We start from the raw sequence: 72,089 nt of genomic DNA, 5'->3' as shown, positions 1-72,089 counted from the left end.
CAAAATACATTGAGAGGCATGTCAGATGGACATTAAAATGTCCTGAGTTGTATTAATATAATACTGCAAGGTGTCCAAAAAGATACTTCAGATATTAAAATAATGGCAAATGTAGAATTATGCTTAATATCATGGCAGGATTATCACCCCGGGTACAGAATTAAAGGATGTACAGGATAAAGGGGCAGCAGAATTGCCACTTTAAAACAGCAGGTTTTTACACTGAGTAAAATGGAAGAGTTTAAATAAACAGAGTCATGCATAAATAATATATAGTGTATCCAACTACCTGACAGGCATGCAGATATGGCCTCTGAACTTTTTATCACAAAGTGCCTTTCTGACCTACTTTCCTGGCTTGCTGATGTTTGAAAGGACTCTTAGGATCACTGCTAAAGGTATAACTAAAACTTAACTTGGAAACTCTAAGTACAGTGCATTTATTATTGATAGCAGGAGGTAACTATAATGACTTAGTGGTTAACTACTGTGACTATAGTGTACAGGCTCCTGGGTTTGAGCCTTACAGAGGCAGTTTATTTATATTTGGCATGGTTTAGTGGTAAATCACTTTGTCTATGGTGTCCAGGGTCCTGAGTTCGAGCCTTGCAGAGGCTGTTTATTGGGTTGGGAGGGTGGCCTAATGGTTAAGGTGTTTGCCTTACAAACACAAGGTGCAGGGTTTGAATCTCACAAGGGATAATTGGCTAGGCTTAAAATGGCTCACAAGGGCAGTTAGCCTAGTACAAACGAACCTATGAAACAAGTAGTCCACCTAGTGAGTCCTTTAAGGGCATTCTGTATCTCCCTTATAGCTTCCCTTTCCTTCTGCTCTCATCCTTTCTTTTATTTTTTAATTTATTTTTATTTTCAGTTATTTTCTACTAGGTGAGTGCTTCTCTGACCTTTTCAGCCACAACTCCTACAACAATTCATGGCACCCAGACGATAAGCAAGTAAAACATAAATAATGGTAATCAGTTTGAAGGTGTCAAGTATAAATCCGAAATAATAACCAAAATCTTTAGCTTCTTTAGTGTGATTGATTTTTTTTTTATCATTGTCATTTTAGATAATGAAATGCGATCACATGACAGATCATCATCAAAAGTCTGAAATAATAAAGCTTGTCGCTGATTATTACATATTCATCCATTAAAATGCAATTGCAATAAATGTTATACATTTTCTTTTGATGCATGCCATGAAGCAATATCAAAAATCTTCATCTCAAAATGTGAAAATAAATAAAACTAAATGCCAACAAATGCATTAATGTATCCTTTGCGATGTCATCTACCCCAGGGAACTCCATACTGACAATACAGTCCCAAGAGTTGACTCATTTTTTGGGGGGATTTGTGAACTTATGCGGACAGTGACCTAACATTTGACCAACATATATCTATTGTTGCAAGAATGTCTTTCTATATTGCACAGCTTATAAATAAAGGGATTGTGTCTAGATCTAGAGATGTCACTGTCCCCCTATACACAGCCCTCATTAGGCCAATCATTGAACATAAAGCCCCTTTTGCATGTATCTTTTCAGATACATACAGCTACTGAAATGCTCACAGATACCTTACCAAAAGGATACAAGGCCTAAAAAACATGTCCTATAAGAACCAACTCAAAGCCCTGTCAATATGCTCAGTATCCTACAGACTACAAAGAGGTGACCTGTGTCTGGCATATGAGGCATCTCTGATCCATTACTGATGGATTTACTGCCCATCAGAAAGTCAAATGGCCTTAGAAATACTCAGTTTAAGGATCTAAACCTCTTCTGTAACATCAACAGAGTAGTTTGGAGGGACAGGATGTTGTACCCTTGTGTCCACATTAATCTTGGCTTGTCCCGGGTTCTTGGTAATATTTAACACTGTCTCTGATTCTGTACCCTTGTGTCCTCGTTATTTTTGACTTTGTCCCTGATTCTTGTGCTAAGATGTTGACAGCAATCCTAATGATGCTGATACATAAATCACTGTTTGAAAGGGGTGAGAACTGATTTTAAGAAGGTAAGAAGCAAATAGTTTGGGTGTGATAGAGAGAAAGGACAGCAGAATTCACCAAAGTAATAAGTATGGAGATTCTCATTAATGAATGCTATCACCTAGTCTTATATTCTTGGGCAGTCTGACAGCACTGATATGAAATAAACAGGAGTCGAAGAGCAGGATAGCATACTTCTATATAAAGCACACATCACTACACCCTATTAAAGAAAATAAGCAGTTGATTCCAAGGGCAGCGTATTTGCTGTGCATTTCTGTGGAAGCTCTACATGGTTTCATTTTGCACAGGATTTCCATATGCATCCTTAAAGGACAGATTTTTCTAGACAGTGACATTTCATTACAATACATTTTTCAAAGACACTGGTAAACTGTTTCAAACTATTGAATATTGTCTAAAATAATCATTTTAAATATTTGTTTTTATTGCAGTCCCAGTTTTTGTTTTTCGTGTTACATCTCTTTTGATAACTCAAGCAGTATTCTTGCGAGATGTTTTCAATGGTGTATAATTTTTCTATTCTTTTCTACATAGTAACATGAGTTATGATTAGGTGCCTATAGGATTTGGATGATTCGGTGTGGGGGAGAAAAAAATGACATGGACAGAGATGAAGGATGCAGTAGACATGGAGGCTTTTCTCCTTTTCCAATATCCTTGTTTATTTCAATACTTAAAAATTTTCAACAAACATTTACAAGGTGAAACAACAATAAACAATAAATAAAGTATAGACAAAATAAATACATTTAAACAGCAAAATCTAAATCTATAATAATAAGAGTTATTTATAATTATTTACACAATAGATAATTATGTGTGTTAATGAATTAATATATTTTAAATAGATTAAGAGAAAACCAGTAATAAACAGATTAAATAAAATTATGTAAATTCATAGATTTTTTTCCCCAACAATTCTTAAGAAAGGAGTAATGAGATCATCCATTAAGTACTAATTAATAAATTTTTATGTGTTTAGAGCTGATTCTTTGAAACAATTCCACATTAGACTACTCCGGACAGTCCAATTTTAAGTTACATAAAGTTTAATCAATGCAGAGTTATCAATACACATTGTTCATTCTTGGTAAGTTTAGTTGGTAGAATATGGAATAGTGCAAATTCCTAAGACACTGTAGTGTTTTCTAGTTTAACATTCAAAGATCACCAAAAATGATGTGAATAATTGCAAAGCAATTGTATGTGGAGTAAGTCTGCATTATGAAAATTACAAGCCTTACATGTGGGGGAGTTTTTGTGGGAAAATTGTATTAATTTAGATGGGATCATTAGTGTTAATTAGGATCATGAATTCTGTGTAGTAGAGCTTCTTAAGAAAAATATTCTTGATATTGAAGTTAATAGAATTTTGAAATTAGTCAAAAGTTAGGTTTGGTTTTAAGTTAATTCAATATTTAGAGAGTATAGTGGGATTTCCATATTTATAATTTTGGATTAGTTTATAAGTGTTTGAGGTAGATTTTTCAGAAATTAAAGAATGTCATAATAGTTTGCAAAGTTTTATTTCATTATTGTCCAAATGTGGGTGGCACAGTGGTGCAGTGGTTTAGCGGTTAGCATTGCGCCTCACAGCAAGACATTCTCAAGTTTGATTCTTGGTTGGGGTGTCTCCTGGGTGGAGTCTGCATGCCCTCCCTGTGTTCTCATGGGTTTTCTCTGCTGCTCCAGTTTACTGTCACCTTTCAAAGACATGCAGTAGGTGGATTGGACATACTAAACTGGCTATAGGTGTGAGTGTGGTGTGCCTGACCCCATGTATATAAATGGGAGGTGGGCTGGTTGCTGTGCTAGCAACCTGCCCCCATAAAAACTATAACTGCTATGGAAACAATGAGCACAGGAGAATGCTCATTACCTGATGTGCTGACTAGCATGTGAACAGAGAGAGAGACAAATTGTACAGATTTTCTTTTGAGCGATATTATATAAATGATCTGATTTAAAATTGGGATGTATCTCTTAAGAAGACTGAGGACATTCCTTACTTTTTCTGATGAGGATATATCAGCATTTAAAGAATCTATTATTGTTTTGTCTTTTAGTAAAGGAAATGTTAACAAGTCAGGCATTTTATTATTAATTTTTAGGTTTGGATTCAGGTGAATTGGTTGCAATAAGACCTAGGATGAGTATACATTTAACGTTTTGATAAGTTTTTGAGTCAATATGATTCTGCTGGTTAAAACTTTATGTACTTTTATGCTTTTTAGTTCATCATTGTTCAAGAAAAGTACAACAATATTGCAATTGCAACCATTTAAATGTTAGTTCCAGAGTTTTACCCAGCAAAGGCTCCATTTAAATTGTTTATTTTGAAAACTAATTATTTAAAATATTCTACTGGTATTGATGATCAAATAGGGTCCCTATTAGATTGAGGAAAAGACTAAAGATCGAACTGCTTAGTAATCAAAAATGCCATTATTTTAAAGAGGTATGCGCCCCCAACATTCCCTGCCAATTATATATACCAACTCTGAGATCACACTACAGTGAAGAAAGGGCAAATTTTCCGATCTTCACTGTACCACAATCTCACAATAGTGACTCCGAAGAATGGCATCTTCGATTACTAAGCCATTTGATCTTTAGTGTTTTCATTGATCTAATAGGGACCCGATCAAATAGTACAGGTAGAGATGTGGTAAGCCTAGGCCTCCATATTGGTTGTGCAGGTTTATTATTTGCTAGTCTAACTGATTTAGGTTTCATATAAACTTGCTTAATGATGAAGAGAAGGTTTTAAAGTTTATACTGTGTGAAATTCGAATGGAAGAATTAAGATGAAAAAGAAGTCTTGGAAAATATTCATTTTGACTATAACAACATTAGAAAGAAGGGAAAGTTTTAGGTGTATCCATCTTGTAATGTTATTGTCTGCATCAGTCCCAATTTTAGTTAGGCTATTTTGATAAAGGATGCATTTTTGATGAAATGTTACTCATAGACATTTCAAAGATAAATAAAATTTTATTTCTTTAGCAAGCATACTGTCAGATAAATTGTAGTTTTGATTGAGTGGAAATTAAGTTTATAGCTTGAAAATGCAGAATAGATAGATATTTTTTTAAAATCTTAGGAATATACTTTGGTGAGGTGAAATATACATTAGTGTCATCTGCAAAGGCTATAAATTGGATAGGAAGTTTAGTAACTGTATGTTGTAATAGAGAGAGAAATAATGGCTTGAGATGGATATTAAAGAGATAAGACAAGAGGGCATAGCCTTGCCTTCCTCAATTAAGAAACTAAATTGGTAGTGAGTTTATTTCATTTATGTATAAAATTATTCTCGTATAGTAATTCAATTGCTGTAATGTAAGATGCTGAGAAATTAAAACAATGTATCACCTTATAGATGAAATTGAGGTTCATATGATCAAAAGCTTTTGATGCATCCAGGGCTAGTGCAAAACTAGAATTATTTTTTTGTGAGTATGATAAGAGGCCTTCCTGAATTTAATAAATCCCAACTGAAAATGGGGAAAGTATAGATGGCAAAATAGGTTTTAATCAATTAGCTGATAGCTTTATGTAAATGTTTAAGTCTGTATAAATTAATGAGATTGGCCTATAATTTAAGGGATCATTATGGCTTAGATGTGGTTTGGGTATGAAAATAGTTTCTGAGACTTTTAGGTAAGGGTCTTTAACAAATTTAGAGCTTATATGGTTAAAGACATGTAGGAGAATTCTTGCAACTTCAATGGAGAAACATTTGTAAAACTGTGAAGTAATGCCATTAGGACCAGGACCTTTTCCAGATTTAAAGTTTAATCATTTTTATTATTTCTTGTTTATTGATAGGTGCTGTAAGAATTTCCCTTGATCTTTGTTGATTTTTGGAGTGTTTACATGGCTCAAATATGAGGTATGGTCTTAGTTTAATTTATTAATATTTTTACTTTACAGTTAAGTGTAAATGTTTACAAAGACGTGGATTATTCTAGAGGTTTTTGAGAAGGATTTGTTATTGCATGCTATCCCTTTTATTAAGGGGGATGAATTTCTAATATTTAATATGCATGTGAGGGCTTTTGTAAGACTTCATAGCCATTCAGAGTAGTTTACTAAGCATTTCATTTCCTTTCAGGTTATTTGGGACATATAAAGTTCATAGAAGTCTTTTTTAATGACCTAAGTCTTTTTCTTATGCTTTGGATGGATTAACATCATGTTCTATCTTGGAAATTTCTTATATTAGAATTTCTATTTCTTTTAAATTATAAAGTTTCTTATAATGAAATGTTTTACTAATGAGAATTCCCTTTATTTGAGATTTAAGTGCAGTCCATCTGTCTGCAAGTATTTGGTTATTCTTAAAATAATACAAAATACTTTTTAGTAAGGATGCAATTTATTGTTCAACAAATCGGCCAGATTCATAGGTTCATAGGTTCATAGGTAGGTACTAGGCTATTGGCCCTAGGGCCTATAAAAGCCTACCCAAATAGTACCCTGGCTTTTGCCACCCAAGAAAATGATTTTCCTGTGCCCCTGTCAAGCAGAGCCACAGAAGTGATCCCCGGGGTGAATTTCCTATCTTCCATCCAATCATCAAGATTTTTCTTGAAGAGTGCTAATGAGGAGCTTTGTTTGATATAGATAGGTAGTTTGTTCCAGAGTATGGGAAGTCTCTGGGACAGGAATCTATCCCTCCAACATGTTCTGTTTATTGTGGTGACAGGGTTTAGGTCAAACAGTTCTGGGTTTGACATAGCTTTGCATGTTAGGCAGAGATCACCTCTGAGTAGCGATATGCAACAGAGTAAAGCTGGAGTTTTTTGAGACGGTCTGCATAGGGCATCTGTTTGAGGCCAGTAATCCTCTTTATGATGTATTTCTGTGGCCTTTCCAGTTGTTGTAGATGTCTTGTGAGATACATACCAAAAGGGGGATTGTACTCTATAATGGGTCTAATGAGTGATGAGTAGAGGGGAACAATGGCCTCTTTTTTCTTGGATGAGAAACCTTTTGTGATGAGGTGTGCCACGTAGAAGGATTTACTGACTACTGTGGAGATGTGATTATCAAAGGAGAGACTACTGTCCACCTGTGTCCCAAGGTCTCTTGTCACACTTTCAGTGTTAAGTAGACTACCGCCTATGTGGTAGTTCATAGGTACAGAGTTTTTACCAAAAGGGATGACAATGCACTTTTTGGCATTGAGCTTAAGGCCATGGCTTTGACACCAGGCATCTGTCTCAGTGAGGCCCTTTTGTAGGATATCCACATCATTAGGAGTTTTGGTTATGCCTCCTAGTTTGTAGTCATCTGTGAACTTTGTTAGCCAAAGACCTTCTGTGTTAGCCTGTACTTCAGAGAAGTAGATACCAAACAGGAAAGGACCCAGGACTGAACCTTGTAGTACTCCACTTGTCACTGGTCTGAAATTGGATTTAGAGTCTGCTACTTTCACAGTATGGGTTCTGTCAGTGAGCCAGTTGGCAACCCATCTTGTGACATAGGGATTTATACCTAGTTTAGTGAGTTTATCTATAATTCCAGAGTGGGGGATGGTGTTGAAAGCCTTGGTGAGATCTAGATAGGCTGTGTGAACCATCTTACCCTCATCTACAGCTTTGGTGACCACTTCAAAGAAGTCTATCAGGTTTAAGAGACATGATCGGCTTTTTACAAACCTGAACTGGGTAGGGTCCAGAGTTTGGAGACTACCAATGTCATTGTTTATAAGTTCTATGATGATACTTTCCATAGCCTTGCTGACCAGGCTCATCAGGCTAATGGGGCTGTAGTTCCCAGGGTCTATGGTGGCTCCCCCTTTGTGGAGTGGGATAATCATTGCTGTGGGCACAAAGCCTGAGGTATGGCTATGATTGAACATGGTACATAGCTGGGGTGCCAGTTCATTCTGTAGTTCATGTAGAACGCAGACTGGGATGTTCTCAGGTCCTATGGATGCTGTGTTCTTGGCTTTGGAGAGTGTGTTTTTTACCTGTGCAGATGTGATTACAGGAACTTTGCATTCTTCTAGTATAGAGATGGGCCCCTTAGGGGGTGAGAGAGGGGTAAAGTTAGCACTCAACCTATCTGCCAGGATGTTGGCAATATCAGTTGGTTCTGTATATTTAGTGCCATTGTGCTGTAACTCAGAGCAGATCTGAGTGTTGCCATTGAGATTCTTGACATAGCTATAGAATGCTTTGTGGCTGTCTTTAGAATCAGTGGTGATTTTGTTTTCCTAACTAGCTTTGGAGGATTTTATGAGGGATTTCAGCTTCTTACTGAGGCTGACCATGGAGTTCCTCCAATCATGAGATTTTACTCTTTATTTGCAACAGTTTCTTTCTTCTGTTGTGGAGTTTGTTTATGGCAGGGGACCACCAGATTGGCTTCTTTTTTTTGGAGGATAGCATCTTGGTTCTGTTGGGGATTGCACAATCCATGCAATTGTGTAAGTGCTTATAAAGTGCATTTGTATAGGATTCAGCAGTCGTACCTCTATTGTCCATCAGCATGGGTGTCATAAAGTTTGCCACTTCTGCCTTAAGAAGCGTGAAGTTGGCTTTGGAGAAATTTTTTACGGTAGTTTCACTAATGGGGGTGGGATGTGGATGTCTATGGTAATTAGCTTGTGGTCGGATCTGACCAATGAGGAATTGACCTCTGGTGTGGTTGCCCATGTTGGTAATGACCAGGTCTAGGATATTGCTGCCCCTGGTAGGGGTGTGGATAAGTTGATCCAAGGCAATGGAATTTATGAATTCCAGAAAACGTTGAGCACAAGAGTTGGTACATGAGTAGTTTTCCCAGTTAATGGTGGGGTAGTTGAAATCACCCATTATTAGGGTGTTAGGTTGTACCCTAATATTTTCCAGCATATCAAGAAATGAGGAGTAGGAATCCTGGGGCATGGTGGGATATCTGTAGCAAGCTACAATTTGGATTGCGGTCTTGCCCAGAGTTAGTTGCACTTGGATAATCTTGGATGCATTATGCTGATCAACTAGCCTGGAGGTGTGGATATCCTTAATGAATACGAACATGCCTCTACCTTTAGTGTTTTGGTCTAGGCTAGGTGGCCAAAAGGTGTGGTATGAATTATAGCCTGGTAATGTAGGCATGCTCTCTGGAGCCTTGAACCAGGTTTCTGTCACTGCACAGATGTCGAGGTTCTCCATCTTAAGGAGTGCCTCGAGTGAGTGCATTTTGAGGTTTAGACTTCTAGAATTAAGTAGCATTACCCTCAGATTCTGCTTGCTTGTACTTGTTATGGTGATGAATTTGTCATTTGAACCTTGCCTAAAAAAGGCCTACATGGTCTGTTGACACCATGTGCTAGTTGTACCACGGCATACACAGAGTAGCACACTGTCTTAGATTTAGTAAGTGGCTATATATGTGTAGAGCCATGCAAACAAGAGAAGCACAGTGGTAAAGCTAATTACAGCATAAGCAGTTGGATTGTATGCTAATCAACCAATCCAAGATGGAGTAGCTATTCAACAAACTATAAAGCAACCGTGTAGACTCAGTGCTGGTTTTCCCTGCAAATTTCAAAACCTATTGCAATACGTGTCTATATTATAAAAATGATTGCTTAAAATGTCGAACACATCTTTGTTGACACATTTTAAGCAAACGCTCTTATAAGGTAAAGCTGACAAAGTTAAAAGTGACATACTTGAAATATTTAATTGTCCAACACCAATCCCCCACTGTCACATTGAACATGAACTGTAAACACAGTACATTTCACTTGTACCGAACACCCTAAATATACGCTACACTCCTTTCTGTTTGTAAAGTAAATGAAGTAACCTTACCAATTACCAACAGTAAATCTCCAAAATTATACTTGACCAAAATGGCACTTTCCCAAAACACAAACCAGTTAACACACATACACTAATTTTTCTCAAATTTTTGCAGGGGGGCAGCACCACCCACACCCCCTGCTAATTATATATACCAACTCCGAGATCGCACAAAAATTAAGGTTTGTTTGTGTCTTTTGGCTTTCCCCAGTTAGGGGTCGCCATAGCGAAACTCCGGTCCGCTAATGATTGGCAGTAAATTTTTTACGTGCCAAGTTTGCCAGCCCTGATGCACAACCTTCAACGAAGGTATGCCCATTCATGCATGTCTCCACACAGAAGACACTCTAGCTGAGAATCGAATGGCACAACATCTTGCTGTGAGGCAACAACACAACACATTCTGGCAGACAGGTTCAGTGCAAATTTCTCCCCTCCCTCACCTCCAAAAGAAGAAATACTCATCCCAGCTGAATGTAACCTCCCTGTCATCTCTGATGTCCAGGTGAGAACCACCCTCAGCAAAGCAAAAAACACAGCATCTATGGGACCCAATGGTATCCTCGGCTGCGTGATACGTGAACTCCAAGAGGAGCTAAACCCGTATATAAAAATGTCATTTAACCTTAGCCTTACTACAGGATTTGTACCTGAACACTGGCATGTAGCAGCAGTGGTCCCACTCCACAGGGGAGGCTCCACTACAGACCCTGGGAACTACTGCCCCATAAGCTTGACCAGCCTGGTTTGCAAAGCTATGGAAAGAATTATTATGGAACTCATAAACAACGACATTGGGGACCTACAGACACTTGATCCCACCCAGTTCGGCTTTGTAAAGGGCAGATCCTGCCTTTTGAACCTGGTTGACTTTTTAGAAACAGTCACTAGAGCCATTGATGAGGGCAAGGCAGTCCATATAGCCTACCTGGACTTGGCTAAAGCCTTCGACACAATACCCTACTCGGGGATCATAGATAAGTTAAACAGCTTAAATGTAAATCCATATGTCACAAGATGGGTTGCAAACTGGCTAAAGAACAGAAGCCATAAAGTCAAGATTGCGGGAGCCATGTCAGACTCAAAGCCAGTCACAAGTGGTGTCCCACAGGGCTCTGTCCTGGGACCCCCTCTTGTTCGGCATTTACTTCTCAGATGTGAAAGCAAACATGGGAGGGTTGTGGCTGACAAAGTTCGCAGATGACTGCAAACTAGGCGCCATAGTCGATACACCAGCTGACACATACATCCTACAGAAAGGCCTCACAGAAACGGACAACTGGTGCCGGAATCATGGCCTTAAACTGAATGCCAAGAAATGTATAGTCATCCCCTTTGGGAAAAACAAAGTATCCACAAATTATCACATAGACAGTAACCCACTGAGTACCGAAAAATTAATCAGAGACCTGAGGACCCAAGTTGATAGTGACCTCTCATTTGACACCCACGTTGCCAAAGTGGTTAGAAAGACTTTCTACCTTGCCCACCTTATCATGAAGGGGTTCACATCCAGATCAAAGGAGGTCATTGTGCCCCTGTACTCCTCCCTTATCAGGCCCATGATTGAGTACAATGCCCCATTTGGTATGTACCTCACCCGGCACTTGCAACAGCTGGAGAGACCCCAGACATACCTCACCAAGAGGATCAAGGGTCTCCAACATATGTCATATGCTGCCAGGCTAAAGAAACTCCAGCTCTATTCAGTAGCATACCGCCTGCTCAGAGGTGATCTGTGCCTGACATACAAGGCCATGTCCAACCAGGAATTGATGGACATGCTCCACCTCAAAAACTCCAAATCCATAAGAACCACGAGAGCCAAAGATTTAAACCTCAGTACAAACATGAATAGAACATGCTGGAGGGACAGATTCATAACTCAGAGGCTTCCCATTCTCTGGAACAAAATCCCAGTCCATGTTAGGCAGAGCCCCTCACTGACTCTCTTCAAGAGAAATCTTGACGAGTGGGTGGGAGATCGTAGGTTTACCCCGGAGGTCACCCCTGTGTCGCTTCTTGACAGAGGCACAGTAAACTAATTTTAATAAGTAAGGGGGTCTTCAATGTGTCACTACTAGACAAAGGCACAGTATTCTAAATTTATTCTATACACCTTAGTACCACTACATGGGGTGGCGAAAGCCACATCTCTAGGGCTAGGCTTGCAAATGTCCCAGGGCAAATAGCCTAGTACTAAACTATGAAACTATGAAACATGCATAATTCATAATGTACATATCAATACTTCACTGCTACATTTGCGTGTGTTGGCCAACTATGACATTTCGAACTCCACATTTTAGACATTTAGAGCTTTTGTTTATAAGAGCGTTTGCTTAAAACGTGTCGACAAACTGGTGCTCAACATTTTAAACATCTGTTCTTATAATATAGACCCTTGGAATACAGACACAGAAAGGAGTCTACACAGAAGATGCTATAGAATTTTCTTTAGAATGTCCACATGAAATGGAAAATAAAAAATGTGCCCTCAGTTTAGAAGAAAACAAGCTAAGAGAATAATTGCTTGATTTAATAGAAATAGACATATTAAGATCAATGAAAGAAATAGACTGCAGATGGTCAATAAAACTCCAAAACTCAGAAGTTTGGTAAAACAAATGAACACAGTAATTAGGACTGTCCACAGAGATCCGTGCAATATAACAGAAGTAAAAAGAATATATTGCTGTGCAGCCACATTAACAACTGATAAAGTCCTACTGCAAGAACACAGGGTACTGAGGGGAAGGAAGGGGAAAAGTCAAATACCATCAAGGAAGTATCGAACAGAGAAAGCTATAAAGCAATTAAGACAAGACGTGTCACTGTTAGAAAACTATAGAAGAGGGAACAGATCAACAAAAATACTAACAAAAATAGACATAATAAAAGCAATGCGCAGTATTAGAACAGACCAAGATCTATCATGCACTATTGCAAATAACAAGCTGAAAATCTCAGCACAGGCAGAAAAACTTAGAAGATACATAGTTAAATATAAAGGAAAAGTACAATATAAGCAATTTATTGATGAGCCAAAAAAGTTTTATAGAGAATTGGGAAACAAGGTAAAAGGAATTGAAAGACCACCAAAAAAAGAAAAAATAGATACATTTTAGAAAAGTATTTGTGAAGCTCTTGTGCAAAATAATAAAAATGCTAAATGGATAGAAGAAGTAAAAGAAAGAATAAGAAGTTTAAAGGTATAGCATACGAAATGGGATGCAGTAATGGCCAGAGAGACTGAAACAAAGTTAAGAAAAGCCTCCAACTGAAAAACCCAAGGCCCAGATGCAGTACCTAACTTCTGGTTAAAAGTATTAACATCATTGCATAAAGATTTAGCTATGAGTAAGAACTATTTATATGCACACCCAGAACAGACACCGACCTGGCTAACAACAGGAAAAATAATGCTACTACTTAAGAGTGAACCTGCAAGCTACCCTAAAAAATATAGACCGATAACTTGCCTTTCGATGATACATAAACTATACACTGGAATTGATGCCGACAGACTTTATAGTCATTTAGAAGAAAACTCAATTGTTGAAGAAGAACAAAAGGGCAATAAAAGAAAGTCATATGGAACAAATGATCATTTGTTGTTAAATAAAGTCATAGTGGAGAGCTGTAAAAAGGGGAGGAATCTAAGTATAGCTTGTATTGACTATAAAAAGCATTTGATTGTATCCCACATTCATGGATAAAAGAGTGCTTAAAAATGTATAAGATACACCCTATAATGATCGACTACATTACAGTGAGCATGAAACAGTGGCAGACCACTTTGCAATTAAGCCACGATAAAGGACAAATTATTATTCCACGGATAAAAATTCAAAGAGGGATATTCCAGGGTGACTCTCTGTCACCACTGCTATTCTGTCTTGCCCTTAACCCATTAAGCTGTCTGCTTAACAGCTTAGGCCATGGCTATAATTTGGCTACTAGAAAACAACAAAGTATAAAGACTTCTCATCTTATCTTTGTCTATGATTTAAAACTGTACAGCTCATCAGATATGGAACTAAAAGCACAACTACAAGTTGTCAAATCTTTTTCAGATGATATAAGAATGTCATTTCGTCTTGATAAATGTGCAAAAGCAATATTTAAAGCAGGAAAACTGCAGCACCAGGAAAACATCAGTTTGGGACAAGAATGTGATATAAAAGAACTTGGGCAAGAGGGAGTATCTAACTATTTGGAAATTGATGAAGGATCAAGAATAAAACATGAACAAATGTGAATAAAACTTAGTAAGCTATAAACCAATTTGCTCTTCCTGTCCTAACTTACAGTTTTGGAGTGACTCACTAGCCCCAAAATGTGTTGGATTGATTAGCTAAGAAAACAAAAAGGATGCTTCATGCTTACCAAATAATTAATAACAATCACTGCATACCAAGATTATATATTCCCCATTCCGAAGGAGAGATGGGCCTGCTTGAACATGTATAGATCTGCAATCATGGGACTCCACACATATCTGCTAACCTCACAATACACAAACGTAGTGAAAGTTTTGAAACATGAGGAGAATAAATCTAAGATGACTTCTCTGCTTAATCTAGCAGAAGCATACCGGCATTAAGCAGGAATGAAAATCAAACCAGAAGTAGATAAAAATCAGGCAACAACTGAATGTGTGAAAAAAAACAAAAGAAAGAATATAAGGTGAAGGACCAGATGGGAAGGCAAGAAATGTGGAAAATGCATAAATATAGTTGCAAGTATAGAAAACATCTGGAAGAACCTCATGTTGATCAGGAACAAATGCAGGAATGGTTAAGGGGAGGCAAATTCAAACCAAGAGATGAAAGATTAATATTGGCGGCCCAAGATACTGGGCTATGTACACGCTGGTTTATAAAGTCCATTTAACATGTGGGAGAAAAAAGCAAATGTAGGTTTTGTAAAACTGAAGTGGAAATAGTTGCACACCTCATTGCTGGTTGTGGCATACTAATAGTAGAAGGACTGTATACTGAAAGGCATAATAACATAGCAAGACTGTTGCACTGGGGATTGTGCAAACATTATGGTATTGAAGTGGCTGAAAAACACTGGAAATCTGGGCCGCAAAGCATCATAGAAAATGATGACGTTTACATCACATGGGATCACCCATTACCAACAGTTCAAAAGACAGATGCTAGAAAACCAGATATAGTGGTCCATGAAAAGAAAACAAAAGTAGCATTGATCATTGAAATCACCACACCCAGTGACTACTGAGAGACACAAAGCCATAAAATATTAGTATCTGCAGGCAGAACAAGAGTAATGTGGAAGAATGATACCCAGACATTTCCAATAGTAGTAGGAGCAATGGGTCTTATAAAAAAGATTCTACAGTTGTATTTAGATATGTTACTGATACATGCAGCCCCATACGAATTGCAGAAGGAGTCACTACTGGGCACAGTGTGGGTGCTGCGAAGAGCACTTCTGGCTGACATCAAAGATTGAAACAATACTAATTTCATGGACTTTAATCGTACTTTGACTTAGGAATGGTGCCCATGCCCGTAATGGTATTAGAAACCCAAAAGACTTGGGGAAATTATAAAAACAATGTTAGGGGCTGCTGTTGCTTTAATTCATGTGTATGTGCAACAGGTTGAAGTCTATGCTGCTGCTACTGCTAATAGGCCAAGGCCAAGAAGGAGAAGAGCTTTCAGAGCCTGGTTAACTTATCACAATCTGCATGATGTGGAAAATGTGGAGCACCACAGGGTGGATAGAGACACACTACAGGAACTCTGCAACCTCGGTTATCCTCAGCTCAGATCCATGGCAGACTGAGGAGAACCCATACCAATGGCGACAAAGGTATGTGTAGCACTTAGAATTTTGCTACAGGAACCTTTCAGAGACCAACAGGGGATATGCTGGGTATATCACAGACATCAGCATCCAGGATCCTCCTTCAATTCCTGAATGTTATGCTACAACATGCCAATGATCACATATATTTTATATAGCACAGTAGACTGGCTCCACACAGCAGGATAAACACACAAGTTCCTTTAATTAAGTAACAGGGTAAGCGCTTTCACAGATGTAATCTGCTTCATCAGACCAAACAAAAATTCACTACACATACTCTTTAAAATACATTCAATCAACCAATCAAAACAATGATAGCAATTACATTTTAAGTACCTACCTAATAAGGCATATACAAATATTTAAAACCATATTACATACATAATAAAGGAATATAACTTCTAATAAATACAACAAAAATGAAATTAAGTATATAAAAAAATCCATAGCAGGACTGAATATAAAATCAGTGCTTAAGAGCCCAGGCTTTAAGAAAAGGTTCATGGAGACTCTATTATTCAACACAGGGGGGTTGTTAGCCTGAAGACGTAGAATCCACCTTTGCTCATTGGATTCTGTTTTATTCACTAGGTCATCTCCCCTCATGGTGCTGTGAATCACTTCCAGCACCAAAAACTTAAATGTATGTCCTACTCCTTCTTTAGCAGCATGTAATGCTAGGGCACCAGTTTCTTTAATATTCCTAATGTCCCTGATGTGTTCAAGTATTCTGTCCTTGAATACTCTGTTAGTCTTACCTACGTAATAGGAAAAACATACACCACAATAGCAAAAATAGACAAGATTTTTTGTTTGACAATCTGCATAGAAATTACTTTCTATCTTAAATCCTAAGGAGGGGTGGGTAAACTGACCACCTATATGTATATGACTGCATGCTGTACATCTTCTGCAGGTATATGTACCTAACCTGTCAGAGTGTGGATATAACTGAGTGCAATTGGGCTTATAACATAACTGACTTTTTAATGTCCTATTGTTTCTAAATGTAAAATCAGGTTGATGACCTAGCACCCCCTCTAATTCATGTATAGTTCCCAAAATATCCCAATTCTTTTTAATGACATCACAAACCAAATTGATGTCGCTGGCAAATGTCAGTGGCATCCTTAGCTTGTTGTTACTATTAGAATTCAAAACTGTGGTGTCAACCATATTTTGAGTCTCATTATTAGGTGAAGTGATATTTGAAGCAGAGAAGAAAGGTCTACATCTACCTTGCCTATGCCGCCATCCCTCTGCTATCTGATACTCAATAACTTTACGAGCATAACCTCTCTCAATAAATTCCTGCTTAAGGTTATCAAGGGCACTACACAACTTAACATTATCATTGTGCAATCGCATGGTACGAAAAATCTGGCCCTTAAGTACGTTAAGCTTGGTGTGATTAGGATGCATGCTTCCAAAATGTAACCCATTGTTCTTCCTAATGTCTTTCCTGTATAAAGTAGTAGATACAGTACAAAGATTATCTTTACTAACCTTGACATCTAGGAAGTCTATTTCAACAGTTGAGTACTTATATGTAAAATTCAAGAAATTAAGTTGGTTTAAAAAATCAATAAATTCTTTCAATTTCTCCTCTGTACCATGCCATAACAGAAAAATGTCATCTACAAACCACTTATACCAACTAATAAAGCTACAAAAACCATTGTCCGAGAGTACATGTTTTTGCTCCCGATTAACCAGTGATAGGTTGGCATAGCTATTGGCACAAGCTGTGCTCATTGCCATGCCAATCTTCTGCATGTAATAGACATTGTCAAATATAAACACATTATTTTCAAGAATCATTTCAAGCAGTATGCATATTAAAGTCACCTTAGCATTAGGAATATTATTTTCATGAAGCAATTCTCTAATGTTATCAATTCCCCATTCATTATGTATAACAGTAAATAATGACTCTATGTCTAAAGTTACAAAAATGCAAGGACCAGAGAGAACTTCAGTGTAATGACTCAACTCACTTAGAAAAGTTTTAGTGTCTTTCAGGACAGTTTGACAATTATCTAGGATAGCATGCAAATTATTTTCTACATATATTGAGAGAGGCTCGGTAATCCAGCCTCTTCCAGAAACAATAGGTCACATTGGTGGCATTATGGGGTTCTTGTGCACCTTAGGAAGATGATATATGACAGGAACCACAGCCTGCTCCACCTTAAAGTTTTCAAAAAGCTGTTCATTAATCATACCAGTTATAAGCAGGTCAAAGGTCAAGAATTCTACTTGTTTTTCCATAACTGTTGTTATGGATAAAGACTAGTACAATGAATGCATGCTTAAGCATCTAAGTGACACTAATACTTATGCTAATATCTCTGCTATCTTGCTTAAAGATTTCATTGACAAAGTAGAATTAGGGCAAGGGCATTTAGTTTTCATTTGTGGAGTTTTGCCCCTTTCTTGCCTTTGAACTATACTATGCCCATATGCCCATTATTTTGCTGCACCTACTCTGTAAGTGAGGAATCCATTGTATTTTTGGGTATCTCCCACATCCATATCTTGAGGGTTCTTGCTGGGTAGTCACGCAGCCCTCCATCCTCCTCATGTGCGGGATTTTTGTTCCACAGTCTCTGGAGTGCCTGGGTGAAGAATCTTCCTAGCATGTCCTATAAATTACCAACTGGGTCTTTATCAATCTCTTTGCCCATGGGTTTGGATGATGGATTAATTTTTTTGCACAAAGCATGGTTATTATGGATTTTTTGGACTGAGTGTCAGATTAATTTCTGGTGGTGAGCAGCCCAGTGGTTGGGCAATCAGGATATAAAGCTGAGTCCCTTCAGTCGGCAGCATTTAGACATATTTTCTTCCCCCTTTTGGGGTGAATACTTTTGGGGGCCTTTCAATTGCTGCAGGTGTCGGGTCAGATACATTCTGAATGGGGCATTGTGGGCATGATGCATACCTGATGGTCTGATGAGGGTGAGGCGTATGATGACCCTTGATGATGATGTACATCCCCATGTGGAAGGTGTTGAATGTAGAAGGTCTTCCTAACTACTTGGCAACAGTAGTGTCAAAATGAAAGGTTTACTGTGGCACCGGGGTCGATCCCTGATGTAACTAGTGGTCTTGTCACCTATATGGTGATAATGGTAGCTAGCTTAGTGTTGTTTTTTTTTTTCCCAAGGGTATGACTTTTTTTTTTTTATTTTTTAACATGGGGTTTGGGCCTCGCTAACTTTATCATATTCTCTTCTGAAGGATATCTGGATATCAGATGTGTTTATCTGTGATGGATTCAGTTTGCAGTCATGTTGCATCTTTCAACAGCCAACTAACTCCTGTGTTGCTTGTTGCTTGTACTTGAAAAAGTAGATGCCGAACAAAAAGTAGATGCCAGGACTGAGCCCTGTGGGTGGACACCACTTTTGACAGATGACATGGCTGACATCACTCTGACAACTCCTGGTGACCCTGTGGCTGTCTTATAGCCCAAACCCATCTTGTGACGTGTGGGGGTGGGTTTACATTTAAGCTGGTTTTTTTCAAAGATAGTGAGTGGGGTATTGTGTGGCCTTGCCAGGTCAAGGTAGGCTGTGTGGACTGCCTTGCCTCATCAATGGCCTTGGTACTTATTTCAAAAAAAAAAACAAGTTTAAAAGGCATGATCTGCCTTTGACAAAGCCAAACTGGGTTGGATCCAATGTCTGCAAGTCCCCTATGTCTTTATTTATGAGTTCCATTATGATCCTCTCCATATCTTTGCAGACCAGGCTTGTCAAGCTGATGGGAATTCTTGATTTTTGACCTGCTTATAACTGCTATGATTAATGAACAGCTTTTTGAATACTTTAAGGTGGAGCAGGCTGTGGTTCCTGTTATATAACATCGATGCCAGGCAGCACTCCCAACCTTTACCCACCCATGTAATTGCTGTGCACCCCTAGCATCAGACAGAGTCAGCCCTGATCTAAAACTGTTGCAGCTGCTGGATTTACAAGGTAAGTGTGGAACCTCTACATTCTCAATTTATTTGCCATGTAGTACTATCTATATTTGCTACTTGCATTTTCTCTTTATTTGTCATGCGAATGCTTTGGCTTCTGCCTCTAAGTGTGCCTGAAATCATATTGTAATTGGACTGAATTAAGCTGTTATCTCTTCATTGTCTCCACTGAAAATGGGCTCTTCTTGGTCCAGTGGACTTTCCCAGTAAACAAATGCCAATAAATAAATAAACAACAAATAAATAATGTTTAATAATATGGATGAATAGCATATCCTTGCATCTTGATACTTGGTAATGTAAGCAAGTAAAAGGTGGGTGATTTGTACAGAAGTTACCTTAACATGTGACAGCAGAGATTTATACATGTACATTATCAAGTGGTAGGCCTCAGACATCAAAGATTCACACAGTCGAACCTCTCAAAAGTATTGATGGTGATTGAATGTCCTCAGTTTAGCACCATACTTTTGTACTGCAAAATCATTAAAGAGAGAAGTTAAAAAGTAATGAAACACGTTTAGTTTCAGACTTCACAACCCTCACAAGATCATTTACAATACTGATGCAGAAAATGTTTGATTCTATCAACTGTCTAACTTTCTAAGACCAATGTAAGTCAAAGGTATGATTACTAAATCAACATCACAAATGCAGATATACTAAGCACTAAGTCAGCTATGTACCCTGAGCATCAGTCACAAATGTTATGAATCCCTGAATCCAAAAGATAGAAAACAGGGATATGGCACAGTTTCCATCACTTGCACAGGGTATTGTGTGGGTGGCAGGAAGCCTAGGCTGACTCTAAAGGTCAGTGAGTGTGTGAGTAAAAAAGAGAAGCAGACAGACATTTGGATAAAGTAACAAATAGCCAGTGAGATAAAATGCAATTTAAGCTTCACAGCTGGACCATGTAGATGTCTGTGTGTGTGTGTGTGTGTGTGTGTGTGTGTGTGTGTGTGTGTGTGTGTGTGTGTGTGTGTGTGTGTGTGTGTGTGTGTGTGTGTGTGTGTGTGTGTGTGTGTGTGTGTGTGTGTGTGTGTGTGTGTGTGTCTGTCTGTCTGTCTGTCTGTCTGTCTGTCTGTGTGTCTTTCTGTGTGTCTGTATGGGTCCTCCAGATGAAATTGGTGTGTGAGTGTCTGAATGAACACATCCAAGTCCTGTGCTAGTTCTATGTCTTGGTATATAGGACAGGTGTGAGCTATGCATGGTAGAAGTGGCAGTCCATCATTGTCGTACTTGACCATAAGAACTGGCTCTGCCAGGAGTTGCACTGGCACATTCCCACCCACGATCAGATGCACCGCTGCTACATGAACAAAGGTGATGTCTGCTGGATGAGCTTCCCTCATGAGGATGCCCAGGACCACCACCCCATGGTCTGCCACATCTGGGTCTGGATGCCTCAACCACTGATGGAGTAGTGGAAGTAGTCATACCTCTCATTTGGGGTCTTAAAAAGTTCATGTTCCTCGAAGTTCCACATTGAAAGAGTCTGTCACAAATTCAGTGTTAGGAATTTTATAAGTGAAATCTATAGTAAATAGAAATTAATCATATGACTTCATTAAATTTTAACCATCCTATGACCTTCCTAGTTGAAATTGTTAGTAAGCCATTAGTAGGTGTTCCACATTTTGCCCATTTGTTCCACATTATGAGATGGAAGGTTGAGAGCTATGGAAGTAGTGCCACTATGGGAGCATGATCAGGCATGGCCATGTCGGCTAACAGCAAATGATGTGGCTGACCTATGCCCACAAGGATGCCGTCCCACTCCCAGCAGATGTTCTTTCATAGACACTGCCCATTCCAACATGTTATTCACTTGATCCATTGAATCGGCAGCATGATAGAGGCAGTCACATGCGTGAACTTGTGCCACATCTGCAACCCTGAGCATTTCTCTGTAGGACCTATGGGCATGTGCGTGTGCCTCCATGATGGCCCTAAACATACATCAAGGGGCACAGGAAGACACACCTAGATCAGATGGAGAATGGGCAGCAGGCCTGTTCCCAGCACCCCTAACAACCATTCTGTGTGGTTCCTCACCCAGACTTTGGCTATGGCCAGAGTCAACAGGTACCAAAGCCACAATAACCACACTTCCCTGATCAAGTGTGTGACCTCATTAGAATTGCTGAATCCCAAATACCTGGCTCTATGTAGCACATGTAAACATAGTGCAGGCACTGCCTCAGTGATTGTTGCTAATAGATTGCAACTGTGAATGATTACTGGTAGAGAGAAGGAAAGCACAACAGCAATGCAGACTGCTCTATCTCCAGTGGGTGTGTCATGTTAGACTTACAAAGTGGATAATTAATTTTATCAAGGTTGTAAATGTAAGTGGCACACAGTTTACAGGTTCTGTTCATTAATGTCCAACCTCCCCTTCATTTTTTGACAGCTGTATATTATTGCCATTTAATATCCTCACACATTTTAAGGACAATGATGTAGAATACCTTATAGACTGCATGTCTTGGATTATTGATCAGATAAGACAAGAATGAACAACAACTACAGAGAGGTAAGACAGAGCTGCATTTTTGCAAGCAGTAGTCATAAGTGGTTGGGTGATCACTAAGTGCACTACATCTGAAATTAATACATGTAAAATAACTGTCATATAGTTTGTTAGTACTGTACATGATGCTGCAGTTGGTTATATGCAGAATTATTGCTGTTCCCTGCTGCAAACCTGTTTGTGTGGCAAAAAGGGATGACGCACATTTACTGCGTTCTGAAGGTTCATTGGAGAGTTCAAATCTAGACCTAAGTAAAAATATTTCATGTGTAGTAACAGATATTTTGTAGTGTTTATTTCATAGACTGCTCTTCTTCATTTCAGCTACTTTTCCCTTTTATTATTTATTTATTTATTTATTTATTTATTTATTTACTTATTGCCAGTGTTTGGCGGTGAGTGGCTTAGCACAAACAGGGGAAATGGAGAAATGAATGTCATGTTTGGCTATGCTTATCTCATTTGCATGATGCTTAACAGTGTGCAAACCAGGACTAGTGGCTTTCACAGGAAGCAGACAGAACACCTGCAGATAAGGTATCTGTAAAAGTATAAAGGTCAAAAAGGATACATTTTTGCAATTTTTGTTTTCCATCATGCAACGCCACTAAGCGAAATTGAGCAGTGGTTAGCAAGGTTCCCCAACACTTGCAGCCATCAAACACCTTCAGATAGGGTGTAGACAGTCAATAATTAAAAGTGGATACATTCGATTAATTCTGTTTGGTCATCATGCAAGCATACTAAGTGGCATTGCATCACAGTTAACACAGAGAACTTAAGAATGAGTAGGAAATTATGGAAATGTTATGCAACTAGTATTGTGGCAGCAGGGGTAAGTGCAAGGCTGGAATACAGATATTCCTGGGTTCTAGTACAGGCTGTGCAACCTATCTTTACTGTTGTGACAACTCAGTTTATAGCAATGAACTGAAAAATATGCAAGTATTATTTTAACATTCTTGTGGCATCAGGTATAAGCATAGGCCTGCCATACACATGGTCTTGGATTCTAATACAGGATATTCCAGACATTTTTACTGTTCCATTTCCCATTATATTTAGTCTCACTTATAACACTTTAGATAGTGGAGCCAATATGAATTAGATATATGAGGGATACAACACCCTTATTGTGTTTTCAGATGTATGATTGATGGTATACTGTCTACTATAGTTCCCTAAGTATAATTCTGCTGTCTGGACTTGTATGGCCTTCACAATTAAATAAGACACATACACAACTGACTCTATATACAAGAATAAAAATATAAAAGAACAAAGTGACCACAGCTGCAGGATATTCCAAAAAGATAGTTTAATCCAAGTATATCCAAGTTATATTCAAGTAAGCGCTTTCACGATCTGGTTGCTTCTTCAGACTATGCACTCAAAGTAACATTGCATATAATATTGCATAACATCAGTGGATGAGGACTAGATTCTCTCGATGTTTGATGGGCATGAGCCTGGGTTTTCCCCTCCCTCACCCAATCATGGTGTCCCCCAACCTTTTGTGTCCCTCACTGTCCCTGTGTCTTGTTTGTCTTTTTTGTTTGCATTTGCTTCCTCATCTACCTATCTTACCTGAACTAGAAATACCAGCATCCCTTACTCAGCATTTCTCTCTTACTGAATTAAAAAAAAAAATTGCCTCATACATAGCTGTCCATTTTGCACAAGTGTCTTCTTGACACACTTGATTCAATCCAATTGGCTGTACAACATGGATTACATTGTTTTCTTCCCTATTTCTTGAGGTGACAGTCGAAATTCAGCTAATATTCTGTACATCTGTTCAGTTTACACTGTTGAAGAAATAGCTAGCTATGATTCTTTCCTACCGCCCTCCTGCACATTCCTGTATTGCTTTCCCTTTTTGCTTCCCTCTACTTGCTCCCCATTTCACCACTTTCCTATCTATCCAATTTCAACACCTATAATCTGTTAAAAAATAAAATCACACACAGCACACATGTACCAGAAAAGCAATGGATACTGTCACTCTACATTTGCGTGGAGTTTGGCATCACACACCAATGTCAAGCAACAGTAAGCAGCTCTATAATGTTACAATTACCTTCATGCAATGCCACTTTACACTGCTGTGCTAGGTCAAAACACAGTAACACATGCTGAATGTACTATAATCAGTAATGTCATTGCATTATCACTGTTTATTTCAAAGTATTGGGTACACCTGGATTCGAACCCAATATCATCTGGGCTCAAAAAAAATGTGTTAATGCATTTACACCTGCTGCCACAGAGTCAGCTAAGCAGCAGGTGTGTTTCATACACTTAATACTAACTCTCAGAATTTTAGCAATGAGCTCCACCTTTGCATACTTCTTAGCTGTGCGCAAACAGAGAAGGTAATATAAATGTGCATCTCTCATGCACAAACACTTTGCCATCCATTGTGCAAACCCACTGTTCACTGTTGTGCTATGCAAATTCAATATTAGTATGTATTAGTGCTGTTTAATGTCCATTTACTCTTCATGCCTCAAAACTACATGTGGAAACATAACAAACTGAAGGCCCTATCTGACAATATGTCACATATTTACAATGTGGCCATGTGTTACCTCCCCTCATGCACTGCAACCCTGGTCTCTCAGTACTTGTTCACAAATATATCAACTACACTGCAAACATTAACAACAAATACTATGTGATATGTAATGCACATCAATCTGGTAACATGCAGAAATAGCATTATCTTCACAGTTGAAAATGCCTACACATCCATTTCATGCAGGCCTCCCAACATCTTTTCTTCAGTAGCCACTGCTGATGTCATACACTATAAGTTGTCCTACAGGCTTTAAAAGTCAGACTTTGTGCAATGGCGCTTGTGTAAAGTACAGAGTTCTGTAGTCTGTGTACATAGGTAGGAGTTATGTTCTCATTGCAGTCAACTGGGGTGTGTGTGTGTGTGTGTGTGTGTGTGTGTGTGTGTGTGTGTGTGTGTGTGTGTGTGTGTGTGTGTGTGTGTGTGTGTGTAATGACTCGATAATTATTTTGACCACGCTGCTGCTGTATTTTCATATTACTTGTAATATTTTGTTGTTCTTTATCATTGAAAAGTGCCTTTGCATTTCACTGACCTCATTGCTGGCTCCTGCACTTCTGAGTCATTTTCATCAGAGTGTTTTCTGGTTTATTTAGTTGTTTGTAGCTTTGGTCCTCTTCTTTAAGACAAGATTTGTGTGGCTTATAAGTCTAGAAATACTTACTGTGTAAGTGACACTAGAACTACAAGTTAAGCAAAGGCTATATGTGTCACAAGTTTAAATAATATAAAACTAAAGAAAAATTCCCAACAGATAGACTGACAAGGTTATGGAAATATTGTCATTAAACCTTAGAAAGATTTCATTAGAATATTTTAGAAAGAGTTTGGGCTTGTTTTTTGGATGAGAAGAAATATATTTCTGTCATAATAAAACCAAGCTGAGTAGTGACTGTGGGTTGTTATCTTGTCAGAAACTTATGAACCTCAGTGTTTGGCTCCATTACACATTGGCGTTGAACCCTGACTGTGATCCAGGTGGTGGGGTTCTATTAGCGGCCCCAGCACTGAAGGAGTCAGGTGGGGGGAAGTGAAAGGGAAAATCCTACTATCTTCATTGGGGACTGGTGGGAGGGTTGCACCCACTTGTGGGTAAATAGAGATCATGTAATTTCCCTAGAGGAGACTGCAGGAACCACTGTTTGCATTTCGTGGGAAGGACATGGATGCTTAAAAAGAATGCCCCTGTGAACATGAGGGTGCCATCTTCCATCATAACCGCAACATCTTCTCAATGATAAGGAACAAAGGGACTGCTTTGTCAGGATGATGATGAATGGCAAACAGTATGGAGGCAAAAACAGCAAAAAAAATGATGAACATGTGAAGCACAAAATTATAACAAGCAGTAGCAAAACTAAAATCAAAGCAAGTGATTTATGATGTTTTTAGGTGTTATACAATGTTGTAGGTCATTTTGTTGAAGTGAAATTCAAAAATAATCACACTGGCAAAATTGTTCAACTGAATGCATTCCTCTCCAAACCAAGTAAAAAAAGTTATGGATGACAAAGTGCATTTCACTCGTATAAACACACACACACATACACACACACACACACACACACACACACACACACACACACACGCACACACACACACACACACACTAAACAGTCTCGCTGCAGAATGATAACTGGGCTAACATGAATGCATGTTGAGCAGGTCAACTGATTAGCTCTTTGACAAAGTGGTATCAACACCACTACATTGGCATTCTGTGTTAGCCAAGTTCCTGCAACCTTAGGCCATTTAATCAGGGAAATGCTTCTTTTCCATGGAGTACTCTGTCCTTTGAGCTGATTTTAGTAGAGGTGGGTAAATGGAACCCTTGCAGATAGCTCAGAGTCACAAATTCTAAAGAATATGGAAATTTGTTTGATGGGCTGCTACTGAGAGTATATTTTGGGAAAGTGTATGTAAAGAAAATTTATATAGCAATTCTTCTGGGTTTTTCATTATTATGGAAAGTTTAGATGAGATGTGCTGGTTACACTTCATGGATTGTGTGTTGTACATCTTGTGACATAGTGGTGCACTGATTTTGCCTTTGTGTTATTAGTTGTCACCACTTACACTATTTGGTAGATATACTGTTGGAGATATGCCATCAGTAAACTTTGTGCTGCCATAGTGTGATCTGTGCATTATTTGTATGTTATATATACACACACACACACACACACACACACACACACACACACACACACACACACAGACACACACACACACACACACACACACACACATACACACTCACACTAGGCAACCAGCTAGGGCTCCATACTTGTTGGGGCACTCTTTACATTTTATTTACTAACTTTTCTGAGCAAGGGAACACACAATCTCTTTCCTCTATAAATAAATAAATAAATAAATATGATGCGGTGTACCCTGCAACAGCAAAACTCACTTACTCTGCAGTGTGATGGGTGCCGGGGGGGGGGGGTGCTCTGAAATCAGGTTACACTTGAATGTTGTGGGGTCACATAGCAGAGACCTCGCAATGTTCAAATGGAAGGTTCAAAGCCTATGAGCTAAGCATTTTGCATTAGCATAAAATAAAACTGTTAGTAATAGCCAAAAGCAGTGTATTTTGTGAATTTCTGGGCTATGAAAGAAATGCTGAGACTGCGAGATAGAATAAGCAGTGGGAGAAGTATTTTTTTTTGTGATTCTAAAAGTGATCACTCAGATATTTTCTGTGATATTTATGGCAAGTTTCTGATTTTTGTGGAAAAACTTGGAAAGTAAAGTGTGGGCATGTAGCAAGTTAATTTGTCTGTGATTTGCATAGATAGAAACTAGTAAAGGTGAGACTTTTAACGTGGCCAGCCAGCCCTCCCAAACCCAAAGTAAAACTGGTTATTTGGCAGAAAGGTGGTGGATTATACCTACTAAATAATGACGATAATTAGAGTTAGATTTTCTGATGGAAAAAAGTTTTAAGTTGTTTCACAATTTCTTATTATGTCAGTTTCTTCATATTCATAGTACTATTTTAAAAAGTGTCCCTAATTATTTTTGGATTCCTCCCTGATTAGATAAGGGGTTGAGAGCTGTGGAGTTGGTGTTGGCTGGATGAAAGTAAATCAGGCTCTTGTCAGTTGAAAAGGTTAAATTCACAAAGTAAGGTTCACCAAAACCGGATCTGATAAAACTAGTTTCACTGAACTATAGAGGGTACAGCTAAATCAGTAACATTACTTCACTGAATCGGTGATAAATAAAACAGACCATGTTTGCCTTTTTCAGCTTTCATTTCCACAGGGTGACAAAATGTTATAGTGACAATGATATGCATATACTTGCACTTTACACAGATTTTCATACTCAGTAATAGTGTTGATGTAAATTCATAAATAAACTCCACAAACAAAACATTACCCTTGTTTTATTTTGTATAATAACTTACAAATATTGATAAATAATATTTTTTCAACTTTACATAATATGAGAAAAATATAGTTTTTTCATCCTGGTTAATAGGGTTAAGTCACGACCAAGTACTGTGCTATAAAAAGCCCTGTTTGCATTTAGTGAAAATGGTGGCTAGTACGGTAAAGAAGGTAGAAAACTGCTGTTTTTTAGTAGAATAATACCCTTCTGAAATAATCAAAAACTCACAAAATCATCAGGTATCTTATGAGAATCCATTTTATCATTTTATTATTAAGTCATACCAGAATTCAAAATGTGATCCCCTAGGCTATTGCAGACTGCAGTAAAGGACTTGATAAAAGAAATATATTACTACTGTGGAGGGAGAAGTCAGAAAAGGATAACAAAATGCATTAAAATGCACACCAGACAGGGAAGCAGAGTGCATGCAAATTCTTGCAACCCTTACTATTTTAAAATATGGAAGACAGAAAGTAGAGGAGGCAAATGATCTGAGTCAACAGAGTCTAGAAAAGGAGGTGGGTACCTTGGATTGAAAAGGGCAGGGCAGGAAAGAGGAAGGGCCATAGAGGAAAAAGATAAAGATGAATTACTCTACTGAGCAGGTGGTGGGACAAGCAGTGAGTGAGAGATGCAGAACTGAAGAGGAATTCAAACTAAATAATGGTTAGGAGTACAGATCAACAAACATTATATGTTTTCAAGTGTCCTTCCACTGTTCTCATTTTGTCCTTTTGTAGAACTTCCCATGGTCTGCAGAATATTAGGAACAATACTGTAAGTATGTCATAAGGGCAGCTGGCTCAGGAGACTTCAGATCTTGTAACTGGGTCTGAAGCGTGATGATGTCATATACTCTTATGATGCATCATTGATGACTTCAGCAAATCCATATCATTTCCTTAATACCTTTTATGATGCAAGTCATAATTTCTACAGGAGAGTTTCCCCCTACAGTAATACGGACAAATTTACATTGCAAGATTAAAGTCATTGTTTTGTCACAGTCTCTTAGAAATATTGTGGCTTAGGCCATTATAACAAGAATACTGTAAATTGAATTTACATCATTGTTATATACCATTGACTGTAAATGTAATACAGAATTACCTCGGAGTAAAACTGAAAAGGCATTGAATGGTCAGATGTTGTGGCCATCAGTTACAATTATAATTTTGACATGCCACATTTTAGGTTTGGGTCATGTATAGCGTCCCACATCACCACTATCTCATATGGCAGTAAGCGATGAACCACTAGATAGTCCCTGTAATAACAAGGATCAAACGAATCCACAGAAGGTGAAGGAGCATGCACACCTATAGTAGAGATAGCCATATGAGATGCAGGTGATAGGCCTGCCTTTTTCAGACATATACCAAGGTATACATCATCAATCGGCATAACTGGAATAATATGTGAAGCTTTGTAGATTTCTCTGGCTGTGAAACCTGACATCACAATCCCACCGCCTGCACAGTATGCTGGGTAAAATTCTGCTGGATATACTTCTTTAGGCACACAATATTTGCTCGCTTCATTACGAATCGGTTTCACATGAGGAATTAACTGCCCAACATACAAATGTTTATCTCCATTATTCCCTTTTAGACCTGCTAAGTAGTGCACCATGTCATCTGAATTGACAAAGACATCATCATCCCCATTGAAGAGAAATTTCACATTCGGGCAGTGCTCAATAAACCATTCATAGAAAAGGACTTGTTTTAAGGTCAGGTTGAAGAATGTGTCATAAAAGTCCCACTGAAGAATGTCTCCATACTGTTTGTACTCAGTATGGATCAGTTGCTGGAACTTCTTTCTTTCCTTCTCCTTTGAATCTACTCCTAATATGAAGAGTATTTTTATTTGCATTTCACTGAAAACCCTTTCCTGACCCCATGTTTTCCGTATAACCTCACGGCGATCATAATTAGCTGGTGTTGACTTAATCACAAGGAAGAGAAAGACCTTGTCCGATTGCTGGGGTCCATCACATTTACTGGGAATATCATGAAGCACCTCAAAGTTCTTACAATGTCTGTACCTTAAAAAGTCTTTTACGTGGTCTGCTAATTGTGAGAAGCCATTGATGCTAGACACTGATGTGTTTTCTTTGCACTCAGGTGTGATTTTTATTTACATGTGGTAAGGTGCTGTTGCCTCAGTCTCTGTTTTGGTTACTTTTATATGTTTCTTTGCAATGCTTTGCAACCTGTTGTGATAGTCTCTGCTGAAGAAGAAAAAAATGGCTGAAATCCCCAAGGTAAGCAAGACAAAATGCGAGAGATAACGCCTTTTATAGGTCCAGATAAACCTAATAAAAAATAGAAAAAGAGCTGTATTAATGTGAGACTGAACATTTTAAAGATGCAAACTTTGCTTTTGTAAAATATTTTGGCTTTTTACTAAATTACTTCTTATAGTTGCTACACATGTCCACTCTGGTAATGCTGCTGGAAATTATGTACAAATCCATTTCTCTGCATATACACCAAGATATGGAAAGGCTAGTAAAGAGAACTGAAATGAAGTATCCAATAGGGTACTTTCTTTCCTAAAGGAGGAAGGAACTGTCCAACATCCCATTTACATATTACTGTGTGTGAGTAAAAATAAATCACTGAACATCAGGGCAGGAGAAAATACAACCCGTCCCCTAGAAAGGGAGAGCACACAAAAGTCAGCACCCTACAGTAACTGCCTTATATTTCATCCTTCGGATGAGAGGTTATACGGAGGTCCCATCTGCTCGAGTTGGTAGTAGCTCAGTTGTATATAAAAGATCCCACCTATTGCAAAGAGTAGGGGGAGTTCCCCGATACCCTGGCAAATTTCCTTTAGTGGTATAAATACCACCTAGGGATTCCCCTGAAAAGAGGCCACTAACCTAGTAGGACTAACCCAGTCAAGAAAGGATAAATAAAACAAAAATAATAAAATATATGTGCTACCTTGGTGCAGCTGTAGAAGTTAAGCCATGCTAATGTATACTGTATGTAGAAAAACAAGGATCGATCACTCTGTAATGTTTCTTCCTCTAATCATATACATACTGCCAAGAGTTATAGAAAACAAGGCAAATTTGTTCTTTAAGTGCAGATTTCATCTTACAAATATTCTTATATTTACATTTCTGTAATTTAATATATAACAACTGAATTGATATACTTTTTCCATGTATAAAACATTCTTAGTAAGTAAAATGGTTTCTCTGTAATATTTTGGAAGAATGTTTCTGTTTGCTGAGTTTTCCTCTTTTAGTGCATAATGCTTTTGCTCATGGAAAATTATGGCTTTCAAGAAACTTTAGTCAAGTCTGACTTGGATAAAAGAGACTTCTCTGTAATTTGTAACTTTTGCTAATCCTGTAAAACAAATTGCCCCTTTAATGATATTTCACAATGTTATTAGGGCAAAGACAATATTTCTCTTCAATATGTTGGATTACTAATGAAGGGGAAATGCACACATTTTCAACCCAAACCTTGGTAAACACAAGTAAACAACTATCTTTTTTCAATGACATCACACACCACTGCAATCTCAAACCATTGAAAAGCAAGCAGTTGAAGTGGCCTATTGGCTTATTAATGTGTTAATCATGCTCCCTTTCTTTCACCACCATCTAATAATTCTGGAATACCAGATCACTTTTGCTAAAGTTATATACATTACCAACAAATTGAAGAACAGGGTTTCTTACAATCTGAGTTTCACAGAGTATATTCAGAGCCATAGCTTGGTCATCTGGCATCCTGAACACTTCTATACTCTACTGCTCCCTCAACCCAAAGTTGAAGATGAAATAAAGTACATCTAAAGCTAAGAACAAACACAGCAGAAAGCTCTTTTCCACAGTTATACAGTTATGAAACTAACCTCCTAATTGACTGCTAGCACAAATGCATTATCAGCATGCAGATACAAAGCCACGGTATCCCCTCCTCTTCCTAAATCTGAAGTTAAAAAGTTGCAGGATCACAGAAAAGTATGTATATGATTAGAGGAAGAAACATTACAGAGTGATCGATCCTTGTTTTTCTACATACAGTATACATTAGCATAGCTTAACTTCTACAGCTGCACCAAGGTAGCACATATATTTTATTATTTTTGTTTTATTTATCCTTGGGTTTGCTGACGTGTGACCCAAAGAACTATGTTTTGGTCTTTCATTAGGAAGCCAAAAATGACATCCAGTCTTTTACAAATGATACATAATAAGCTGATATATGAGCAGTATTCTGGAAGTGTTAGGTCTTAGAAATGATGAACAGACAGTTTTAGAATGCACTGATAATATGTTTGCACTGACTGATAAGGTACCTATCAGTATTGAATGCATTGCTGAGTTTCTTCTGGACAATAGAATTTAACAGTCCAATATGCCTTTTTTCTGTGGTGAGCTGTTGCAGTCCCTCATTCCCTCCAGAGTTATCCATTTCTAAGACTGTATCACTTGCCACCTTCCTTTAGCCAGGTAGCAACAAATGAAAACTCATTTGAGTCTCCCAGAAAGGTCTAAATATCTGGTGCAGTGCGAATAACAGAAGACCAGGAACCAAATGGAAAATGCACCAAACAAACCTGCATACGAACTCCGTTTATTGAAGTACAAACACATCAAGATTAAGTGCTTTTGTCTTTCACATAGAAGACTTCATCAGAATAAAGCACACTGATTCAAGAACCATTTTTATACCAGTACATGTTACATAATAGATACAATTGAGCCAATGGTATTGTCAAAAAAGTCACATGTAAAATGGTCACATGAGCAATATTAGATACACAGGATGTTAATATTCAAGCCAACTTAGCTTTTTACAAACAAAACATTGTTATATATTAAATATGTTTAGCATATGTTTAAAAATGCAGGCACAGTAATGTAACTAAAAATGCTAAAATACTTAAAGTTTCATAGATTTTTCTTTCAGGGCTGGAAGTATTGGCAATGAATCATTTATACCTGGTGGAAAATTAGCTGCAAATCTGATTTGCCAAACCAGCTCTTTTTTACTTAATAAATTCTTCCAGTCACCCCACCCCTCAAATCTATGTCCATAGTATCCAAAATACCAAATGTAAAACCTTTAAAATTAGAACAAGTGAGGGAATACCTATATAATGCACTTGTATCCTTCTTGTTTTTAACATCATATATGTGCTCATAGATTTTGCTTTTCAATGCCCTCTCTGTTTTCCCAACATATAATCCATTGCACGTATCACATAGAGCAAGGTACACAACTCTGGTGGTAAAATAATTTCCTTTCTTTGAGTATCCCATAAAAATGACAGTCACACATACCTCAGTGCAAAACCTCAAGATTTTGCACTGTCCATCATAAAATACAAAACTTATTTGAGAAAAGCTGGTGGAAAATAGTTAGTAAATATAGATAATCACTAGTAATTATTATAGTTACAGATAACTTTTTAGAAGATTAGTAAAGTAGAAGTTAAACAAATAGAACTGAAGTTCTGGAATACTTGTAAAGTGAAGGATTTAGTGTAGAAAGTCTAACACAAGTAATGTCACAGCATGATGGAAGAATGAGTCCCTAAACTAAGGACACAGGTAATGTCACAGCATCATGGAAGAATGAGTTCCCAAACAAAGGACACAGGTAATGTCAGAGCATGATGGAAGAATGAGTCCACAAACTAAGGACACAGGTTATGTCACAGCATGATGGAAGAATGACTCCCCAAACTAAGGACACAGGTAATGTCACAGCATGATGGAAGAATGAGTCCCCAAACTAAGGACACAGGTCATGTCACAGCATGATGGAAGAATGAGTCCCCAAACTTAGGACACAGGTAATGTCACAGCATGATGGAAAAATGAGTCCCCAAACTAAGGACACAGGTAATGTCACAGGATGATGGAAAAATGAGTCCCCAAACTAAGGACACAGGTAATGTCACAGCATGCTGGAAGAATGAGTCCCCAAACTAAGGACACAGGTAATGTCACAGCATGATGGAAGAATGAGTTACCAAACAAAGGACACAGGTAATGTCACAGCATGATGGAAGAATAAGTCCCCAGACTAAGGACACAGATAATGTCACATTATGATAGAAGAATGAGTCCCCAAACTAAGGACACAGGTAATGTCACAGCATGATGGAAGAATGAGTCCCCAAACTAAGGACACAGGTAATGTCACAGTATGATGGAAGAATGAGTCCCCAAACTAAGGACACAGGTAATGTCACAGCATGATGGAAGAATGAGTCCCCAAGTTAAGGACATGGGTAATGTCACAGCATGATTGAAGAATGAGTCCCCAAACTAAGGACACAGGTAATGTCACAGCATGATGGAAGAATGAGTCCCCAAACTAAGGACACAGGTAATGTCACAGCATGATGGAAGAATAAGTCCCCAGACTAAGGACACATGCAATGTCACAGCATGATGGAAGAATGAGTCCCCAAACTAAGGACACAGGTAATGTCACAGCATGATGGAAGAATAAGTCCCCAGACTAAGGACACAGGTAATGTCACAGCATGATGGAAGAATGAGTCCCCAAACTAAGGCACAGGTAATGTCACAGCATTATAGAAGAATGAGTCCCCAAACTACGGACACAGGTAATGTCACAGCATGATGGAAGAATGAGTTGCCAAACTAAGGACACAGGTAATGTCACAGCATGATGGAAAAATGAGTCCCCAAACTAAGGACACAGGTAATGTCACAGCATGATGGAAGAATGAGTTCCCAAACTAAGGACACAGGTAATGTCACAGCATGATGGAAGAATGAGTCCCCAAACTAAGGACACAGGTAATGTCACAGCATGATGGAAAAATGAGTCCCCAAACTAAGGACACAGGTAATGTCACAGCATGATGGAAGAATGAGTCCCCAAACTAAGGACACAGGTAATGTCCCAGCATGACGGAAGAATAAGTCCCTAAACTAAGGACACAGGTAATGTCACAGCATGATGGAAGAATGAGTCCCCAAACTAAGGACACAGGTAATGTCACAGTATGATGGAAGAATGAGTCCCCAAACTAAGGACACAGGTAATGTCCCAGCATGATGGAAGAATGAGTCCCCAAACTAAGGACACAGGTAATGTCCCAGCATGATGGAAGCATGAGTCCCCAAACTAAGGACACAGGTAATGTCACAGCATGATGGAAGAATGAGTCCCCAAACTAAGGACACAGGTAAAGTCACAGCATGATAGAAGAATGTGTCCCCAAACTAAGGACACAGGTCATGTCACAGCATGATGGAAGAATGAGTCCCCAAACTAAGGACACAGGTAATGTCACAGCATGATGGAAGAATGAGTCCCCAAACAAAGGACACAGGTAATGTCACAGTATGATGGAAGAATGAGTCCCCAAACTAAGGACACAGGTAATGTCCCAGCATGATGGAAGAATGAGTCCCCAAACTAAGGACACAGGTAATGTCCCAGCATGATGGAAGCATGAGTCCCCAAACTAAGGACACAGGTAATGTCACAGCATGATGGAAGAATGAGTCCCCAAACTAAGGACACAGGTAAAGTCACAGCATGATAGAAGAATGTGTCCCCAAACTAAGGACACAGGTCATGTCACAGCATGATGGAAGAATGAGTCCCCAAACTAAGGACACAGGTAATGTCACAGCATGATGGAAGAATGAGTCCCCAAACTAAGGACACAGGTAATGTCACAGCATGATGGAAGAATGAGTCCCCAAACTAAGGACACAGGTAATGTCCCAGCATGATGGAGGAATGAGTCCCCAAACTAAGGACACAGGTAATGTCACAGCATGATGGAAGAATGAGACCCCAAACTAAGGACACAAGTAATGTCCCAGCATGATGGAAGAATTAGTCCCCAAACTAAGGACACAGTAATGTCCCAGCATGATGGAAGATTGAGTCCCCAAACAAAGGACACAGGTAATGTCACAGTATGATGGAAGAATGAGTCCCCAAACTAAGGACACAGGTAATGCCCCAGCATGATGGAAGAATTAGTCCCCAAACTAAGGACATAGGTAATGTCACAGCATGATGGAAGAATCAGTCCCCAAATAAGGAGAAGTAAAACTAATCAATACAAAAACAATTGTCACGAAAGATATTTGAAGAGAAACACAGACAAAGGCACCTTGATATGGAAAATTTCACAATACAAAAATTAAAAAGCAAAGGGGGGAAGAAGAAAAGAGGATTAGTAATGGAGAAGTTGAATAAATAGAAACTGGAGCTATGGATTAGCTGCAAAGTGAAGGAATTAGTGTAGAAAATCCAACTCAGGTAATGTCATAGTGTGATGGAACAGTGAGCCCCCTAATTAAGGTGAAGCAGGTGAAACAGCAAGTATCTGATCAGTTGCCACATGATGATGTTCTGGAGTGTTCAGTAGTAACACAAACAACAAAGTAGGTAACCGAAGGGTAAGAGAAACCAAATAACCAATAAAACACCTTGGTAATGGCTCTGCTTGGATAAAATCAAGCTCAAAAGAAATTCAAAATATTACATTTATTAAGCACTTTCACCTTCTTAAAAGACTTCATCAGAATAGTAAACATAGGTCCATAATACTTTTTAATTAGATAAAAAATACTATTGGTTAACACTATTATATCACTTCTTTTAAATTTATATATGGTTTAAATATCATCATAAATCAACAAACAATTACAAGGAGAAGAATTCTTCAAATGTAAATTGAATTAAAAAAACATTATAGGGTTGTCTGACAATATTTTAAATAAATATATTACAAAACTTTAAAAATAATATAATCTCACAGTGCTTCATTCACCCTTTTAACTCACAGTCCTAAATTTTTGAACAGTTTCAACTAGTTAATTATGTTTCAAACTGTTAGTTGCTGTTTGTTTTTTGTCCTGTCAGTATCATTAAGTGTAAATTTCATTAAATTATAACTTAGCCACTCACATATTCAAATGGGACCCAAGGATAACTGTCCATTGAGTCCCATGGAATTACCTGTGTTAAGGCGAAATTGCCATATTAATTCTTGGTACTTGAGCAGCGTTTCCCTCTGTCCTCCACTAGAACAAGATTCAACCTGTTCCAATACCCAGAATAAAAACATATCTTTTTCACAATCCTTTAAATGCCTGTATAGTGTGTTAAAGTCTAACTGCCTAGATATCTCATAGTAGTACTCATAGATCTCTCAGTCTTCCCAACATAATAGACAGTAGAAAGGGTACACAACTCACTTCAAAAACAATTAAAGTGCCTATTAACCTTTATAGAAACCTCTATAGTAGGAAGAGATAGGTCAGCACCATGTGCCATGTATTTACATTGATGACACATGCTACACCTGCTCTGAACAAGGAATGGACCTCCTTGAAATTGATTAAATGTATAGATCTGCAGTTGTGGAAATGTGTACATATCTAATGACCTCATCTGATCCAAACATAATGAAAGTTTTACAACAGGATGAGAAGTTTAAGATGATCTCTCTACTTAGTTTACCAGAAGTATTCAGGCAGCAAGCAGGAATGGAAATTAAACTAGAAGTAGACAAAAATCAGACCAGTATTGTACACATTGATCAGCGGTGATCTGTGTCTCTTCTACAAGGCAATCTCAGACCCTGCCCTTCTAGAGATGCTCCATACCCATATGTCTAACTCCTCATGCACTACCTGCTCAAAAGGGATGAATCTAATATGCAACATCAACAAAACCTGCTAGAGAGACAGATTTGTCTCCCAGAGGCTGCCCTGTCTCTGGAATAGACTACCCATACAAGCCATACAGAGCATCTCGCTGACCCTCTTCAAGCACAACCTTGATGAGTGGATGGGAAAACACAAATTAGTCCCAGGGGTTCCACCTGTGTCCCTCATTGAAAGGGGTGACAGGTGCTGACTGAGGTTTCTTTTTGGGGATAAACTCTTGGGTAGGCATGTAAAGGCCCCAGGCCATTAGCACAGTAACCTCCTAAGATCCTATGATCCTATGAACTGAATGTGCCAAAATGCAAAAGAAAGAATATAAAGAGAAGGAGCAGATGAGAATCCAAGAAATGTGGAAAAGCCATAAATATAGTGACAAGTATAGAGATCTCCTGGAACAACCTCATGTTGATCAGGATTTGACGAAATAATAGTTAAAGAGAGGCGAGTGGAAACCAAAGGATGAAAGGCTAATAATGGCAGCCCAGATGAGTAGACAATGTACACATTGGTTTACAAATTCCATTGAATATGTGGATGAAACAGACAGATGTATGTTCTGTAAAAAAAAAAAAAAAAAAATTTGGAAACAGTCAAACACCTTGTTGTTGATGTACTCATGGCAGAGGGCTGTTGCACTGAAAAGCACAATAATGTGGCAAGATTGTTGCCCTGGGGTTTATGCAAACACTACAATATAGAAGTAGCTGAGAAGCATTGGAAACATGACTCACAAAGCATTATAGAGAATGATGAAGTGTATATTACATGGGATCACCCATTAGCAACAAATCAAAAAATAGGTGATAGAAAACTAGCCATAGTAGTCCATGAAAAAAAGACAAAAGTAACATTGCTCACTGAAATTACTACACCTACAAATTACATTGATTCACATATAGATAGAAACAAAGTCATAAAATATCAAGATTTATAGGCAGAAATGAGAGCAATGTGGAAGACACCCGGACAGTTCCAATAGTAGTAGGAGTAATAGGTCTAATACAAAAGAATCTAAAATAATATTAATTTCATGAACCTTAATTATACCCTGACTTAATTGATTCTTGTCATACTATTAGGAAACCCAAAAGATTTCGAGAAATTAAACTGAAAGCAAACAATATGCATATCTGAAGACAAGGTAGTCAGAGTTGTAGAGAAAAGCAAGACATAATTAAGTCTCATTTTATAATATAGCATCTTGGATCTATGTGAGATTATCTATTTATTTACTGGGAAATTTTGATCTGGAACAAAGCCAATTTTCAGCGAAGGCCCAGGGAGAAATGCTCCAGACACATGTCTTTGTAAAGTGGGAGGAAATCGGAGCACCCAGAGGAAACCCACATGAACACAGGAAGGACATGCAGACTCCACATAGAAGGCACACCAGCTGAGAATTGAACCTGAGAACCTCTTGCTGTGAGGTGATAATGCTACCGCTGCACCTCTGCGCCGACCAAATCTAATTTCTGAAACTTTGAAATTCATATGGCTGAGACCATATGATCAAAGGTTTGGAACTTCAAACATTAAAAAAAAAAAAACAAAAATCCTATTTTTAACATTTTTGCAGGGGGCTAAACTCCCCTGCACCCCTTACATGGGTGGCTGCACCCTCACACTCCTTGCTAATTAAATATACCAACTGCAAGATCACACTACATTGTGGAAAAGGGTAAAATTCCATTTCAATGCTTGAAACTTTGATAGTCTGATAGGGATCCAGCATCTTATACTTAAATTGCAATGGCATAAATCTTATTGCCCTAAACTAAATTTTTCTCTTAGAAAACATAAAGCAGCTGCATTATCAGAAAATGCATTGTATCAAAAAAGCCCAATATAAAGACATGCTTTCTATCAAAAATAGACCCTAGTAGATAACCATATGGCCAAGACACGATACGTCTGTTAGTATGTTACAGTATTACAAGTCAAATAACAACAGGTCAGCTTCCATGCTATTTAGAGGGATTTAAAAGAAACTTGTACCTTGAAATTCCAATGATATGTTTTGTTTAGTGAATCATAGTTAATGTACAGCACTGAAAGAAAGGGTCATGCTGGACTGTGAGAAAATGCTGTTCATCAAAATGGTCTATATAAAAACTGTTTTGTATCAAAAACACTTAAGGAGCTAGCCATAACTGATGGACTATATTAGCAAACACATTGGAGGGGACAGATCAGCAAAGTTGCTGTATACAGACAATGTGGCATTACAGGCATACTCTGAGCAAGAACTTCAGTAAAGGATAGCGGAATGGATTGTAAAACTGAATTTACATGGCATAAAACTGAGTAGAAATAAGGCAGTTGTAATGGCAGCAAATGGGAGAAAACAGAAGAAGGTGAAAATTGAGATAGAAGAGAAAATAGTAGAACAGGTAACAGCCTCAGGTATCTGGGAGGGGTGGGTGATGAGAAGGGAACTCTGAATGAGGAGGTCAAAGCTAGAATCAGTGGGGCTGCAGCCAACTGGCACAAAATGTCAGGGAGTAGAGTATGACAGAAGAATGTCAAAGAAGCTGAAAAATAAGGTGTATATAACAATCATGCGACCAGTACTACTGTATGGTACAGAAACCTGGGAAGTAAAGGAAGAGCAGTTGAGGAAGCTAGATGTGATGGAGATGAAGTGCCTGAGATGGGTGGTAGGATGCACACTGTGGGACAGATGAAGAAATAAGAACATAAGAACAAATGCCAAAGTATCTCCAATTGTAGAAAAGGTCAAAAAGAACAGATTAGGATGGTTCAAGCATGTGTGCAGGAATGCAGAAGACAATCTGATGAAGACATTTTGGGACAGAAAGGAAGAAGGCAAGTAGAAATTAGGGCATCCAGAAAAAAGGTGGATGGATTGTGTGATAGAAGACCTGCAAAAATTAGCCATGAGTGTTGAAGAAAGTAGGAGAGTGGCATTGAATAGGGAGATATACCACGAAGTGACACGACACCCCAACCCCATGTACAAAATGGAGAAAAGGGAATTGATGATGATGATGATAACATTACAGTTAACTGTGACATAACTACTGTTCACTGGCATTTAAAATAAAACACCCACCTTCAAACTGGAAAAATAAGTGTGAGAGTTGAAATATTCTGTTTTCAGTAATGAAAAAGTTAAAAATGGCTTTCAGTGGATTTTTCTGAAAATGTAAAATAAATATTCTGCTTTCCAGTGTAGTACAGAGCACACTTAGTTTAAACTCTTGGCAAGAGCATATAGTTTGGCATTCATTGTTATTAGAAGTCAGAAGTAAAATATTGTATCTTTTATAAACTATGCAGTTTTTGAAATTCTCTATCTACAAGCAGGTCAAGATGAACTCTTGTATGCAGCTGTGTTTCATCAACAGGACGTGCAAGATAAGAGCAAGGCCAAGGAGTTATTCTTCAGGAACAGAATGTTTGAGATATGGAAAACAAACTGTTAGCAAACCAGCTTCAAATGAAAGACTTATTATTCTCTAAACTGCTGAGGCAGGCAGAAAAGACACTATAAAGAATGGGACTTCTTTTATATGAGAGACTTTGATGCTTACAGATCTGATGCTGTAAGCTGAAGTGCAGCTTTGTTACTTGTGTATATCTTTCATTGTTATACTAGATGTCTACTTCGTATGTAGAATAAAGAATGTCATATCAGATGAACCGTCTCATTGTTTTCATTGAGTAATAGTGCAGACTACCTGTCAGTGTAGTATTTAAATTTTACAACATTTTTTCTCTTCCTTCTGTCTTGATTTTTTATCTTATACCAATGAATCAAAGTCACTGTTAAGTGCTTCTTATTACAAAATTAAACTGTTATAAAAGACAAAAGTAACTGCAGTCAGTAAATACTGACAGTTTTCAATAAAATTCCCATTTTCCTTTACCTTTTGCTTTGGAAAACCTGATTTTACGGGTGGGGTGGGGGGTACACCTTATTAACTTCATTATATATCAAATTTATTTTCTTAAGGCATTGTGAAGTATGAGCTAGTGTGGCAGTCCTAACACAAGCATCATTAATCCATCTAAAGTCTGGAGAAGAAAACTTTTTAATAAACTGTATTTTGCTACTTGCTGCTTTATGTAAAATATTTGTACTACATCATTTTCAGGAGCTGCTTCCTTTCATCAGTGGGTCTGATCTAGAACATGCATATGCAGAGACTAATCATACCTCTCAACTGTACAGATTTTTGTAGAATGTCCAGATTTCTGCCTCATATTTTGGTCTGTTCCTCATAAAATTTGTGTTTTTTGGCAAAACGTTGAAGAGTGAAGTCAACAAATAATGTCAGATACTTGAATTTCAGACTTTATATCCTTCAGAAAATTCATGATTAAGCAAAACCTATTATTGTAGCAACTTTCTAACTTTATAAGAGCAATATTTAAACTCTGTCCCTATTTTGGGCCTTTGTCTCCCCCATTGTTTTTGGCTTTGTCCAGATTTCTTGCACTTAGAGATTGAAAGGTATGGCAGAGATACATGAGTATGGTTCTTTACCACACTGTCGGACTGAAGCAAACACTATAGAAAAGTTGTTGTGTTGTACTAAAACAAACATCTACCCAGAAGGCAGCTTATTAAGGGGAAGGGCATGTTCAGAGGAAGCAGTACAGGTATTTTCTGTGTTCCTGGTAAACAGCATCACATTCACTTGTCTACACTAGTTCTTTGATCTTCTGCAGGGGTCTTTGGTCTGTCCTCTGAGTTATCTATTACTCATCTTCTCTCCTCTGATAAACTGGTACATTTCTTCTAAGGTAGAACTTCTTAACCTTTACAAACAAAAACTTAGAAATGCAGAAATCATCTGCACAAACTCAAAATAACCAATAAAAAAATCTGTTACTATCATAGGAATCTATATTCTCCCTGACAACAACATAACAACAATAGAAAGCATCCTGCACTGGATATTTCAAAACGCTCTAAAGAAAACTATCATATGATATGACTCAGATAATCCCACAAACTCTCTAAACTTTTACAATGCACACAAAAAAAATTGATCTAAGATTGGATGTTAAACAATAAACCCCCTAATATTAATATCTCAGACTGCCTCCCAAAAAAGTATTAGCATCTCCCAACTGACTTGATTAGACAACGCCTGGATCCAAACAGAATGACCACATATAGTCAAGTATACAAACTAAAAAACTTTAGTAAGGACATCTTCATCTGCATCCTATTTCTGTGCAGATGGAATCCACTAAAGTCACTTCTCCTAGAGCAATCTGTAACCCACTTTAATAACACGTTCACAAACAAAATGGCACCAATTAGAATTAAAAGGGCAAAATCCCTGGCTAACCATATAATACAATTCAGTCACTAAAACAAAGAGATAAAGCCTGGAAACAATCCTTGTACACCAACATACAGCAAAAACACTGAAATTATCCTAAAATCTTCTGGTCTTCCATAAAAAAAATTCTCCACTCTGGACAATCTACCACTTCAACCCCAAAATTAAATAACAGAGACAGTATGCTCCAATCCCAAAATTTAAAAACACAGACAATAAACCCAACCCCAAAATCTAACAATATAGACAGTATGCCTCAACCCCAAAATCTAATAACATAGACAGTATGCCCCAACCCCACAATCTAACAACATAAACTGTATACCCCAACCCCACAATCTAACAACATTTTCAGTATGCCCCAACCTCACAATCTAACAACATAAACTCTATACTCTAACCCCAAAATCTAACAACATTGACAGTATGCCTCAACCCCAAAATCTAACAACATAGACAGTAAACCTCACCCCTAAAATCTAAGAACATAGACAGAAACTCAACAGTCCTTGAAAAATGCACCTGCTAATGATAGTTTCATAGTTGGTGTAGAGGATTCAGGCTTTAGTCACCGGTAATCAAAGTACAGGGTTTGAGCCTGAATAAGTTAACAACCTGCCAGTCCCTAACTGGATCATTACACATACACACACACACACACACACACACACACACACACACACACACACACACACACACATATTCTTTCATCTGGAATAGTAAACATTCTGCCCTCCAATGTTTAATTATGTGTGTGCCTTTAATATGATGCACACAAAGATGCTAATAAGGATGAACTCTGCATACATCCTTAAAAATTAAAATCAGAGCACATTCTTAAAGAAGAAATGCAGTTTTGTGGTAACCTCCTGGCCACTGGGCTCCCCATCAAGCCAGTGGGCTCTAGGCAACTGGCTATGTTGCCTTATGCTGTATCTGGCTCTGATCAGACTAGCATGTTTTAAGTTGTGGTGGAGGTTTAGGTCTCTACGATAGGTGTTTGCAGTGTTAACATGTTCTTGTGAAAGTGTAGGAGGTCTCTCAGGCCAAGGCCATTTGAGGCCTTGTAAGTTAGGTAGAGGTCACCATGAAGGAGCTTGTATGACATAAAAAATAAAGATATGAATCTGAAACATTCTACGTAGGTAAAAGTATTTTTCTAATAACTGTAGAGATATAACAGTTGAAGGAGAGCTCATTGTCCACAAAAGTGCCAAGGTTCCTAATAACTGTACTGATTTTAAGGAGGATGTCTTCTATTCAGGATGTGTATGGATGCGTCTGTTTCCCAGAGACACTACACTACACTCTCTTGCACTTAATCTTAGACTTTGAACCTGGCGTCATTTGTTTTTCCATGCCAAATGCTCTTGTACACAATAGAAGTCCTCTGGACAGCTAATGACAGCTGCAAGCTTGGAATCATCAGCAGACTTGGTCAGACAGAGGCTTTTGACATCTGATTGAAAATCGGAGAAATAAATATCACATTGGAGTGGTTTTACTACAGATCTCTGGAGATCACACCATTAATGAGTCTTTTAGAGGAGAGCAAATCTATGATCCTAATTTGAAAGGCTAAGTCCATGAACCAATTTGTTTTTCAACAAGTTAAATGTTTACTTACATTTAGTGTTATTATTTAGCTTGTCAATGATACATGATGTTGTCAAAGCCTAAGTCATGTTACGTTACACTGTGAAGACCATTTTGTCCTCATACAATTCCTCAGTAACATTTGTCAAAGAAGATCACTAGGTTATGTAGTTAGGACCAATCCTTCATCAATGTAGATTAGTCTGAGTCAAGGAACTGTAAGCTGCCAATATATTTGTTTACGATGTAAATAAATATGAATTCCATTGTGTCATAAACAAAGCTGATGAGGCTTAGTGGCTCTTATGAAGGAATATGACCACACCTGTTTTCCACACCTCTGGCACAAAGCCATTTGACAGGCTGAAGAAAAACAGTGAGTCTATAAGACTGTGCTTCATACTGACAAGGATACACACTAGCATATTATCAAGACACACAGAACTAGTGTTTTTTTTTTTTTTTTTACCTCTGAGACATATCCTTTGGATGAAGCAGGTAGGGCATATGGGATAGGGAGGGGAGTTGAACTAAAGCAATATGCAAATATGTTGGGTCCTTAACAATATAATTAATGTTATTGTTTTATATCAACTCTGTACAATGCAGAGGTTTCTAAGCTAGTTAAAGTAGGATTTGTGGCTGTCCTTGCTATTGATAGTGAGTTTCATGTCATATTTTGCTATCATGGATTTGATTTTATCTCTCAGTTGTTTGTTTAACTACTTGAGTTTTTTATGAAAAATGGTATTTTCAGTTTGTTTGTAAGGGTCAGATTTTTCCTTTTGTCATATAGTTTGCTTATTCCAGGGTTCCAACACTGGAGTTTGTTCCTAAATTTGATGTTGTATTTGTGTTGGACTGGACTTAATTTTTGATGGAGACACTGAGATGAGGATAGAAACTATCTACAAATTCCACTGTGTTGTCTACTGGGTCTTCTAAGAATGGGGTGGGGGGGGGGTGGCTTTTGAAGTACATCAGGTTATTAGCTAGCTGCAACAAATTCCTCTTAGTAAAATCTTTAATGGAATAGGGTCTTTGGGCTTACTGGATTGGGTGCTAAAGGGAAAGACCACTGAGTGCTGATCAGACCTGACCAATGAGAGCTGCAGTTGTAAAGCATATCAGGGCTATATTTGTGATGAAGAAGTCAAGCAAATTTTAGCCCAGGGAAGACAAACTATCTGATCTATCTGGTCTAGTAAGTTGGCACTGATGAAACCTAGGAAGTCTTGTATATATTTGTTTATGGTAGTATAGGTCCTTCAGTTTTTGGATTTGTAGGTGAAATACCCAAGAAGAATTGTATTTAGTTTTGCTCTATTGTAACAAATTCATACTTATAGAGATATGCCATAGACAGGGTTTTTTTAGTTAGCCAGGATAAGCTAGGGAGATATATTAATAGTTACTAAGATATAGAAAAATTCTTGTTATTACTTGCCATATAAGTCTAGACATGATAGAACTGTGAAGGAATATGGACACGCCACAACCTACACCAGAAATGCCTTCAGTCGAGAGTCTGAATGAATGATGTGTTGTTCTCTGCTAAATTCTTAGTTTGCCCTTCCTGAGTATCCCTGATTCCTATTGTTTCTTGCCCTGGTGCTGATTATACCAGACATGTAATTTGAGCACAACCTGGTCTTGCTATATGACCTAGATTTTTCCTGTGTTGTACCCAATCATCCACTGACCTGGATTGTGTGTGCTTTATTTATATACCCACTAATAGTTCCAAAGTTTCCCATTGTGCAGTCTATTTCTATGGCTTAGTGTACCATAGCAAAATCGAATGGCACATTGAGCTCAAGTCTGTCTGGGGGTGCAGTGAATGGTAATCACCAGACAAATAATTTAGTTAATGAATCATGCCCTTTGCTTTGTGAAACATGTCTAGCAGTCTAGCTGTATGGGCTTTCTTTAACAAATAACGATTAAACATCACATTAGGTCCATTTTGCTCAATTTGCCCAATTTGGATAACAATGTATTTCATCCTATTTCCCCCATTGGCATTTCCAGTTCATTAATATGCTTGTATGTTTATCACACCTATTTAATTCCAATATGAATTGTGCTCAGTGTTTTTTTGAATAATGAAGTACATAGTATGTGTTTAAACTTGAGCTGTTATGTTATGTAGTTTTTCAACAAACTATCTAGCTGCCAAAAGTGCCAGTGAGTTATGTCCATTCCTTTACAGCTTATCTTCCCTTTTGCTGCTTGTTATAAGAATGTTTAAAGCACTTCATGGAGTTACACTCTGCCAATCCCCCCAGCCTAGGTAGTGCATGCACCCTTTCAATACATGCTTTGTGATGTTGAATACAAAGCTTTGTCTATTGATTTTCCTTCTCACAATCATTCATTTTTAGTTATATGGCAGCAATGAACCCTTTGTTGATGCTGTCCATCCATAGCTTATATCCTCTCTTCCCATCTATTTCTGATTGTATGTTTAAGCAAGCCTTCTTCAAGTGATAGGTAGATTAACTGAGAATTCATAACCTACAATGAAGATGTGAGATCTCAGAGTAGGTTACATTTAGGAAGAGGTACAGGGTTCAATGCCCTCTGCTTGGTCAGCGTGAGGCTCTTACTCTCCATATCAAGTCATTCTTTGTGTTTTGTTTAGCTTCTTTCACAGTTACATTGAAATGGCTCATAATAAAAAGTGGCTTTAAACCTGAGGTGCTGAATGTTGAAGAAAGTTTTATCAATAGAAGAAACTATCTAGTCTGTCAAAGTTGCCTGAGACTTTTGCCCATGCCTTTACAGATGATCTTTCCTTTTTTTCACTTGCCACAAGAACTCAGTTAAGCATACTATATCATTATACTGCAGTCTTGTTAATTAGATTTATCCTTCATATTCCATTGTTACCAGTTTCCTTATCTAATTAGCATCTCTCCTTTAACAATCTCATTTAGAAGTCTCATTATTTATAATGCGGCAGAAACATTCCACAACATTCCATATGATGCTCATAGTATAAGCATAAACAATTTTCTTGAACAAAAACAGATGGAAATAAAAATATGAATTCAACAGGTTGGAGACATGGTTAAAATTATGGCTGCTTAGATTTGGTAAAAAGGGTATTAGAGGAAAAAAAGAAGAGAGGAGAAGAGAAGAGCAATGGAAAACTTTAACCTATAAGAAGGTCGACAACTAGAGGTATAGGATTAACAGAGATAAGGTCCTAAAGAGTCACCTCAAGAGAAACAATGTAAAAATATAATTAGAGTGTGATGTCCAGCCAATATCTCACTGGACTGCCACCAATAAATGTGATGTCCCCCCACTTAAAACCTGGGTCATTAATTAAGAAGCCTCAATCCTCACCACTGACTCCAGTGTGAGAGCATAACGGAAAACACCAGAATGCAGAGCACACAAGTAAAATTCCACAATTTCCCCTTAAGAGCTCAACAGGAATATGCCCTGTTTTCCAGGTACTAGACTATATACCTCTGTCCACACCAAATGTAATCCCTTATCATACACTTCAGTGCAATGTGTTCCAGTTTAAGACCTCTGACTCACTCACACTCAACATAAATTTAAGTCTCACACACTCAAACACTTATGGGAAGCCTGACACAGACTTTCAGCTGTGTCCCCTCCCCAATACAAATGGTAATACTGCCACCAGAGTCAGAGAGATCTACACACCCTTCAAAGGGTGAGCAATTATTAAAAATTAAATATCAAAATAAATGATAGCTATGACCAGAAGCAGCCAGGCATTCAATGTGACCTGGGGAGTATCAAAAAGATATAAACTCTCTCTAATCTCTAGAGAACACAAGGATTGCCCAGCCACAATGTAAAGTAATGAAAAACAATTAATATTAAGTAAATAATTCCAAGAATGTAAATCAATAACTTTGAATAATCACCAGAATTCATTCACCAGAAATAAAAAATTAAACTGTAGGATAGAAGTCCACCATTTTAGGAAAAAAATATATCTAAATGACTAAACTTTCCTAATCAAACTAGAGGATACTGTACCTGATCTAATCTAAAAACATAACAGCAAGGCAAAGGCAGGCTTACAGTTTTTGGTGAGTCCTTTTTCTGGGTATTTTCTGCAAAGCACTGTAATAGACTCTAACTCTCAACTAACTGCTACTCTTCACAAACTGCTCAGCTTAACAGTGTCAAATGTCTTATTAAAAAAAATAAGTCAGCTGTTTTAAAAAAGTTCTTTTTCCTGTCAATCAGTTGTTCAAATAATCACCTAGCAACAAGGAACATTCTAATGGCATTACCTACTGTTCAGCTGATTCTCTATAGACTGTATTTTTAAAATCTCAAACACAAACATGTGCAATTAGAACTGTATCAAAAGACTGACAGATTATTTAAACATTTGTTATAAGCATGCAGATACTTAACATTTTAAACACTTATTTACATTTTCACAATTAGACATGCTGGCATACAATACAATTTAATCTGAGAATCTACACAAATCTCCTGCCAGACTTGCTAAGACACATGACAGTGTTTCATTTTCTTTACATAGAGTTACAGAGCATTTTCCAGCTTAAAGAAAGTAAAGTATCCAGTTAGGAACACAAAGTTATTTATTTGTCTTATACTGGAACTGTCTAAGAAAGAAAAATACATAAGCTTAGGAGAGATGAAAAGGAATATGGGGAGAACAGAGCCTACCTTTTACCACCTAGAGGGCAGGAAAGGACAAGTGCTAACATTGATGTGACTACAGCTAATATGACTGATGCTGACAACAGTAATGGTGACAATATGTAAAATATTCAAAACCCTTTAGCGAACCCCCCTCCTCACTGAGGAGGTCAGAGAGACTGAGGAACCAGGGGAGGGGAGTGATATATTACAACCACAATTACAACTACCAGTACCATGCACAATCCAGGGGCAACTGGAGGGGGAGGGAGAACAGATTCCAGTGAATGACCAGGACAACAATGTAGTTATTTTGAAAAACAAAGGTGGAGACTTTAAGGTATATAATTACAGTAACATTGCATTTAATGAACAGGTAGCAGAACTGTTTCAAAAAGGTTTAACCTTTGTACCTGACAAGAAAGCTTCTCTAGACCAAACTATAATAGATCTGAAACTTTTTACTAGGAAGTTGAATTTTGATTTCTTTTTCAAAGGGCTGAATTATAACATGCAGAAACAAGGTTGCCTAAGAAAACCCAGTAAATTTAACCCCACTTTACATCCTACTGTGGCCATTTTTGAAAAAAATATGTAAGAAAGAGATCTGTTTAAAAAAGGGGTCAACAGACAGGGTAACAACCTAAGTAAGTCAGAGATGGCATTATTAAAATACATCTCTCAAAATCTGGAAATACGGGTCATTTATTTTATTTATTTTACATTTGTTGACCAGGAAAGTCCGACTAGGTTCCACAGATCCTGTTTTCAGCGGAGGCCCAGGGAGAAATGCTCCAGAAGCATGTTTTTAGAATGTGGGAGGAAACCGGAGTACCCGGAGGCAACCCACGCGAATGCAGGGAGAACATGCAAACTCCACACAGAAGGCACCCCAGCCGAGAATCGAACTGGAGAACCTCTTGCTATGAGGCGACAGCATTAACCGCTGCACCATGAAACCAGATAAAGGTGGGGGTCTTGTGATTGTGAATTATGATACATATACAAACAAAATGTTTAACCATTTGTTTGGGGATGCATACAGGGAAATCATTTTACATGTGAAAAACATTTGTTACAACAAAGTTGACATTATATTGGAAGAACTGCTTATGAATCAGCAAATTAAACTGGGAGAATGCCATCTTATGTCTGTAAGAAATCTCAAAATACCAACAATATTTGGGATCCCCAAGATTCATAAAGGTTTAGAAGACCCTCCACTGAGACCCATTGTTGATGCCTATGCATCAAAAACTTTTCATATAGCGAAATACATAGATATCAACTAAAGGGTGTATTGTTAAATAGTCCCTGGATACTAAAAGATTCATGGTATTTCTTGTTGAAAATCAACAAAAAGATGTACAAAGACAACCTTGTCTTTATGACAATTGACATTAAAGATTTATTTTCAGTGATTCCACATGAAATTAGTATAGACTGGTTTTGCCAGTATCTCTGCCAGAATTCAACACTCAGTCACAACTGTATTCTTCCACTAGGAACATTAATGGAAATTGTTCTGGACACTAATATTATAACTTTTGAACATCAGTTATTCAAACAAGTTCAAGGTGTGGCAACAGGGCAGCATGTGCCCTAATTTTTGCCAACATTGTACAAGCATACTGGGAAACAGAATTTATATTCAACAGTCCCTTTGCCAAAGACTGGTCATTTTATGGCAGATTCCTTGACAACATCATAATTTTTTGGGTAGAGGACAAGGGGAAAATTAGCCATTTCTTAGAGTATTTGGACAACAGTACTGTGTTTTTAGCATTTACACATTCAATTACTGAATCTCCTGTCCATTACTTAGATATAACCATTGAAAAAGACCCTGTCAAGTGACAGTTCAACTCCACCATCTTCCAGAAACCCCCTACACCAAAAGAAGGCATTGGTAAAGAGACAGGGGTTTAGACTGGCTAAGATGATTTCTGAACAAGAGTTCATCACACAGATGAACATCCTGGGAGATATGCTGGAAAATAGGGGCTATCCTATGAGTTATGTGTGGAACATTCTCCAACACGTTACAAAGAAAAGGATGAGTGGACAGTTTACACCCCTGCTTGGAACAGGGGGAGGTATTCAAAATGAGGTAGGACAGGTTAGTAGTAACCTTCAAGAAATTTGCTATTTTTAAGTTTAACAAGTATTTTTATAATATTAAGAATATCATCCAACACAATTGGAACATCTTTAGCATTGATGCAGACCAGGTACAGTTAATAGGACCAGCCCCGAACATTGTATACAAAAGAGATTGTAGTATAAAAAACATGTTGGAGAGACAAAAACATGGGCTGGATAAAGGTGTAGGCATGGTTAAATGTGGATACTGTTCACAGTGCCAGCACATTCTTGAAGGGAAAGATATTTTGATCCCTAACTATGGGAAACATATTATAAAAGGGAAAATGTCATGTAACCGCAAAGGTGTGGTGTATTTGGCTCTATGCTCAAAATGTCCTTTTTACTACATTGGCAAAACAAAAAAATTGCATTACAGAGTAGGATTTATCAGCATTATTATGATATTAATAGGAAGGATGAAAAAAATGCATTAGCAGTCCATATTAATGCCAATGAAGAACATAGCTTTAAGTTTGTTGTTATTGAACAAATTAATCTAGGAGAAAGAGGGGGACCCTTGAATGATTTCCTGGAATTAGCAGAACTGAAATGGCAAATTAAAACAAATGCAACAGTGAGACAGGGAATAAACAGTGCTGCATCCATCAGTTCTGTTTTAAGATTGAAAGCACAATTTTTTTCTATAAAGAAGGTTTTTACATGTCAAACTGTTTTTAAGAGTGTTCACATATTATGTATTTTGTTCGTTCTTATGCAATGTATGTGTTTTAGAATAGATATTTTGTTATGCTTTTACGTTATGCCTTTACATTTTATGACACTGCTGCTTTAAGATATTTCATTATTTGTACAGGTGATTGTTATATGTTTTATATTAAAGGGATGTTGGGTAATGTGTACTTCATTCTGAGGAAGTTTCCATTAGAGAGATGAAATGCTCAAGAAACAATATTTTTGAGTGGATCCGGACCTCGGTTCTTGTTTTTTCTGTTGTCTTATACTGGATAGAACTTTATCTAGAGCTAACCATGAAGTTCTGAACACTTCATCTACAGAAGTGTTTAAACAGAATGAAACAATTCAGGATGTAATAGAAAATGGATTGTCAGCATTTGAAATAAAAAAAAATGAAAGTGTGAGAAACTAAAATATCAGTATGTATATTCATGAGGAAATAAAGTGAATGGGGACATAGAGACTTTTAACTGCCCCCCATGAACTCAATAATGTCTAAAAGACCATCTTGGTTCAAAAAAAGACAAAGACAAATGATGCAGGTCTTAGAAGTATGATAAATTAATTATTTTCTAGAGAATGCCGTGGATGTAAGGCTTATAATTTTCAAAGGAACTGTAGGTTAAGAAGAAATGGACATAAAAAAAAGAATGTGTAGAATAGATAGGTGCAGTTATTAGTGTGATGAGAAGTATTATGCTGTTTGTTCAATAGTATCTAAAGCTCATCTGATACTTATGATACAAGGTAGATTATGAGGGTTCAGATCTGATTATTAATGATCAAACTATAAATTCCTGTGTCTTTATCCATTTATAGGTTTATAGCTATTCCAAGGTATTCAGTACTATGACCATTCACACCATGCCAATATCCTCAGTCAGGCTGAACCACTTTTCTCCAGAAAGGCCACACCAGTCAGAACCGGTTTACATTTTGTGGATTCCCATCCACTCATGTCAGTAATGTTTAAAGGGAGATAGTTGCCTGCATAACATGCAGGGGAAGTTTATTTTACATGTTTGTGAGACACTGGGTGATAAACTGTCCATCTGCAATGTTTTATTTATCTGTTGGTGAAGATTTAGGGTTTATGAAAGCAGCTGTTAAAAATAGTGCTTTAAAGGACTGCTTCTGCTAGGATGTGGAAAACAAAAGCAAACATCGTTATCTCATATTGACATTATATGCTATATTAATGCATCTGAAGCATATTAAGTTATTATTTCTCATTTGCATTTTGTTAAAGCCAAAATGCCTTGATGGAGGAGACAATTATGTGATTACATTGCTTGCTTCAACTCTCTCTTTCTTAGAATGTGCTATCTATCCTCAAACAATAAAATTATTCATGGACTGCTCTTATGTCAGATATCTGACTTTGAATGGCAGCAGTCAAAATTCCTAGTTTACTTAGAAAATCTCCTGAGACTTCCTTCTAATGACAGCCTGCATACTTTTTTCTTTGTCGTGTTTATACACACTGCAATAAGCAGTTTCTTCTTTAGTTGTAATACATGTTTTCTTTTCTTTTTTTAATTAGAATTTTTAAATAGGAAATATATTTTATGCCAGTAGGCTTCTGTCACTGGTATCAGATTCCTTCACTGTACAAGTATAAACTAAAAGAGTTACAAACTCCAAAAGCCTCAATGAGTTCATGCCCTGGTAAGATAAAGAAAGTAGTTGTAAATAACAGTAGACTGGAATGAAGATCTGACTTCTTACACATTCATTAAGGTATTGCAACAGTGGGTGGAAAGGTCCCAAAGTTTTAAATACTTTGTTATGTAGGATTTTTCTTCGCCAGAATCTTAAAATATGATCAGCAACAGGGGAAAATAGCAAGGGAAATAAATACATTCCTATAGAAGTATCATAACATTTCATTCAAATCCAACATGGCGTATACTAATAAAGCAGAAGAGAACAGAAGTACCACAGAAATAAAAAAAACAGGTCAACATGCTTTTTTATATGTGGTAGTGTCAAAATCATTTTGTAGGGAAGAAAATATATTCTAGGAAAAGGAAAGTTTGCATTCAGGACAAAGCTGTGATTTAAGCATGTTTAGCCGATTTTCTGCCATGTATCATATCGACTAGCTGCTAAAAATAACCTCTACTATTTCACAGTTATTGAGATTGGTACATTATTTGGTAAACTCTTACTTCAAACTTTAGTAGTAATCTTACCAACAAAACAAAAAAAAAGATGTGGAATTATCTTTGACAAGGAATGTAATACACTGAGAGAAAATACTCTTGACTTATTTACTTAAATATTCCAAATATTTAAATTTGACTTGAGTTTATCATACCAATATGCAAACTAAATCTGACAACTGCTTTTTTTCTGAACTGTATTCTTTTTCTTATCATTTTTCATGAAAAGGAAGTATTGCTACAAAGTTATTTAAGACATTTAATTGCACTTTGCATATTTCTGCTTGCAGACTTTGCCTACATTTCACAAATGCTGGCAAGTAATGGCTTGATCTGGCATGCTTCTGATTTATTTTTCCACTATTATACTAGTCAGCTGACAGTAAGCTAAACGAGTAAGGTAGTCTAGGATGAATATAAAACCTGTCGACTGCTTTCGATAACTGTTCCTGATAAATGTGAATGGTGCATGATTTTTGTTTTATCTGAGCATCAGACACAGCGTTATTTAAGGCTAGGTTACTCATTGTTGCTCTTTACCTCTTGTGCGATGCTATATAGACGTCTGTGCACCATAACTGGGTTGAGGTGGGGGGTGCCTGACACATGGGTATGTTGCTCACTCTGTTAAATACTGAAGTTACACTTCAGCTGTTCTCTGCCACTGATTGAGGATAGTAGAATAGTAGATATGTGTCATAATCCACACCTGTACAGAAAGTGATGCCCCTTTTACACCTCATGTCTAGACATTCATTTTCTGTACTGTATCATACTGAATTATATTACCTTTCCTTGTGCATCTGATCACATTTGTGTTCTGTCCCATATACCCCCTCTGTGCCTTTATCCATAACAACTACTCTAAGGCCTGTTTTTTTTTTAACTTACAGTTAATATTTCCCTGTAGTGTCAGCTGTTAGGTAAATGCTTGAGACGGTCAGCTCTTCTGCCAGTTATGTTCATTACCAGCCCTGCTAGACAGGGATCCAGGGAAGTAAATAGTGTGGGATGAAATAGCCAGGGAATTGCTATGGCTAGGCTTGTATAGGCCCTAGGGCCAATAGCCTAGTAGCAACCTATGAACCTATGAACTTATAGTCCCGTTACAAGTTGGTGGAATAATAATGGCGGATGGTGATGAGTGCCATGTGCTGAGGTCCTCAAGGGCCAGGATGACATGAAGGGTCAGGATGACATCATGGAAGCAGTCAATTGCACCTAATACTAATGAAGATTTGTGGAATGGCTGCATGGTATTGGACATGGAAACTCAGCACTGATGTTCACCACATAGCCCTATGTTACAATGCCAGTTTTGTAATATGGAGTCTTACATTGTTCAGAACACTGCGGTATTGATAAATGACTTATGCTGAGCTGTGGAGAGAGTAAAGGATGATTTTTTCTTTGGATATTTGATAAAAGAGTAAACAAGCTTTGCATACGGATCTGGGCTGGACTAGTTAGGGCTTATACACAAGGGTATGAGAACACATCACAAAAGACAGAGATGAATTCTAATGTGGTGACAAAAGAATGTGAGGACAGCAATTAGGACAAAAGAAAGGGTGTACAAGAGGAAGGGATAAGAGAGGGGATGGTGGGAACCGTACAGTATAAGGAGGTAAGTGGAATGGCAGCAAAGTTACAAGTCTAAAGGGAGATGACAAAAGAGATCAAGAAAGGGAATGACAAAGGATTGTATGTAGAGAGCAAAAAGGATCTGAACAAGGTTGGCAGGCAGATCAAGGCTGAGAAAGAGAGGAAAAAACAAATATAATAAGTTCATTCTTTACCCAAGTCATGACAAATTAAAGGGAGAAGAGGGGCCCATGAAGGTGGGGCAGTGAGCTTGAGATATGAGACCTGCAAACAGACACCAGGATAGAATACAAGAAGACACAGAAAGGACTATCTGTTCAAATGACTCAAGATACAGGAATCAGGACCACAAAGCTTCCCCACAGCTTCCCCAGGAGTATGCCAGTAGGCTAAAAGATCATCCACGGGATGCCTTCAACATTTGTCTGACCACTTCAAAAACTTTTGGGGACTGACAGATGATAATTGGGGGAGCATGTCAGTTTGTTGATGGCAGTTTCTGCGAATGTCATTTCAGTGAAAACAGTTCTCCAAAAGGACTTTCAGTAATAGAAGAGAATTTGAGAATTCTCTTTTCTCTACAGTTGCACAACCCTGGAGTAGGTAAATTTAAGTTTGAGGGGTGTGGGGAATCCCCCCAGATGGGGTGTAGGGAAGATTGAGATTTGCTGAAAGTGTTTTCAGAGAAATATTGATATATCAACATGCTGCTGATAGTTGGGGTAACTTTGCACAGTGTAAGGATGGAGCAGGAAACATCTGGATAAACATAGGCCTGTTAACTAAGCAGTAATGGAGGAAAAGTCATGGAGAGGAGACTGATGTAAGGTCAAATGCTTTTCTAGAAAATAACCATTACCATGACAATAACCCATACAGTATAACAGCCAGAAGATGCTTCCAGTTAAATTAGATCCTATTCATTAGTGGGTCACAGAAGAACTTGACAAAGGAGTACTAATACAACTGACCAAAGGCTTTGACTCGGTCCTACACAGGTGACTCCTAGGAAAAGTAAAGGGTTGGGATAGTGCAGAGACCATGGAACATGCCTGCTACATGGTAGAAGGATAAGACAGAGAGGGTTGTGGTGAGAGCGAGATATATTTAATAAGGAAAGTGGCATGTGGAGCATTTCAGAAGTCAGTCCTGGGCTTAATACTCTTTGGTGAGTTTGTTTTAGACATACCTAAAAGAAAGTCAAATAATTCAAGATCTATAATGATGACAGAAGGATAACGGTAGCAACAGAGTGGGTCAGACTAGATGGGCATCATGTAGAAATAAAAAACTGACCCAACAAGTAAGATTCACTGCCAAAAAATGATCCACCTGGGGGACAACAAACTGGATATTGTGTGGGCTGCTGGAATCAAAATACAACAGGAGAAAGACTTAGGGATGACAGCAGGAATGATCCATCAGGAGCAAAGCAGAAGAACAGACACCAGGTCCAGTAGGTGACGTGGATAGATACAAAAGACATGGAAGCAATGCAACCATCTCTAGGAAAGTGGTAAAGCTTCATCTCAGACTTATGTACCCAGTTCTAGACGTAACACATGAAAAAGAGGCTAGGTTACTAAGAAAGAGTGCAACAGAAGACAGCCAAGATGATCCATGGGATAGAAAGAGAAGCCCATAAGGAAAGACATAGTGCACTAGAAGTACACTCCCGGTAGAGAAGAGTAGGTAGTAGGGTGCATTTGATAGATGCACAAAACCACAAATGGAATGTGTCAGAGGAAATGAACTAAGAACAAAGGGCACAGGACAAGGGCAGGGTATAACTTCCAAACTATGGACAGGGTGTAAACTAGTAAACCAGGTGGCGTGTAAATCAAGAGAACCACCGAAAAAGGAAAAACACAGATGGATCATAGAGGAATATGATGTTGGGAGCACCACCTGTGGGTGGTGGGTGATAACTGAAACAGTGGCATAGACAAGACAATGTGAATACATGGATGTGCATGTAAATAGACTGTAATGGTAAAGAACAGTACTACAGTGCTTGTGGGAAAATGTAGTTGAATATTACAGTATAAAACTCATGTATTATGAATGCATTAATCTTTGTGTTTTCATTGCAGCAGTATCTTCACTTTAAAGAGCTGTTTTAAAACAGTAATGATAATGATTACCTTGAACCCTAGCATGAAACATTTTCAGATTTGTTTTCAGAACCATGTTTATAAAACAGTGACCTTGCCTGTGACAGTGTTGTTTGTGAGCTAACTTGTTTCAGAAATTACAAATGAAAGAATTGATATGAGCTGTGTCAACTATGGTTTATTCTGCACTTCTTTAAAATCTTTATCCAGGGAATAAATTCCAGAAGGCTTTTCTTTGCAGTCATTTATGTTAGGCTATAAAAGTGAAGAGTAAAAGTATTTCCTAACATTAATATATTTTTCTTAGTCATGACAAAGGCAGATAACTACAGTTTAATTGGTAAGCGCATTGTAATCCTGCCAAGAGGCCGTCAGGGCAACTCTGTAAGCCTTGAGAGTGAAACTGCTGCTAGAAAATCAGTCATTTGATTGCATTATCTTCTTTGCTTCCTCTTGAATTACGTTGCTTTCCATTAGCACTTCCCCCATAACTGCTATGGACCTTGACATACATTTGTGTGAGTACAGTCTGTTATGCTCTCAGTACAATGCACCTAGGAGGGTAACAAATCCCTCATGTCATAACAGTATTATAGCGCATGTCAAATTTACGATTATAGCAGAGAAAAAAAAAACAAATATGTTAAAATAAGTTGGACATTTGAATATGGCAAAACAATACTACTCAGAAAGTAAAGACAGAAAAACTAGGGAATGATACATAAACATTGTTAGCAGTTTGTTTCCATACTCTTAATATCCACAGACAGCCCTATTGTCTAAATGCCATACAAAATATAATTTCCTTATTCAATTCTGAGTGACTGTTGCAAAATTGCAAGAAAATGGATTTAAGAAGGTGGCCACCATTACAGAGACATACTTTCTCACCTAAACTTTAATAAATGAATTGTCATACTCAAGTGGCAAGCCTACCTGTAGCACCATAGGCATAGTGATTTCCTGTACAAATGATACAATGGCTTCGATGAAGCCTTTTGATATGAGTAAGGCAGAGATTCGGAAGAATGACTTTTCAAGTGGTGGACCCAAATAAAAATAAAAACAGTAAGCCCCTGAATGATACCCCCCCCCCAAACACACACACACAATTTCCTACAGTCTCCAAATGTTGTAACCACAGGCAGCCTGAGAAATCTTCATTAAATACAAGAAAGTTGATATGTCAAGGAAGAAGTACAGATCAAGAGGTGTGAGTGGGCTTTACAATTTTTCAAGCCTTTCAGTCCTTTGTTTCATCAGGGATACATGTACACACTGCTACGGGTCCTTTGTTTCATCAGCAATAGATGCATCCATTACAGTGGGTCCTTTGTTTCATCAGGGATACATACACACACTGTCATGGGTCCTTTGTTTCATCTAGGATATGTACACAGACTACCACAGGTATTTTGTTTCATCAAGGATGCATGGTTTCATCTAGGATATGTACACAGACTACCACAGGTATTGTGTTTCAACAAGGATGCATGCACACACTGCCACGTGTCTCTTGTTTCATCAGGAATACCTACATATTCTGCCGTGGGCTGTTTGTTTCATCAGGGATACATACACACACTGCCACAAGTCCTTTGTTTCACCAGGGATGCCTTCACACACCAGGGATACATGCACACACTGCCTCAAGTCCTTTGTTTCATGGGGTATACATACATGCACACACACACACACACACACACACACACACACACACACACACACACACACACACACACACACACACACACACACACACACACACTGCCATGGGTCCTTTGTTTAATCAGAGATACATACACACACTGCCACAAGTCCTTTGTTTCATCAGGTATACATACATACACACACTACTGTGGGCCCTTTTTGTTTCATCAGGGATACATACACATACTACCACAAATCCTTTGTTTAATCAGGGACGCTTTCACACACTGCCATGGGTCCTTTGTTTCATTAGGGATACATACATAAATTGCCACAAGTTCTTTGTTTCATCAGGTATACATAAATACACACACTACCCTGGGCCCATTCTGTTTCATCAGGGATACATACACACACTTCCATAAGTCCTTTGTTTAATCGGGGATGCCTTCACACACTGTCATGGGCCCTTTGTTTCATTAGGGATACATACACACACTGCCAAAAGTCCTTTGTTTCATCAGGTATACATAGATACACACACTACCCTGGACCCTTTTTGTTTCATCAGGGTTACATACACGCACTTCCATAAGTCCTTTGTTTAATCAGGGATGCCTTCACACACTGCCATGGGCCCTTTGTTTCATCAGCAATAGATGCACCCATTACAGTGGGTCTTTTGTTTCATCAGGGATGCATACACACACTGCCATGGACCCTTTAATTCATCTAGGATATGTACACAGACTACCACAGGTATTTTGCTTCATCAAGGATGCATGCACACACTGCCATGGGTCCTTTGTTTCATCAGCAATAGATGCACCCTGTAAAGTGGGTCCTTTGTTTCTTCAGGGATACATGTCATACACATACTGCCATGGGTCCTTTGTTTCATCTAGGATATGTACACAGACTACCACAGGTATTTCGTTTCATCAAGGATGCATGTACACACTGCCACGTGTCCCTTGTTTCATCAAGAATACCTACATGTTCTGCCATGGGTCCTATGTTTCATCAGGGATACATACACACACTGCCACAAGTCCTTTGTTTCACCAGGGATGCCTTCACACACTGCAATGGAGCCTTTGTTTAATCAAGGATGCCTTCACACACTGCCATGGAGCCTTTGTTTCATCAGGGATACATACACACAATGCCACAAGTCTTTTGTTTCATCGGGTATACATACATACACACACACACTGCCATGGGTCCTTTGTTTAATCAGGGATACTGACACACACTGCCACAAGTCCTTTGTTTCATCAGGTATACATACATACACATACTACCGTGGGCCCTTTTTGTTTCATCAAGGATACATACACATACTACCACAAATCCTTTGTTTAATCAGGGATGCTTTCACACACTGCCATGGGTCCTTTGTTTCATTAGAGATACATATACACACTGCCACAAGTCCTTTGTTTCATCAGGTATACATAAATACACACACTGCCGTGGGCCCTTTTTGTTTCATCAGGGATACATACACAAACATACTGCCACAAGTCCTTTGTTTAATCAGGGATGCCTTCACACACTGCCATGGCCCCTTGTTTTATCAGGAATACATACACACACTGCCACAAGTCCTTTGTTTCATCAGGTATACATGCATACACACACTGCCATGGGTTCTTTGTTTCATCAGCAATAGATGCACCCATCACAGTGGGTCTTTTGTTTCATCAGGGATACATACACACACTGCCATGGGCCCTTTGTTTCATCTAGGATATGTACACAGACTACCACAGGTATTTTGCTTCATCAAGGATGCATGCACACACTGCCACGGGTCCTTTGTTTCATCAGCAATAGATGCACCCATTACAGTGGGTCCTTTGTTTCATCAGGGATACATGTCATACACACACTGCCATTGGTCCTTTGTTTCATCTAGAATATGTTCACAGACTACCACAGATATTTTGTTTCATCAAGGATGCATGCACACACTGCCACAGGTCCTTTGTTTCATCAGGGGCACCTACATTTACTGCCGTGGGCCCTTTGTTTCATCAGAGATACATGCACACACTACCACAAGTCCTTTGTTTCATCAGGTATACATACATACACACACTGCCATGGGTCCTTTGTTTAATCAGGGATACATACACATACTGCCATAAATCCTTTGTTTCGTCGGGTATACCTACATACATACATACATACATACATACACACACTGCCACGGGTCTTTTGTTTCATCAGGGATACATACACACACTGCCACAAGTCCTTTGTTTCATCAGGTATACATACATACACACACTGTCATGGTTACTTTGTTTCACCAGGGATACCTACACATACTGCCACGGAGCCTTTTTTTCATCAGGTATACTTACATATACACACTGCCACAGGTCCTTTGTTTAATCAGGGATATATACACACACTGGCACAAGTCCTTTGTTTCATCGGGTATACATACATACACACACTGCCATGGGTCCTTTGTTTCATCAGGGATACATACACACACTACCACAAGTCCTTTGTTTCATCAGGTATACATACATACACACACTGCCATGGTTCCTTTGTTTCTCCAGGGATACCTACACATACTGCCACAGAGCCTTTGTTTCATCAGGTATACATACATACACACACTGCCATGGGTCCTTTGTTTAATCAGGGATACATACACACACTGCCTTGGCAGTACATCAACAATTATGGAAGAGCTAATCATGCATTTTTATACAGAAACTTATAAAGCTTTAGTACTGGTTAGTCAGTAACCATTTCCCCCTGCTTGCACTGAACATTCTAGGCATTGTGAACAATCCACCAGATAAAATCATGTTTCAAAATGAGCCTTTTGAGTATAAATTGTATTCTGTCATTAAACAAATACCACAGTCATGTGGCCTTTCTGTAATTCCATGCTAATATGTTTAATGTTTTAATGAAACATTATAAATGCATCTGTTTGAGTTTTGTAAATGTAACTATTTTGAAACATAACTAGTGTTTTATTCATATGTATGAGTCCCTGGTTTAGTAGTATTTACTTGGCAGCATTTTAATTCTAAATACTAAGGTAATGCTTCCTTTTTATTATCTTGAAACAAACTGCAAATGGTCATTATTTAAATATTCAGTGTTTAGGTGTTGCTCTCTTTAAGCTTATTGTTGTTATAATATGATTCAGATATTGTATAGTTTTGCGTGTGTGTGTGTGTGTGTGTGTGTGTGTGTGTGTGTGTGTGTGTGTGTGTGTGTGTGTGTGTGTGTGTGTTTGTCTTTTGTATGTTAAATTGTTCTCTTCTCAGAGAATTTTTGAACAATTTGGCTTACCTTCAGCTTAGGAGAAGAAAAAGTCCTGTGGGTGAGCCCAGGTAACCACTTAAAAAATATAAATGAAGAAAACTACCACATAATGCATGAATTCATCTGTCAATGGCCTACATCAGTTTCTTCTGGAAAATGAATTTTCCTTTAGAAGGTGTATTGCTGCCTTTACATTTACTGACTGATGTTTGAATCCACATTGGTAACAACTGGTGCAGCACTTTAATATGACCCTCAGAAGGAATGCAGATTGAGTTCTGACATGCCTCACTGAAAGATCACACTGTGAATAAAGAAAATAGACAAAGAACAGTTAAGAAGCCCAAGCCACCCTCCCCCACCTATCTCTTTCATTAATACATCAGTGGTCCTGTCTAGTGTGCAGCCCAAAGGGGTTACATCACCTATATCAGAATACTGGTGGGGACCCAATCTGTTAGTCACAGGTGATCCAACAGTCTGTTGGATTACCCATGACTTTCTGCCTCTGTGCTTGTTCAAGTTTATGTTTACAGCCAGTAGTTTGTTTACCCAGTCTGTTACAATAAATTTCCCAAAATAAGGCCCTTCCCTAAACTGCAAGTGTTGTTTCATTATGAATGAACATGTTTTACTGGGTTTATCCACCAAACTCCCACTCATGATCATCAATAAACCTCACAGCTGCCAACTCCTGAGGATCAAGTTCCTCACATAAGGACACTAGTCCACATTCCACCACTGACCACGATCTAAAGTTAAGAACACAGTGTTTTGCTCACCTCACAGTCTTCCTACTTTGTTACCTACTCAATTATATCAAAACAGAGGTGATCCTATCCTCACTCAGTTTCTCCAGGAGCAGTCCCCATATCAGAACACATCCTGCTAATTTCTACTCTCTAAAATAGGGACAAACATTTTTGTTTTAATGGGGAAAGTAGCCCATAATTTCACCACCACCCATACACTGTTAGCCAACCTCTACATTCACTCACTTATCGGTAACCAGAAACATTTTGCTCATTAAATTATTGTAATTCATTGGAAAGATAAAGATATTAAGGCCTATGTATCTTGAATAGTATAGTGGAGAGCTACAGACTGCTGCAGAGAGTCAGAGTGATGTAAGTTTTTTTAAATGTTTTTTATCCTCACAGGTAATCAGACATATCATTAATAATTGCAGTTAGATAATAAGAGAGTTTCTTACATGCTCACTGTAGATGAAAGCAGCTTGTCATTTTTTTCATTTAAAAGCTTGACTACACTACTTTCTGGCTACTGTTTGTGTATGAAAAAAAAGTTGAAATGGTCCATTATTTTGCAGACTGCCTCTCACTTTGGCTCATGTTTTGGTCTGTCAATCATACATCCTTTTTGTTTTCTAGCAAATCATTGAGGAATGCAGCCACTTACTGGAGGAAATGGGGTGGATGGCCAACTATGGATGAAAGCAACTTATCCTCTTTATCACTGGATGATTTTGAAGTGTGTGCCCTTGTATGAAATATGTTACAATATTTTTATGGTGACTTTTTTTAAATAAAGTTGAAACTTCCTCCGATTTCACAGACTGTCCCTCACACTGTCTTATAGTTTTTGTTTGTGTGCCATAAAAGTTGTGGGATTGTTACAAATCAATGAATATTGCAGTGACTAAACTGGGGGAGGAGGGCAGCTGTGGATTAAAGCAATTTATCTTCTTGTCACTTGCTCATTTTAACGTTTGGCTTTAAAAGACTAGTATATTTTTGTATGGACTGCACCTGAATATTTTTTTTTTCTGTGGATACTGTTTATGGGGAAGAAGTTGAATCTGTCCCTGGTTTATCAGAATGTTCCTAACTTTGTCTTATGTTTTTGGTCTGCACTTCATAAAACCTTTGGCTTTCTGGCAAGTCATTGAGTACTGCAGTCACTAAATAAAGGAGAAAGGCTTGAAAGTAACTTGCCCTTTTGTCATATGCTTATGTTACAATCGGACTTTACAGATCAAGTGTGTATTTGTATGAAATGCATTGGAATATTTATTCCCTGGTGACTGCAAGAAACAAAGTTGAAACTGTCCCTGATTTTACAGAATGCCCCTTACTGCCTCATATTTTTGGTATGTGTCACAAAAAAGTTGTGGATTTCTAGGAACTCATTGAGGACTACAGTAATTAAAAGATTTTCAGACTTTATATCCTCCGGAAAAGACATGCTAATGCAAAAATTGTTGTTCTAGCAAGTATGTAAGCAATTAAGAGCAATATTTCAAATCTATTCTGATTGTGGGCCATTGTCCCTCATTATTATTTGGGTTTGTCCTCTATTCTTTCACTAAGAGATGGAAAGAAGTTGTTTTTTTCATAATCAGATGATACTTGCATAACAAATTAGCTGTAACTGTGCTGGGTGGGGGGTATTTGTGGATTAAATAACCTACACTTGGCTGTTTGCTCAGTTAATCATCTGCGTTAGCAGGACTAATGTACATCATCTGTGTTAGCAGGACTAATGTGCATCATCTGCGTTAGCAGGACTAATGTGCATCATCTGCTTTAGCAGGACTAATGTGCATCATCTGCGATAGCAGGACTAATGTGCATCATCTGTATTAGCAGGACTAATGTGCATCATCTGCGTTAGCAGGACTAATGTGCATCATCTGCGTTAGCAGGACTAATGTGCATCATCTGCGTTAGCAGGACTAATGTGCATCATCTGCTTTAGCAGGACTAATGTGCATCATCTGCATTAGCAGGGCTAATGTGCATCATCTGCATTAGCAGGGCTAATGTGCATCATCTGCGTTAGCAGGACTAATGTGCATCATCTGCGTTAGCAGGACTAATGTGCATCATCTGCGTTAGCAGGACTAATGTGCATCATCTGCGTTAGCAGGACTAATGTGCATTTCTATTTCATTAGTTGGAATGCTTGTGGCTATTATTTACGTAAAGCACAGTTAGATTTACGTAGCTTTTAGCTGTATCTAATTATGTAGAATTATCCTGATTTTAAACATATTTTTGGTCTGCTCCTCATAAAACTTGTTTTTTTTTTTGGCAAATCATTGAAAACCAATGCCACTAAATGATAACAAAGAGGTGAGTTTTGGACTTCATATTCTTCAGGAAATGCTTCCAAATGAGGAAAAAACATGTTCTAGGAAAGTTGTAAGTACACAAAATAAATCTGTCTCTGACTCTAGGAATCTGCCCCTTATTATTGTTTGACTTTGTCCCTGATTCTTGTCCTAAGAAGTTGAGAAGTATTATCTTTTATAGCCATCAGATGAGGGTTACATTGCAAAGTGGTTAAAACTAGTGGATGGGGGTTACCAGTGTATGAAAGTAACTTATTCTCATATTTGCTGTTTTACCTGTCTGGCTTTGCATGACTAGTGAGTACTTATGTGAAATAACTTTTATTTTTACCACTGTCAGACATCTAAAGTACATACAACAAAAATGGGGCTATAATTGCTGGGGTAGGATGTTGTAATTAGATTTGAATTGCTGACTGTGGCAGTCATGATCATATTAAACATCAATAGTCTGGCCTTGTAAGACTAGTGTGCATTTATGTAAAGTAAGTTAGAATACTTTACTGTGGCAATTTTTGTAATCCCAGCCAGGCAATTTTGGTATACTGTAATTGATGGGTATGGACATTGGTAGGATATAGTGACAGCATTTAAATTTGTCTTAATTAGGACGGTGAATCCAAAATAATATGAGCATGTATGTGTGTTCCAAAAAAGAGAGAGAGAGTGTGTGTGTGTGTGTGTGTGTGTGTGTGTGTGTGTGTGTGTGTGTGTGTGTGTGTGTGTGTGGTGCTTATGGCTTGAAAACTGTTCAGGTCCCAAGCTGACCTTAATCCACTACTGGGCAAAAAGTAATGCAGACTTTAAAATGAACAAATGGCAAGCTACTTTCATCCATAGCCAGCCTGTAGTCCCCCTTAGACTGCAATTGTCAGTATTATATCTGGTTGCCTGCCTAATTAAAAAAAGACTTATGTCACACTTCTACAACCCTTATTTTAGGGGTTTCTGCTGATTGCTTTCCCATTTAATTATGGGAAGGCAATGAGCAGAATGTACCATTGTTTAGTAGATCACCAAGGGATTTATTTATTTTTAAGTAAAGAAACATTGTTTCCCTTAGAAAAAAATAAAGTAGCAGACTAGCCTGAACTTTGCATGTGCAGGTAGTTAGACACTGTGATCATAAAGACAAAACAGATGTTTTTTCAATGAATTTAAATGGATCTGATTCCAGATTTTATTCTCATCACATAAGCTAACTAAAATAGCAGTCTATAAATCTAAGCTCAGCAAAGAGGAAAGTTAGGATATGCTGAACATAGAAAACTGTTTTAAATTAAATTATTTTATTGGCTGGCCATGGGCTCATCCTGGAGCTGTCAGCCCCATTCATCCTCTTAAATTGCCCCTATTATATTCTGCTTTTGACAAGCATACAGCTTTAACTATCTATGCTGGTAATAGGCAAGAACTGTCCCAGATAGGAGGTCCATGCAGCATTGAAATAAATGGATGAAACCAATACATTTTCACTGGTAATAAAACCAAAAATATATCTTTCAGAAGCCGCAACAACTATGAAGTAAGCTCTTCTAGTATAAAATTGTGATTTGAAAAATGCATGACAAAAACTAGAAACATTCTTGTTAAAAGCAGAAATACAAGCTTATTTACTAACTGTAGTCTAGTATTGAAATTATTTAGAAGTTGCACTTCTAAGAGGTGCAACCCTTTCTACAGCAGCAATCTTATAGCTGAAACACACCTCAGCATTTCCTAGAACCACAGAATAATTGGGACCAGAAAATTCATATATATATATATATATATATATATATATATATATATATATATATATATATATATATATATATATGAAAATGTAAATTCATAAATGCACGTCTGAGAAAGTGCATTTTGTTGAAAATGCACTTTCCTGGTAAAAAACACAATAAAGAAAAAAAAAAATAGGTAAAATAAAAAAATTAATGTCTTTTGGCTTTTCCCAGTTAGGGGTTGCCACAATGGAAATCCGGTCCACTAATGATTGGCAGTGGATTTTTACGGTGCTGCGTTGCCAGCCCGACTCCCAACCTTCAAAGAAGGCATACCCATTCATGCATGCACCTACCTGCATGTCTTTAACATCATTTGACCATGGGGAGGACATGCAGACTCCACACAGAAGGTGCTCCAGCCGAGAATTGAATGGGAGAACCTCTTGCTGTGAGGCGACAACTCTAACCACTGCACCACTGCAAAAATAGGTAATATATGAAAGCATGCAGTATGCATGTAACCTTAGTTGTACATCAATGTTTATTGTTGATGTACAACAAGGAAACTATTGCTGACATTGTGGTACAGTGAGGATAAGGGAATATTCCCTTTTCCCCACTATAGTGTGATCTTGGCGTGAGAATATTAAAGTAGGGGGGTGGGTGCAGCTGCCCACATTGGGGGTGCAGGGGGGCTTGCCCCCTGCATAAAAGTGTTTAGTTAGTGTTAGGTTTTGTTGCTTTTGTTTTTTTACAATAGTGCATTTTCAAACAAATGCACTTTCGTGAAACTGCAGTAGCGAATTTATGTTTCAGTGAAACATAAATTCGATGGATCAATAGGGATCCACATATATATATATATATATATATATATATATATATATATATATACATATAAAATATCCGTGTATGTCTGTGTGTCTGTGTGTGAATTTTCTTCAAAATATTTAACAATTTATATGTGTGTGTGTGTGTGTGTGTGTGTGTGTGTGTGTGTGTGTGTGTGTGTGTGTGTGTGTGTGTGTGTGTGTGTGTGTGCGTGTATAAAATACATACATTCATATAGATAGCTATATAGATAGATAGACAGATATAGATACAGTGATAAATAGAAGGGTTATAACATGAAAGTGGAAACAAAGGCATTCTCATTTTTCGGAGTTCTTACAACTATTGAGAATAGTAAATGACAAAGAAATAAAAACAATAAAATTATGATTGAACTTGATAAAAACAAACTTTAAATAGTGGACTAAGGTAATGCAGCTGTTCGAGAAATTTGGCTAAACTGGCATTTTAATTTCTACAGGAATTTGTGAAATGCTTTATATTAATAGACACAAGCGCACTTTGCAAATTATGTATATAGTTTTGCTGAATAATAGTTTTGGTTATTTTATGTTATATTTAAAAAAATGTTGAATAGAATATTGTAACTTGTGAAGTGAAATTATTTGATATTTTGAATATGAATGTTAAATGATGTAATTTGATGTTTTTAATATGAACATTAAATGGTGCTATGAAATTACAGCCCCAACAGTTGAGGTCATAGGAATTTAGCCTGTGTAACTGGAAATGGGCCAAAGACTTCATGTTATCAGAAATCCTTGAACTCTAAGTCAATGTTGCGACATAAACATGTACAGTAAGAAAACATAGTCAAAATAGTACTTTCACCAAAAATGTAGGCAGAGTTTTAAGGATTTTAAAGGGTAATATTTTGCGATATCCAATCTTTGTCCCCTGTCATTTGATAAATTCCTCTTCTGGAATTTTGGATGTAGCCTTTCTATGTATGAAGCCTTTCTCTAGTCTTTTCTCCTTCTTGCCAGTGCAGTACCCCCCTTCTGGCAAAGGAGTTGTTAGCTTTTTATACCCATCTCCTGCTAATCAGTTTGATTTGATCAGTTTCCCCCGTTTCCTTTCTGCCACATACTTTAAAACATTTTATGCCCAATTTACTTACCTGTAAACATTTATGCCGACTTTACTAACCTGAAAACATTTTATGCCCAATTTGCTTGAAAACATTTTATGCCTACTTTACTTTTCTGAAAACATTTTCTGCCCACTTTACTCACCTGAAAACATTTTATGCCTACTTTACTTTCCTGAAAACATTTTCTGCCCACTTTACTAACCTGAAAACATTTTATGCCCAATTTGCTTGAAAACATTTTATGCCCACTTTACTTTCCTGAAAACATTTTCTGCCCACTTTACTCACCTGAAAACATTTTATGCCCACTTTACTCACCTGAAAACATTTTCTGCCCACTTTACTAACCTGAAAACATTTTATGCCCAATTTGCTTGAAAACATTTTATGCCCACTTTACTTTTCTGAAAACATTTTCTGCCCTCTTTACTCACCTGAAAACATTTTATGCCTACTTTACTTTCCTGAAAACATTTTCTGCCCACTTTACTCACCTGAAAACATTTTATGCCCACTTTATATGTTCTGCCAGTTCACATTCTACTTTGGACCGTAATGGTGCACATAATGCTGCACATGACCAAAAAAAGACAGCTCTGTGAAAAGATCCTAATATCATTGGTATGTAGAACCTTGACTGAAGTCTGAAATACCCTGAAATGAAAAATGTGCATACTTGTACAGTTAGGTAGGTGTTCTGTGACTATACGCATGTATAGGATAACAGAAATTTAGAAATCTTAGCTCAGCAAAGGGAAAAGTTAGGATATTGCCTGCAGAAAGCACATTTGCACAATTAGAAAAGATCTTACTGTAAGGCTCTAAAGCCTCAGTACATCTCAGACTCTCAGGATAACCATGTACAGTAGTACAAAGAACAGTACCTGCTTTAGGCAATTGGAACTATCCAAATGGAATGCAGTTCTCAGCTCTCCCCACCTGCCAGCTGTACCAACAGGTGAAACATTAGCAATGGTAACTGTCTATTTTAAATCCAACATAGTGGTGATGGTGGCCAGCCAAACAAAGTTTCCCCATGGACAGAAGTTAGTATGGTGCCTCTGATGACTTGTTCTTTGCTATTTTAACTGTTCCATTATTGGAACACTGCTTTACCAGGAATATTTTGCACCTCTCTTCCTAAGGCTCTCAAATTCTGGTTAAAGCCTTAGCTGCCTCCATTGTGCCATTTTTAGGCTGAGTTCATCTGATAGGCATTCCAACCTAGAACATTTTAATTTTGAATGCATTTATGAGGTTATACTCACTTCCAGGAGTCTTAACAAAAAATGTCAGAATTTAGTCTCTCTTGCAACCTGAACACATTCATGTATGTGTAGTTATAGAGACATAGCTCCAGAGCTTTTCTTGGGTAAAATGCCTATCATGTCAGCAGACCTACTCACAATTGTGGAAGAATATCAATCGATATTTGTCAAGGATATCACCACCTCATGACAATATCCTCAGGACACAACATTTGAACCCATAGATGTTCAAACAACCACAAACAAAACTAATTACCACCTCATAGCTAGTTATAAAGCACAGCTATGTTCCCCTCTCAGCATGATAGTTGTCTTAGCATATTAGCTGAAATCCACAAAAAAAACAACATCTTTCTACAGGCAGACTTCCATTATACATTGAAAAAGTGGCTGATCAACACTGCCAAGGGTCATTATCCCCAATGCTTCTTTGACATTATAAATGTTAACTCTCTTTTACAAATAGTTAACTCTTATACTAAGGGCTCCCAATATCCTTGATCTAGTCCTCATAAATATGACCAATTTTTGCACATTTCCTTATTCATCATCCTGCCCTGTTACATAAGACCATAAAATAGTGGTGTTTTTCTTCAAAACTGATTATACTTCTGTAAATACCTCTGTGTTTAGGGACTTCTAAAGTTTCTTGATAATCTAAACAAATGTTCATGTAATCCTAATACAATGGATCCAACACATTGCTAAAGCTGCTGCCTATGCCTCTGATATTTACTCACACGTAAATCATGGTTTTGATAAGGATATATGGAAAAGTTTAACACTTACAGTGGAATATCCATATAAGTAAATTATATAGCAAGATAAAGAACTTGCTTAATACTTATAACAGATCTCAATTCTACCTACCATAAGAACACACTTAAGCAAACTAATAAAGAGCTTAAGGGAACCATTAA

The 72,089-nt window shown here is 37.8% G+C and overlaps 1 protein-coding gene across 1 annotated transcript; it reads right to left on the bottom strand.

Annotated features, from left to right (window-relative positions):
- Positions 1 to 28,413: 28,413 nt before the first annotated feature.
- LOC122787835 (N-acetyllactosaminide beta-1,3-N-acetylglucosaminyltransferase 3-like) lies at positions 28,414 to 55,724 on the bottom strand. Its single transcript, XM_044054750.1, has 2 exons — positions 55,580 to 55,724; positions 28,414 to 30,310 (listed from the first exon to the last, which is right to left on the bottom strand). The coding sequence occupies exons 1-2, from the start codon at positions 55,722 to 55,724 to the stop codon at positions 29,340 to 29,342; spliced, it is 1,116 nt and encodes a 371-aa protein (XP_043910685.1). The 3' UTR covers positions 28,414 to 29,339.
- Positions 55,725 to 72,089: the final 16,365 nt, after the last annotated feature.

The sequence above is a fragment of the Protopterus annectens genome, chromosome 13.part0 (assembly GCF_019279795.1).
Source record: "Protopterus annectens isolate FY-2018-M chromosome 13.part0, PAN1.0, whole genome shotgun sequence".
Taxonomy (NCBI): Eukaryota; Metazoa; Chordata; order Ceratodontiformes; family Protopteridae; genus Protopterus; species Protopterus annectens.
This window is presented reverse-complemented; position numbering and strand designations above follow the sequence as displayed.

Coding starts and splice junctions, on each gene's coding strand:
- LOC122787835 (XM_044054750.1), bottom strand. CDS start 55,724: ATGCAGCCATTCCACAAATCTTCATTAGTATTAGGTGCAATTGACTGC. Junction 30,311..55,579: donor CATTATTATTCCACCAACTT/GTAACGGGACTA, acceptor ACCACATGTAAA/TAAAAATCACACCTGAGTGC.